Raw genomic sequence first — 72,089 nt, 5'->3', positions numbered from 1 at the left:
ATTTCTTAAGATGATGAATAGCAAATGTTTATTTAAACCCTGGGCTATTTACCAACACATACATCAAAAGTTAGGCATTACACAATTATAGAAGATGACTTTCAGAACTTGCACAACTTAAAGAACCATCTCTTCACTGGTGACATGCAAACTGCAGGGAGAACTATAAAAGAGTTCATGAGTATCAAAAGTAGTAATCATTATTCTGAATATTTTAAAAGAACAAGTTTTAAAAACTTTTTCTAAATTTATATGTACATTTAAGCTAAAATATACTTAGTTTTATTATACATTTGCATATTAACAACATTCTGAAAGGCTCCAAAACTTTTTATTGTGTCATGGCTTGTTTCTTTTATTGATTTAGTTAGACACTGTCTCTCCAGTCTTGTTTACTCAATTAACTTGCTCAGCACACGTATTTTAATTGATAATGCAAACAAAACTTCAGTGTGTTGCTTTTTGAAATATCTGAAATTCTACATATGTCAGTTTTATTGTCTGTATTACAGAAAATTAATTTTATGGGTGATGCAAACAGTTAATGAGCTTGGCTACTAATTGCAAGTTTGGAGGTTTGAATCTACTTGGAAGAAAAGCCTTACAACCTAAAACCAAACCCACTGACATCGAGTCGATTCCAACTCATAACAACCCTATAATCTACTTGCAAAAAATCAGCCTTTGAAAACCCTATAGAGCATAGTTCTATTCTGACACACATGGGGTTGCTGTGAGTTGTGATAGACTCAACAACTACTCGTTTTGGGTAGTCAGATATAGGATTGAATTGTCACGATAACTTTGGAAATTAAACAATCTCAATACTAATATATTAGATACATTAGAAAATCAATTTAACAAATATTAAATAAGTGTCTTATGTACTACTGTTAACTAAGACAAAGACAATAAAAGGTAAAAGCATATATCTGTAAATGAAACAGAACACATTACCTTCTTCCTTGGAGCTTACAGTCTAGTAAAATTGAAACATTGTGCATTAAGTAGGTACAGTGGATTAAATATTCTTGCAAATTCTCTGCCACTTATCCTACAGAGAGGTAGAGCTTATTTCCTGCCCTTTGAATCTTGGGAAGCCCAAATTGTTTTGACTAAGACAACGCAGGGGAAGTGACATTGTGCAGCTTCTGATGCTGGACCTTAAGGGATCTTCAGCTTCCATCCTTGCTGTTAGGAATAAACCCTCCTGGAACTCAGCCGCCTTACTGGGGGAAAACCTTACCACAGATGAGAAGTCATCTGGGAGATTACCTACCAATATACTCTAGTAGAAAGCCCCATTTGAGCATCTGCCTGAGAACCAATGACAACCGCCAGTCAGGTAAGGGGTTCCTCTTACATGTTCCAGGCTAGATGACTGCAACTCCAACAAACACAATTTAGAGCATTATGGCCCCTTTGTCAACACACGGGATCATAAGAGATTATGAGCAGTCGTTGCTGTATTAAATCACTACGTTTTGGGGTGCTTTGTTACGATAAAGAAAAACTGAAATAGAAAATACATTTAAAGTTTTTAAAGTCTGTTACAAGAAGTATGTGCTCTTATTAAAAATATGGCAGGGAGAGGGATATTTGGGGGACAGGGCTTCCAATTTTAACTAGAATGGTCAGTCTAAGCTTCACTGCGAAGGTGATATTTAAATGAAGATGCAAAGGGTCTCATGACTTTGCTAATTTATCCCAGTACTCATTTACTCTGATGTTCTAACCCCTTATGGCTCCAGATGCTTAAACACAGCAATTTTCAATGGTTCAGGGAGATGCAGCGAAAAAAACTCATACCAACTTGTTTTCTTTTCTCCTAAGAAATGTTTGAAAAGTAGTTAAAATAGACTAGGCCCTTGCTTTCAATATTGCTCACAAGAAAACCCCAAGGGACAACAGAACATTATTTTGCACATGATACATTCAATTAGGTTACAGCTGTTTAACTTACATAAATGGAGTTATCAAGAAATTGGCAATTACCTGAGATTGGGAACAAGTAGGCAAGTTACAATTGCGACAGTGAGAGAAGAATGAAATGGATTGACCAAGATGGTTGTAAATGAAGTAAAGCTGATCTAATTTTTGCATATAGATTTGCTATCAAAATGTAATAAATTGACATTTTGGTCAATACATATGGTTCTTGTAAGTGTGGCTGGTAAAATCGTTCCCAATAAATTCAAGATACATTAATAAAAATGAGTCTGTACTCCTATATATCTGAGAGTGCACACCATAGACCAGTGACACCAATCCTGCTTGGTTTTAAGAATAAACAACGGTAGCAGAAACAACAGCAAAAGCAACAACTCTACCCAAACCTCTCTCAGACCCATCAATTTAGAATTTCTGCCTATGGGTCCTGTTTTTGATGTTGTCTGCTGTGGGGTTGATTCTGATTCATAGCACCCTTATATCACTGGAAAGTATTGATTTTTTTAAAGCACCTTATTTTTTCACATTTTTTATAAAATTTTTTTTATAGTACCTCTTTTTTTTTTATTATTGTTGTAAAAATATAGATAGCATGATATTTGCCAGATCCACACTTTCTGCTTGCACAATTCAGTGGAACCAATTACATCAATCATGTTGTGTCATCAACACCAATATTCATTGCCATATTTTCCATTCCCATTTAAGTAAACACATGTCAATTAGAGAATATTAGTGGTTGGAAAGAGTTCAATTTTTATAAAATTAAATTTGGAATAGTCACAAAATCCATGCTTAAATTATTAATTTTGAGCTATAACTTATTTGGAAAGTAAAGCAGGCTTATGGACAAAAAGATATGAGGGCATAATAAGTTCGTGAATATAGATGAGATGATGGATTTATTATGATAATGTCTTGCATTTGTATAGCACATTATAATAAATAGAGTATATTCAAAAACATTATTTTAAGGGTCATTTGATATGATTCACAATAATAAGGTGACAGATTTGGTAGCGTTATTCAAATTTGATAAATGACAAATCTGGATCAAGCAGAATTAAATAATTTATTCAATATTATACTATAGTGAATTGGAACAGCCATGAATCTAAGCCTGACAATATGATGTAGGTCTAGCTTTCTTTTCATGATGTTGGTGTTGGTGTTGGAGATTTGTTGAATATCTACAATGTGCCAGTGTTGGCTCAATGTTTTTGTTTTAAGTTTTTTTAACCATATAATAATCCTATGGGAAATTTGTTATTTTTATTGAAAAAAATTAGACAATGGAATTTCAGAACTTAAATAACTTGTCAATATTAAATAAAAACATATTTTTAATCTGAGGATACCTCGTTCTTTCTACCACATCTTGTTCTGTGTCCAAGAAACTCTAGAGTTTAAACATTGTGATCCAAAACAAACCAAACCCAGGGGTGTTGACTTGATTCCGACTCATAGCGACCCTATAGGACACAGTAGAACTGCCCCATAGAGTTTCCAAGGAGTGCCTGGCGGATTGAACTGCCAGCTCTATGGTTAGCAGCCATAGCACTTAACCACTACACCACAAGGGTTTCCAAACATTGTGATAGAACCATAAAATATGGCAGCAGGAAGGTAATGAAAAGCTTTCCTTTATTTCTCTTCTTTTACTTTTTTCCCTCTCCCCTTCCTTTCTTCTCCTTTTTATCTTTTTGTGATGAAGCCTTTTTTTTTTTTAATAAATCTCCACTACTGCTATGTTGATCAGATGTGTTTAGTCAGAAGGGTTGATAGACCTCCCCTTTCTTCCCTGAAGGAATCCCTGTAGATTCCTTGTAGAAATACTCACAATAAAATAATAGAAATGTCTGAACAAGACCTGTTAATTATAATTGCTTGTTGTGGCTGTTGTTACGTGCCATCAAGCTGGTTCCAACTCATAGCTACCCTGTGTACAGTAGAATAAAACACTGCCTGGTCCTGAGCCATCATCAAAATCATTGCTATTTTTAAGCCCATTCTTGCAGTCACTGTATGAATCCTTTTTGTAGAGTACCTATCTCATTTTCTGTTATCCTCTACTTTACCAACCATGATGTCCTTCTCCAGGGACTGGTCCCTCCTGATAACACATCCAAGGTACATAAGACCAAGTCTCGCCATCCTTGCTTGTAAGGAGCATTCTAGCTGTACTTTTAAGACAGATTTGTTCATTCTTCTGGTAGTTCATTCAACATTCTTTGCCAACACCATAACTCAAATGTATCAATTCTAACATTATTCAGCCTGAATTGCTAAAATATTGTGAATCTTTACTACTGTAAAGAGTATTTTTCACAGATCAAAAAAGCTTTTGATGATCAAAAGTTAGGATAGCAAAATCTACCAAAATCTACCTGACATTGTCCTGGGAGACTATGTATATTGGAAAAGACATAAATTAAAAGACTCATTAGAACCTCATTGGAAACAGCAACATTTCCTCCTCCTTCCTAATCCGTGTGTTATTAAATTAAAAAAAAAAATTATTAAATTACAGGAAGTTAAATCTTGGATCCATTTGTTTCAATTAAAGAAAGTTAAATCATCTTTTTGGACTTGCCAGCCATTTATAGACCTGAAGGTTACACTCAAATGCCCTGGTGGCCAGAAGCAGACAATTTCAGAGGTAGACAGCTAATCCAAAGATCACGGAACAACACTTCATGTAAGTTGTTGAAATTTTTGGGTCTGCTTAATAATTGTAGTAATTTTTTTATGTTAATTGCTTTAGATTTCTTATTAGCACAACAAAGAGGAACTCTGCTATTACTAACACTTCATACTGCTCTTAGATTAATACCTCTAGAGGAGTAGAATAGCATATCTCTGAAATCTCCTACTGGGACACACAATTCTCCCCATGAATGTTCACTCTTTTTCTGACCTTATCAGCTAACTTCCAGAAAGTGTTGGTTCCTAGTTGTGTTCCATGCTATAAACTGGAATAGTCATCTTAATTATCATAATAGCCATTATATGCGTAATTAAATGTGTTATGAAGTGTTTATCCAACCTTTGCAACTGCACTACAAAATATTTAGCTTTGCAAAGTTATGTATCTTGAAGAAATCCAATTTTCTAGAATCTCTGAATATGTGCCCTAGTTCCAGCTGCCTTGTGTAATGCCAAGTTGTTCCTGAAGACTCAACTTTTATCTCAAAAAACCCCTCATGAAAACATCACGAGGGGCATAGTGACTTAGCTATAGCATGGTGGAAAAAAAGAGTTAAAATGACAGAAGTTGCCTGGCTATTACTTATGGTAACGATTGGAGTCTTTTTTTTTCCTTTCTTTTTTATTTATTGTTGTACTTTATATGAAGGTTTACAGAACAAACTACCTTCTCATTAAACAGTTAGTACACATATTGTTTTATGACATTGGTTACCAGCTCCACAACAGGTCAACACTCTCCCTTTAGACATTGGGTTCCCTATTACCAGCTTTCTTGTCCAGTCCTGCCTTCTATTCCTTGCCCTTGGGCTGGTGTGTCCCTTTAGTCTCCTTTTGTTTTATGGTACTGTCCAATCTTTGGCTGAAGGGTGAACCTCAGGAGTGACTTCAATAGTGAGTTAAAGGGTATCCAGGGGCCATACTCTCAGAGTTTCTCCAGTCTTTGTCAGATCAGTAGTGACTAGAGTCTTAAAAGCTCAATGTATGACCACCTTAATCCTCCAACTAATGCCATGCAGAATACAGCACTCCTACAGTGATGAAAGATTGTGATTAAGGAATTTCTACAGAAATTCTTGATCAAGAGGAAGGAATGAACAAGAGCATTTTAAATCCAACCAAAGGCACTTGACATGACCAAAATGGCTGACATTTAACTCAATTAAGAAACCATTTTGTTGTTCTTTTTCTCCTCTAGATATATAACTCCTGTTTAGGCATTTTCTATGTACATTATAAGGAGGTTCATCTCTTTGTTATACTCAGCAGAATGTTTTCAAGGAAATAAATGATAAACGTAGATAAGAAACTACATAACTAGCATCTTGTGACCACTTTGTTATTTATGTACATGACTGATAATAAAAATTAATATTCTGTGATTTTTTTTGTAATTGCTGAAGAAGTGTTTTAAACATTAACTCTCAGGAAAATTCACTGTAATTTTCTGAATATTTTATTAAAAAATTTCCCCAAAACCTTTCTCAATGAAAGTGCCTTAGTAACCTTGTAGCCACACTGCCCTAGTTCAAATTGTTCTCTCCCTTCAATAATGCTTAATAAACTTAAAAAATTACCTTATAGGGAGGACTCTCGTATTCTACGGCACTTGTTTACCATGTCTATAATTTTGCCTTTTTCAGAATGCCATATTAATGTAATCGTATAATATCTAATCTTTTCAGACTGACTTTTCTCACATAGCCACATGCGTTAAAGATTCACCTATAACTTTGCATGGTTTGATATTGCATTCTTTTTAATTGCAGAATAGTATTCCATTTATGAATATCAAAAACCAAACCACACCTAGTGCTGTCGAGTTGATTCCGACTCATAGTGACCCTATAGGACAGAGTAGAACTGCCCATAGAGTTTCCAAGGAGCTCCTGGAGGATTTGAACGGCCAGCCATTTGGTTGGCAGCCATAGCACTTAAACTCTTTGCCACCAGGGTTTCCTTTAAGAATATATCAGTTTATTTATCCATAAACTATTGGAGAACAACTTGGTTGCTTCTAGGTTTGGTAATAACAAATAAACATTTATAAACATCTGCCTGTAGGCTTTATACAGACACATTCTTAAAATCAACTTTAAAATCAGTTGGGTAAATACTTAAGAATATAAACCTGGATCTTATGGTAATGTTGTTGTGAACTGTCCGGTTGATTCAGACTCACAGTAACCCTATACAACAGAGTAGAACTGATTAATAAAGTTTCCTAGCCTGTAATCTTTATGAGAGAAAATCACCAGATCTTTTCTCCCATGGAACTGCTGGGTGATTTCCAAGAGTGACCTTTTCATTAGCAGTAAAGTGCTTAACAGTTGCACCACCAGGCTTCCTGGGAATCAACTTGATGATACACAACAACAGCAACGACATAGTCATAATGCATTTACCTTTGTGAGACAAATTGATATTTTATCTATTAAGAATAAAGGTATATACTTCCAACATAAGCTCTGACATGTATTGAGATAGGAAGATTTCACTCTCATCCTTAAAACAAGAAAAGGCCAAACTAAAAAACAATGAATTTTCTTGAATTCATCAGGGAAGTGAGGTCACAGAGTAAACTGTCACCCTGAAATCTGAAGAGATAGGTTTATACAGAGAAATGTAGAAACTAAGACCTGTTTACATGGAACACAACCTCCTGGAACCGTAAACTGATAGGAAAACTTAAATGGTAATTTGATGAATACTGAAAACAGTGCACTAAAGTGAGAATGAGCAGTTCCTAAGTGCCAAAATCTTGGGAAGTGCTCTCAAATTCATCAGTTTTCCCTGTAGGAACCCAACCAAGTTTTTATGACTACATAAAGAGAAGAATAATCATTGAGAAAAAAGTTCAGAACCTTCCCTGTAACAAAGGCCTTTTCTATGAGAGAAAGGACTTCACTAAAGTGCAATTAAGAAATCTTATAGCTGCAGGAAGGGGATTGCTCTTTATTCCAACATCCTACAACCTTTCTCTCTCACTTAAGTGGAAAAACAAAATGAAACGTAGTCAACAGGAGGCAAGGATTTCAGGAAGCAGAATAGAAATGTTGCAGGGAAGGAAAAAAGTAGGGGACAAGGGTGGGGGAAGAAAGCTGCACCACTGTAGGAAGGACAGAAAACACTTATGAATGCCACACCACTAAGACAAAGACATAATAAAATATAGAGATTAATTGAAATATTATAGAACACTACCACTTCCTCTTATTCTACCAGTACAGTAATAAGGCTTTAGTTCAATAACATTGGATTACAACTGAAATTGTTCTGGAACTCCCATTCTTCGAAATGTTATCCATAATTTGTAATGATCCACACAGTCGAATGTCTTTGCATAGTCAATAAAACATAGGTAAACCTCTTTCTGGTATTCTCTGCTCTCAGCTAGGATTCACCTGACATTTGTGATGATATCTCTTGTTCCACATCCTTTTCTGAATCTGGCTTGAATTTCTGGCAGTTCCTTGTTATTGTATTGCTGCAACCATTTTTGAATTATCACCAGCAAAATTTTACTTGTATGTGATTTTGACATTGTTTGATAATTTCTGCTTCTGTTGGATCAACTTTCTTTGGATTCGAACTGCTGACCTTGTGGTTAGCAGCTATAGCTCTTAACCACTACACCACCAGGGTTTCCTTCTTTGAAATAGACATGTATACAGATTTCTTCCAGTCGGTGGACCGGGTAGCTGTCTTACATATTTCTTGACATTCACAAATGGGCAGTTCCAGCATTGGGTCCATTTTTGAAACATCTCAATTGATATTCCATCAATTCCAGGAGCCTTGTTTTTCACCAATGTCTTCAGTGCAGCTTGGACTTATTCCTTCATTACGATCACTTCTTGATCATATGCTACCTCCTGAAATGGTTGAACATCAACCAATTCTTTTTGGTACTGTGACTCTGTGTGTTCCTTCCTTTGTCTTCTTTTGATGCTTCCTGTGTCATTTGCTATTTTGCCCATAAATCCTTCAATATTGCAATTCAAGGCTTGAATTTTTTCCCCAGTTCTTTCAGCTTGAGAAATGCTGATCATGCTCTTTCCTTTTGGTTTTCTAACTCTAGGTCTTTACACATTTCAATATAATATTTTACTTTGCCTTCTTGAGCCACACTTTGAAATCCTCTGCTCAGCTTTTTTACTTCTTCTTTTCTTCTGTTCACTTTAGTTACTCTACATTCAAGAACAAGTCTTAAGTTTCAGAATCTTTTCTAGAGTCCTTTTTATTTTTTCTTTCCTGACTTTAATGGTCTTTTGCTTTCTTGATGAATTATGTCCTTGATGTCATCCCACAATGCATCTGGTCAAAACTATTCTTGATATGGTCTTTAAATTCAGGTCTCTTGAGGACTTGTTTTAATATTCTTCAGCTTCAACTCCAACTTGCATATGAGCAATCGATCGTCTGTTCTGAAGTCAGCCCCTGGCCTTGCCTTAACTGATGATATTGAGCTTTTCCATTGTATCTTTCCACAGATGTAGTTAGATTGATTCCTGTATGTTCCATGTGGTGAGGTCCACATGTATATAGTTGCCATTTATATTGTTGAAAGAAGGTATTTCCAATGAACAGATCATTGGTTTTGCAAAATTCCACTATGTGATTTCTCATGTAGTTCTATCACCAAGGCCATGTTTTCCAAATGATCCTTCTTCCTTTCATCCAACTTTCACATTCCAATCACCAGTAACTATCAATGCATCTTGTTTGTGTATTTGAACAATTTCATACTACAGAAGTTTATAAAAATCTTTAATTTCTTCATCTTTGGCATTGGTGGGTGGTGCGTAAATTTGAATAATAGTCATTAACATGTTGCCAAGAATGGAAATTCCAGAACACTTAATTGTGCCCATGCAGAACCTGTACATAGACCAAGAGCAGTTGTTCAAACAGAACAAGGGGACACTGGGTGGTTTAAAATCAGGAAATATGTGCATCAGGGGTGTATCCTTCACTGCACTTATTCAATCTGTATGCTGAGTAAATGATGCAAAAAAAGGTCAACTATATGAAGAAGAACATGGCATTAGGGTTGGCAGATGGCTCATTAACAACCTGTGATATGCAGCTGACACAACCTTGCTTGGTGAAAGCAAAGAGAACTTCAAGCACTTACTGATGGAAGTCAGAGACTACAGTCTTCAGTATGGATTACACCTCAACATAGAGAAAACAGAAGTACTCACAACTGGACCAATAAGCAACATCAGTATAAACAGAGAAACTATTGACGTCAAGGACTTCATTTTACTAGGATCCACAATCAACGTCCATGGAGACAGTGGCCAAAAATCAAATGATGTACTGCATTGTGCAAATATGTTGCAAAAGGCCTCTAAAGTGTTGAAAAACAAAGACGTCACCTTGAAGACTAAGGTGCACCTGACCCAAGCTGTGGTATTTCCAATAGCCTCATAGGCATGTGAAAGCTGGACAATAAATAAGAAAGACAGAGAAAGAATTGATGTCTTTGAATTATGGTGTTGGCAAAGAATAATGAATACACCAGAAGAATGAACAGACTTGTCTAGAAAAAGTACAGCTAGAAATCTCCTTAGAAGCAAGGATGGCCAGATTCTGTCTCAACTGCTTTGAACATTGTCATGGATTGAATTGTGTCTCCCCAAAATACATTTATCAATTTGGTTAAGTCATGATTCCAAGTATTGTATGACTGTCTACATTTTGTCGTCTGATGTGATTTCCTTGTGTGTTGTAAATCCTATCACTATGAGGTTAACAAGATGGATTAGTGGCAGTTATATTGATGAGATCTACAAGATTGGATAGTGTCTTAAGGCAATCTCTTTTGAGATATGAAAGAGAGAAGTGAGCAGAGAGACAGGGGGACATCACACCACCAAGAAAGCGGTGCTGGGAGAAGAGTGCATCCTGTGGACCTCAGACTCCTGCACTGAGAAGCTCTCAAACCAAAGGAAGACTGATGCATCACAAGGACTTTCCTCCAGGGTTGACAGAAAAAGAAAGCCTTCCCCTGGAGCTGGTGCCCTGAATTTAGAATTCTAGCCTACGGGACTGTGAGAAAATAAATTTCTCTCTGTTAAAGCCATCCACGTGTGGTATTTCTGTTATAGCAGCACTAGATGACTAAGACAAAGATGTTTTCAGATGGGACCAGTTCCTGGAGAAAGACATTATGCTTGGTAAAGTAGAGGGTCAAAAAAGAGGAACACCCTCAATGAGATGGATTAATACATTGTCTTCAACACTGGGCTCAAACATAGCTATGATTGGGAGGACAGTACAGGACCGGGCAGTGTTTCGTTCTGTTTTGCATATGGTTGCTATGAATGGGAACCCACTGGATGGTACCTAACAACAACATCTGAAAGAGCTGCTCTTATAAGTTATACATATGAAAGCCCCTCAAAAAACAGGTGAGACCAAAACAAAAATACAAGGTAAATTAAACCCTTTGGTGGTTATAACTACAACAAATATTAAATATAGCCCAACTCTTGGCAGGTTAGCATAAATTCTCAATCCTAAATCCTGTTTATCTTTATTACTGAGTATATTTTAATACCAGATGAAGAAGAAAGAGAATGAGTGAAAGAAATATTTGAAATAATTATGTCTAAGAACTTTCCAAAAGTAATGATAGACAGCAAAACATTCTTGTTGAGATCCTGGAAAAGAAAAAAAAAAAAAATTACGCCCAAACAACGAAATCTCAATACACTATGGGTTTTAGTTAGTAATATATCAATAATGATTCATTAGTCTGAGAAATGTATCTTACTCATATAAGTTGTTAACAATGACATAAACTGCATCTGGGATATATGAGAAATCTCTGGATTACCTTTGCAATTTTTTTGTAAATCTAAAACTATTGTAATGCAAAACAAACAATAAATACTATATATATACATATATATATATTTTGCAAATAACACACCACAAAAATAACACATCCACACATATGATGTGTGGAAATGAGGAAATTAAGTAAAACAGTTCTGGCATAGTGCATGTCTCATGATATTTCCAGAAGTGAATTTTGGCCTCATTCACCCGTCCTGTGCATTACAAATAAATCATATCATTCTGTTCATTTCTTTCCTTCTGTTCATTTTTTTTAATCTCCTGCTTATGTGTATAAAAATAATATGAAAATGTTACTTTTGTAGTTCTTTGTGCATTTATACTCTTTGGTTTCAACATGGTGTTCCACTGTTCCAACCCCAAGAATGACAACTCTACTGGCAAATACTTTTAGCTTAAATATCAAGTAATATAAAATCAATACCAACATAAGTGAATTTCCCTGTGACCCAAAATAGAAACTGAAGTCAGCAACATGTGAAAAATAAAATAGACATAGTGTGCTTAAAAAAATAACAGGTGGATGGGTTGTACACTTGGCAATAAAAATGTATAGCATACATTGTGTAAAAATATGATATATTCTGCCAGGTGACCCTCCTAGAAGTTGTGATATCATATATTCTCATGGGTTCTTAGAATATCCAGCTTTTTGCAATTTTTCCTATGCTGGATATTATGTATTTAAAAATTTTGTAATTTTATTCTTTAACTTCAAAAATATATTTGAGATTTTATTTTGTGGAATGCATTTAAGTCATTAATGTTCCTTATTCTGTAGCTTTCCATGTTGTACTCATTGAAGGTACTCTCTTTGAGTTATATTTTTCTTTAGGTTAACTTGTCCAAACCATTTATATTTCCTTACCTAGACAGCATATAAAAGATTTTTGACAGGGAAATTTTACCGTTATTTTCTGCTTACTATCTCTTTGTACTCTCATTGAACAGACTTGCAAAACTAAAGAAAGATACAAAAAACTAATGTGATTGTCATGAAACTTTGCCAAAAAGAGCTTTGTTTAATAAAAAAAGAAAAAGATGGCACAAATGTCAACATCATGTGGAAAACTGTGCTTTATTTGTAGTCTTTGAAAGAACCCTCCAGTTGCAACAAAGTATATGTGATTTTTCCAGGATAAGGATAACCATTTGCATAGAGCCACCTCCAACTCATGGCGACCCCATGTGTGTCAGAGGAGACCTGTGTTCCATAGAGTTTTCAATGGCTGAGTTTTTTAAAGTAGATCACCATACCTTTATTTGGAGGGGCTTCTGGGTGGACTTGAACCTCCAAGGATAGAAAACATAAACTATCCTTAATATATATAAAAGCCTTGAAAACAGAAAATATGCTCTCTAGCCAAAATGGATCTAAATTAGAAATCAGTAACAAAAGAAAATCTGGAAATTCACAAAGACTTGGTAGCTAATCATACATTTCTGTATAACCAATGGGCAAAGAATATTTAAAAAATAATTTTTAAAAAATAATTGGAAAACACTTCAGATGATTAAGAACAAAAATACAACGTATCTGAACTTATGGGTTGCAGCTAACACAGCAGTGAAGTCTAATGTGTAACTATAAGCACCATAATTAAAAGAAGAAAGATCTCAAAATCAATGACCTAACTTTTCAGCTTAAGACGTCAGAAGAAAATTAGCAAACTGAACCAAAGCAAGCAGAATGATGGAAATAATAAAAATTAGTGTGGGGATAAATGAAATACGGAATTAAAAAATTTAACAAATCTAGACGCTGGTCCTTTAAAAAGAGCATTAAAATTCATGAATGTATATCAAGATTGACCAAGGGAAAAAAAAGAGAGAGGCAATGCTCAAATTACTAATATCAATTTTGATTTTACAAAAAAGATTATAAGGGAACAATATAAATGATTCTACATAAAAAGTTAGGTAACCTAATGAAATGAAATAATTCCTAAAAAAAAAAAAAAAAAAAAATTTAAACAGAATCAAGAAGGAATAGAAAACCTGACAAGATGGATTTTAAAAAAAGAAATTAATAATTTAAAAATTTTTCACGAAGAAAAACTGAATGCCAAATTGTTTCACTGTTGAATTCTACAAACTATGTAAAGAAGTATTAACATCAATCCCTCAAAAACGCTCTAAAAAATAGAAGTGTAGTAGGCACTTCTAAACTCGTTTTTTGAGCCCAATGTTATGCTGATACCAAAACCACCCAAAAGCATCGAAAAAAAACTATAGACCAATACCCCATTTGAACACTTAACTTTATCCTGTATTTTCGATTCAAATGGGCAAGGAAAAAAATAAATAAAAAACTTAGAAATAAAACTATTTCTATTCAGAGATGACTTTTTTTGCATACTGAAATACTTAGCATTCTTTTTTAAAAAAATAACAACTAATTGGTTCATCAAGGTTGCAGGAGACAAGATCAATATACAAAATTCAATTGTATTTTAATATGCTAATGAGAACAATTTGAAAAGTGAAATTAAAAAAATCCATTGACAATAGCATCAAAAATAATAAAATACTTGAGAATAAATTTAACAAATGTGCAAGTCTTGCACACTGAATGCTGCAAGTATAATTGAAAGATTAAAAAAGATTTAAATTAATGGGAAGACACTAAGTGGATCAAAAGACAATATTTAATTGTTAACATTATGTTATCTAATTGATCTACAAATACAACACGATCTCTATCAAATCCACCTGCATTTTTTTTTTTTTAGCATTTTACAAGCTGATCTGGACATTTGTGTTGAACTGGAAAGGATTCAGAATAATGAAAAAGAGAAACAAAGTTGGAAGACTCACCCTTCCCGATTTCAAAACTTGTTTCAAACTCTAGAAAGCAAGGCAGTGATGGTACTGACATAAGGATAGACAAAGAGATCAATGGAATAAAGTAATGGTCCAGAAATAAACCCTTACATCTACAGCCACTTGATTTTTGACAAGTTGTCCAAATAATTCAACAAATGGTGCTGGGAAAATTGGATATACACATTTAAAAGAATGAATTTGGATCTCACACTGTGCATAAAATTAAATCAAAACAAACAGTACTGCATTTTTATGCAAATAACTTGTGACTTCTCCATTTGTTTGCCAACAGCACCCTCGCTCTGCAAGTTATTTTTACAAGCAGCACTATGCCAATTTTTTTTTACATGTTATAAAAAAATTAGCATAACACACATAAAAAATACCTCATGAGGAGAGGGCATGGTTGATGAACAAAAGTAGAAGGTATGCACTATTTACATAAAAGTACAGTAGATTTTAATACGAGTTAAAACCACAAACACAAGAAAATGTAGGAATAAACTTTTGCAATCTCGTGTTAGGAGATAGTTTTTGATACAACACCAAAAGCATAAGTAATATATATATATATATATATGTGTGACTTTTTCAAAATTACAAATATTGTGTTTTATATTGTACTCTCAAGTGGATAAGGGTTACGACGGTTCAAGAAAAAGCTGGCAGTTCGGATTCAGCAGGCAATACTTGGAAGCCCTAAGGAGCAGTTCTACTCTGTCATATAGGGTTGCTATGAGTCAGAATTGACTTGACAGCCACGGGTTTGGTCTTGCTTGTTTATATAGGAAGTGAAAAAATATTCCACAAAATGGAAAAAAAATCTTTTAAAATAATATATATAAGGGACTAATATCCAGGATATATAAATGTCCAGAACTTTACAACTCAACAAAAAAGAAGCAAATTACTCAATTAAAAAATATGCAAATAATATGAGGAGGCATCTTTCAAAAAAAAAAAAAAGATATACAAATGCCTAAGAATGGAATGACAAGATGCTTAACATCATTAGTCGTTACCCACCAACATTAGTCATTAAAAATGTAAATCAAAACCATAATGAGATGCCACTTCACAAGCACCAAGATGGCTAAAATGAAACAGGCAGATAATAAGAAGTGTAGGTGAAGATACAGACAAATCTTAACCCTCACACTTTGTTGGTGGAATCATACAATGGTATAGCCACTTTAGAAAACAGTTTGGGAGTTTTTCAAAATGTTAAACACAGGGTTACTATATGACCCAGTAATTCCACTCCTAGGTATCTACACAAGATAAATCAATACACATGTGCACACAATAATGTGCACACAAATGTTCATAGCAGCATTATTCATAACAGTCAAAAAGTGGATATAATCCACATGTTCATTAACTCGTGAGTGAATAAAGAAAACATGGTATGCCCATACAGTGAAATCTTATTTGGGCAGAAAAAAAAAGGAGTGAAATACTAATATGTACTACAACATGAATTGTCTTCAAAAACATTGTACTAAGTAAAATAAGTAAATTATGAAAAAACACATATTGTATAAGTTCATTGTTATGAAATGTCCAGTATAGGCAAATCCAGAGACAGAAAGTAAATTCCAAAAAACAACCAAACCCATTGCTATCGAGTCGATTTTGACTCATAGTACCCAGTGCCGTCATAGAACTGCTCCATAGTGTTTCCAAGGAGCACCTGGTGGATATGAACTGTCAACCCTTTGGTTAGCAGCTGTAGCTTTTAACCTCTATGCCACAGTATTTCCGAAAGTAAATTAGTTCTTGCTAAAGTTTTGGGGAAGGAAAAACAAGGAGTAAATGTTAATGGTATGAGGTTTCTTTGTGAGCCGATGAAAATTAGATACTGGTGATAGTTTCACAGCTCCCTGAGTTTACTAAAACCACTGCATTGTATACTTTAATTTGGTGAATTGTATTGAATATGAATTATATTTCAATAAATCCATTATTTAAATACATTAATGTGAACTCGTGGTGTATGTTTTTCATTTTCTTAAAATGACATCATAATTGAAAAGCTCTGGAAACAATTACTCTAACCCAACAAAATGATTACAGTCTCTAAATAAAATTTTCCAACAAAGATCCAGGGCTTCTTGAAACAATGATTGACCCTAGGCCTGGTAGAGGTAAAGAACAAGACAACCTGGGGCACCTTGTATCAGAAAGAAGAGAAGCCATCAACTACTGCTGGAGTCATGTCAGGATGACACAAGAGCCTATGTGAACCTTTGAAGACGTACTCAGTGGCCAAAGCTGGGTCAAATTGATCATGGAAATCATTGCATGCGTTAAATGTGGTAAAGACTGAGTTTATAATGACACGAAAAGAAAAAAATGCAAGCATTGTCTTTGGATGATGCTAACTCCTTATTCTGAAAATTGACAAAAGAAAAAAAAAAAGCATTAGTTACCTACATGAACTCTAAGAAGACTAACCAAATCATTGATGAGGAAAAGCTGTTTTTTATGGAATAATTGCAGTTTACATATGCAGAACAGTTGATAGGCCATCACTCTTCTCTAATCCCAAATGAGATATTGGATATTGACAATGCTCCTCAATGGCTGCTAAAATCATTAGGTGAAATGCCAATGAGGGACTTAATAGTAAATGAATCAGGCTGACAACCGTGAAATCCACTGATCATACTTCATATGGCACAAAAGGTAAATAACTGAAAATACGCACCATGTTATGTGATGCGAGGGAGGTACGTAGCACCACTTAAGAAGTAATATTGCTAAAAATATAAACGGAATCTTATCAAGTCTTCTGTATCTAAAAGGAGTCCTTGGGTGGTATAAACTGTTAACTCGCTCAGCTGCATCCAAAGTTTAGAGGTTTGAATCCACTCAGAAGTCACTTTGGAGAATGGCCTGGTGATCCACTTCTCTATCTAAAAGCTAAATTACAGGAAATACAGGGGTAGAACAATATTTCGCAGTCCTTGAAGTATGGTAAAACCTACAAAAGCTGGGACCTGTGTAAGGTGGAAATCTGTCAGAGAAGAAAAACTCAAATATTTTTCACTAATAGAGAGTGATAAAAAAATGGGTAAAATTTAGAAAACTTGTGAGACTCAGAAAAACAAGGCAGTCTCACTAAGTTCTGGCTCTTCAGTTTTCACTGTACGTTTGCACTCTCTAATGACCTTTCTCTCATCCTGGACCCACTGGATTTAGACTTTGTGGAAAGGAACTCAGACACCTATAAATCATAAAAAGACTTAAAATGACACTAACATTTAGCCAAGGATCAGACAACAGAGGAAAAACCTGCAGGAATGAAATAAACAAAACCCAGAACGTGGAAAATTGTATTAAAAAAAAAAAAAAAGACTCAGTTTCTTCAACAAATAAATGGTGAAAAAAGAAACAGTGAGTGAGATGAAATCTTTAAAAGCCATTTAAGATACATATTAGTCAAAGACAATGTGTCGACCTAGTTTGGTTACTGATGCAAATCACAGACTGAATATTTGATTATATTAAGAAATTTTTTTTTTACTTTTGATGTGATGATGTAATTGTGGTTATAGTAAAAAAGATCTTTGATCTTTTAGAGATAAAGCTGTAAGTATTTATGTTTTCTAATTACTTCAAAATAATCTAGCATTATGGGTGATTAGACAGTTTAGAGACTATAAGTAAATGGGAAATTTTGGTGCCATAGTGGTTAAGAGCTATGGCTGTTAACCAACCAAAAGGTCAGCGGTTCGAACCCACCATGTGCTCCTTGGAAAACACTATAAGACAGTTCTACTTTGTCCTGTAGTGTCGCTATGAGTTGGAATCGACTCATCGGCAATGGGTTTGTTTTTGTAAGTAAAAGATTATCTGTGTGAAGTTTTATAGATAAAAGAATATTGACTATGTGTGCTATTTGCTGTAGCTGACCATTCCATTGCATACAAAATGGTTTATTGTATTGTTCTGTACATTTGCATATGTTTGAAATATTTCTTATAAAAAATGTTTTAAAATAATCAAACCAGAATTTGTCATCCTGTGTAATACCGAAGCACAAAAATGAAGCTGTTACAGCATTTAGCCATTCAATACAATTAATAGAAAATTACAGAAACAGAGATGTGATAATCCGACACAAATTTGGCAACTTCTAAAAAAAAAAAAAAATTTTTTTTTTTTTTAATGATCTTCGGGAACTTCAAATACAGTTGTTAGTTTTGGCCTTGTTTTCTGACATGTTAGAATAAGTTTTTTTTTTTTTTCCCTGAAACTTAGATTGGAGTTTACTTAGTCTGTCCAGGTAAACCTGCTGAAAATTTTGAGTCTGGGTTCAATTTCTTTCTATTATTTGGGACAAAGACAGAGCAAGCTGTAACTGCCATAGAGGACTTAGGAGAACTTTGTTCATCCCCATCCAAGTTGCTCCTAGGACCACCAAGCACAAGGCAGTAGAGTTGTTGGTACCATGAATGCTACCGGTATAAACTCATTTTATCTATTTTACTGAATTTTTATGGTCAAAATTATTGCAGATTTTGAAGTTTTATCAAAAATATTTATTTTTTTGTCAAACATTTTTGTAGAGTCTGTGAGTTCTGCCAGAGACTCTGGGAACACACTGCATAAGGGAATTATTTTCTACCCACTCCTGTAATAATAGGATACTTGCCACATGTTTCTGAATTTTCACATCTAATTTTCGTGCTGTTTCAGTCATGTGTAAAACTTGGGGGAAGTAGTCTATCAAAACTAACTGAAACTTGGTTGCTTGATCTTTGTATTTTAGTGTTGCTAGGTTATTGATTTTATTATTTTTCTCTTGGTGGCTAAGTTTCTTTCAATTCAAAGGTAGAATAAATGTAGAAATAGCTGGTCTATCCATCATATTTGCTGTCTTCTAATTCACAAATAAAGCAGAGCCCTATAAAATTTTGCTTTCACTAAGAGTAGTTATAATACTGTCTCAGAAAGGGAAAACAACAACAACAACAAAACAATAATTACCTGTGCTGTGTGGTTATCTCTGTCCCGATGATGAAAGTATAGGAAATGTGCTAACGGTATCTGGCAATAGAATCACAATTGATGGGGGACATAGCAAACACCTGAGAGTAAATTACAAAGAGCTGAAACATTATAACTTGATTTGGACAGTCAATAAGTAAAAAGTAACTGTGGTAATGGTCTTTCTAGGTTACATCACACAAGGCCTAAATATTATTTCAATTCATCATTCTTGACTGGTATCAAGTTCCTTTTTGTTTCTTGTGAAATTTAATGAAAACGTACTATAAGGTTTTAAAGAATATTAGAGTTTGACATTGGGAGTTTTTTGAGAACATCTTCAACTTTAATGAAAATTCTGCTTATTGTATTACATTCAGAAAGCTCTTTCTCAGTTTTGAGGTTATCTTGTTTTCTGTATAGTTCTCCATTTGTATTTCCACTCTATTTTTCAAGGGCAAAAGAGAAATTGGGATATGACAAACGTACAACTTAAAACAGCCAAAATCATGTGCACTGAATTCTGACCCTTTCCTGTAAATCCTCTCAATTTTCAATAGCCTGAGATAGTACCGCTTTGTTTCCACTCAAATGATAGAATCCAAATATGTACCAGTCTTTGTTTTCTTCTCTGAAATGCACTTTTTGAAAATGAAAAACCTGCCACGAGTATAAACTTTACAAGATGTCTTAGTCATCCAGTGCTGCTGTAACAGAAATACCACAAGTGGATGGCTTTAACAAACAGAAGTTTAGTTGTTCACAGTCTAGGAAGCTAGAAGTCCAAATTCAGGGTGTCAGCTCAGGGGAAGGCTTTCTGTCTCTGTCAGCTCTAGAGGAAGGTCATTCTCATCAATCTTCCTCTGGACTATGAGTTCTTCATGCAGGAACTCAGGGTTCAAAGAATGCTCTCTGCTTCTAGTGCTGCTTTCTTGATGGTATGAGGTCCCCCTATCTCTCTGTTCGTTTTTCTCTTTTATATCTCAAAAGAGATTGACTCAAGACACAATCCAATCTTGTAGATTGAGTTCTGCCTCGTTAACATAACTGCCGCCTATCCCATCTTGTTAACATCATAGAGGTAGGGTTTACAACATATAGGAAAGTCACATTAGATGACAAAACTGTGAACAATCACACAATACTGGGAATCATGGCCTAACCAAGTTGATACACATATTTTTAGGGGACACAATTCAATCCATGACACAAAATAAGCCAATTCGGTTCCAGTTAAATATGGTTTCTTATGAAGCATGTTGTACTCACATTGGTATATCAGAGATCTCCAAACAAGTATGTGTGTGTGTGTGTGAGAGAGAGAAAGACCTCTTCGTTTTCTGTTCCTTGAAATATGAATAATCTGTCAGATTATTGGTTGGAGTTCATAAATTCCCTACCTAATGCACTTAATGGGTTTGAGCTTATTAAACAAAAAAGATATTCTAAGTGGTTTGGAGGAGTGGAACGTTCAGATATCATGTTATTTAAGTCAGGCTATAATATTGTTTTCATCTAGGTCATTCCAAAAACCCAAAACCAAACCCAATGCCATTGGGTCAATTCTGACACATAGCGACCTATAGGACAGGATAGAACAGTCCCATTGTGTTTCCAAGGAGCACCTGGTGGATTTGAACTGCTCACCTTTTGGTTACCAGCTGTAGCTCTTAACCACTATGATATAAGCGTTTCCATCTAGGTAAACCCTTTGTCGTAGAGTCAATTCGAACTCATAGTGACCCTACAGGACAGGGTAGAACTGGCCCATAGAGTTTTCAAGGAATGCCTGGTAGATTTGAACTGCTGACCTTTTGGTTAGCAGCCGTAGCACTTAACCACTACACCACCAGGATGTCTAGGTCATCAGAAGAGGTATAATCCCAGGTGAAAGCATTTTTGGAAGTTGTTAATTACAGTTTTCCCTTCTTGCCAATACAAACTTAACAGACCTCAACTGACTGCTTCCTCTCTTATTATGTGTCACTAGATATACCACCAACTGGAAAATATCTTTTAGTTATGTACCAAAAGAGAAGAAACAGAGTTTGGTTAACACATAGCCATTTTTCGCTCATTGTTTATTTATTGCTTATTTACCATCTCTGAGTGAACTTAAAGCCTTAACAAATTCCTCATGCTATAAAGTTCTGTAACAGAGAGATGGAGAGTTAAATGGGAGACATGCATCCTGCACATGCTGTACCTGGGAGAGAGTAATTGTAACAACTTTCTAAGATAGGTTACACTGAAAAATATTGTCCCATGGTGGTTTTATTTTTGGCACTTTCTCAAATTAACATCTTTCTTCAACGTTTGCTGTGTAAAGTTCGTAGTGTTCATTTGCTTCTTCCACATTCTGAAAAGCATCCTTTTCCAGCTTTTGCTTCATCTCTGTGAGTATTGTTCTACTGTCTTTGTTTAGTTCTTCGCTATGCCCAGGTGCCTATTTTCAGTAGGCAATTGAGGGCACTTTTGCATTTTTCTATTCACCTTGACATTGTATGCATAATAATACTGCCTTATTGAGAGCAGTGTCTATCTCTTGCATTTTCTTTTGTTTCCCCTGCCAATAGTTATAATTCATTACATTTGTGCATCCATTTCATTTGTTGGTTTTGAGAGCTACAAAAAACCTGACTACTTTCATACTATTGATACACAAATTCTGGGGTCTAATATTTAATTTGTTTCTGTGGTTTTTGCAATAGTTTGAGAATAGTCCAATGCCACATTAAGTTTGTCTTCAGCCTTAAAACTTTTGACTATATATCAGTATAGAAATTGTCAGTGAAGACATTCTTTAGCAATATATTCACTACCTTTTTCAGAAAAAAAAAAAGATGAGCTCAAGTTTCATCATTATATGGAAAAAGATGATTTCTGAGAAATATTTGGAAATGACTATCTTTTCTAAGATACGTGAAGAATCTCTGCTAAATTGTCCATAAAGAATTTTGGGCCAGTGTTACTGAAGGTAAATAGAAAACCACAACCTGTTGCCACGGAATTGATTCCTACTCATAGCAACCCTCTAGGACAGAGCAGAACTGTTGCACAAGGTTTCCAAGGCTTTATGGGGAGCCCTGGTGGCACAGTGGCTAAGAGTTTTGCTGCTAACCAAAAGCGGCAGTTTGAATCCACCAACTGCTCCTTGGAAGCTCTATGGGGCAGTTCTACTCTGCCCTATGGAGTAACAATGAGTCGGAATCAACTTGATGGAATCTAAATGATGGCAATGGGTATAAACTTTTAGGAAGCAGACTGCCCAATCTTTTTCCCACAGAGCAGCTGGTGGGTTCAAATTGCTGACCTTTTGGTTCACAGCTGTTCACTTGACCACTGTGCCACCGGCGCTCCATCAAAGGCAAATTATAGATGCTTCAAAGGAAAAACAAAAGAAAAAAAACTTCTCCCAAATGATCTTTGATGTGCACAACATTTAGTTTTGTGGGAAGCAATCCTAGAAGATTGAAAATTCAACTGATCTTTTTTTTAGTAATCACAGACTTTAAGAGAAATATATTTTCCCCGGGGTATATATGAACCACATCATGTAAAGAGTATGAAGCTTCTGAAAGAATACCATGTTGAATTGAGAAAAAAAACAATTTTTTTATTAAGTGATTAATTTGCTAGCAGAGGAGCTTTGGGACCTAATTGGCACAAAGCTCATTTTTGGACAATGAAGGGAAGATTTGTGAAGACAGAAAGGGAAACAAGTAAGTTCTTAGTGATTGGTTAAATGGGAAGTCTTCAGTTTTTAGGAAGGGGTTAGAAAAGCCGGGAAATATGATTCATTGGCTACTGGTTTCTTTATGACTGGTTGTCCTTTGACTGGGATAGTGAAGGGGAGACAAACTACTCTCAGGCCAGGGCTACAGCTATTTGAGTAGTTATATCAGTGACTTTATGTATGAATATAGAGAAACTATGCCCAGGGATATTGTCGATAACTGAGAGCATGAAAAATAAGTAACACTAATAGTAAATGAGGTTACTGGGGTTCGAATGTTTTGCCCAATGACTTCTCTTTTTCGCGTATAGGTAGATAAGGAATTAGAACATATCTCTCCTGATTTCTAGTCCAGTGTTCTTCCCATCGTTTTATCCTATAGGTGTTAATGAAGTTTGATTGTGCATCAGAAGAAATATTTCAATAAATAATATTTAAACTCCATTCAAACACTAAGACTCTGCCATTGTCAAGCGACTTCTAGTGATAAAAAATATAGAATAAAAGTCTATCAATTTTATTCTTTATAACACTACACGGTCCATAAGGTGTGAATATAATACTAATGAAAATATCTAATAAAATTTAGGATTCTTTTTTGCTATTAAAAAAAAAAAAAAAACCTCAGCAGAAAAAAAAAAAAAAGCCATGAACCCAGCTTCCAGAAACCATGTACATATTGACTTGAATGATAAGCATCATACTGTCAACAAGACAGAATTATAGGAGAGAGACACTGTGACATCTTGTAAACAACCCTAGTCACATAGCTCTTTTTGAATTTTGAATCAGCTTTAACTGATAACATTTGTCATGCTGGAAAATTACTGTGAGGAGATAATCCACGAATTGAAAGTTTAGTGCTTCATTTAAAGCGAAAGCATGGTGTCAAGAGTCGTATTGATTATTGTAATCTTAAGTCACACTAATAATATTGTCAAAGCTCTGTGACTCCATTTTAGCTGCCATTTGCCTCCTAGCAGAGGAAAAACTGCAGTTGATCTATTAGTGACTGAATATACTTGGAAATACATGTACTATTCAATTTAATAAGAAACGGAGTAATGATATAAAAACATTGATGATCATATTTCATGATATCATAACCATAGCAATGGTTTTGTTATATACCAAGTTGGATGCTGTTTACTTTTGCACATGGAAAATTTATTAGTCATAAAATCAGCAAATAGCAAATTAACTCTATAGTTTGCCATTTGGATAATAAAATGCAAACTTCTTAAAATCATGCAAGCTGAACCATGAAAAAGCACATTGTGCATAATATTGTTACAGGTCAATGTTATACCTATGAGATTGAACTTTTCTACTCAAACAATAACAATGAAAACAAAACAACAAAATATTTCAAATCCTTACAAGGGATGGGAGGATAAACGGAATGCATATGTATAAGAAAAAGTCATGTCCTAAATGTTCGTATTACACTTGCAACAAAGAAATTGTTTTGGTAAGAATTAAAAGTTTTGGTACCTATGTATCTTATCATAATGCACCATTTTATTATATAAGGCAGGTATACTATAATCTCAGATGAAAAAAAATTGAAAAACACTGTATAATTGATGAGGAAATTACTGTACCTGCAGGGAGAAAAGTAGATGATTTATATCTATCATATCGAGAACTTGAGTTAAAATACATCCATTCAAAAATTAAGTAATATAAATTATATCATATATGGTTTTAAAATACATATTTTTAAGTTATATAAATGTGTAAAATATTTGATCTAATAAGGGGATAATATAACTTTTTAAATTACTGAGTAATGGTGAAGTTCAAGGCCATTGAGGAGAAATATGCTTACATGGGAATTTTATTATTCTTGTTAGTTTTGGCATCCAAAGAGATGGCAGATCTTGTCCAAATGCCATGTTTTAAGCATCATCAAGTATATGATATGTAACATAATTTACACATGAAATGTGTAAAATAAACGACTTAACACAACGTCATTCTTTGTTCTGTATGACCACAATGTATTTTGAAGCTGGATAAGAGAAGAACAACGTTTGTGAATCAAAATCAATTTGAGGCAAAAAACAAATTATAGATTGCTAGTAGTTTCTATGACAGAGGGGTCATAAAGCCAGAGGAATCTGATTTTAAACCCTTCTTTGGAATTAGGAAAATTAAAAAATTTAGGGCCAGTAAATATAAGAAATTGACATCAATATTTGTGTCTGTATGTCACTTTCTATCTCTCTCTATTTTTTTCAAATTGTAAGCTCTCAGACTCTCCTTACTCATAGTTGAGCATACAATTGTGTATAATATTGTTACTAACCTCCTATGGTCATTTGATGTGTTTTATATTAGTTTCTATTTCTCCAGTTCGTGTTCATATACAAATAGTTTAATGGGAGTTAGGTAGTTTTTCAGGTAATAGCATTCATTTATTTTTAATTTATTCAAAAAATATTATAATCTATGTAGGTGCGAGGCTATTTTTGTGGTTAATAGAAAAGAAAACAGAGACTCTTTCATCTTTCATGGAGTTCTCTCCTTGCTGAGACAGACTGACACTGATCAAGTAATAACACAGGTATCTGTATTAATTAAAATTGAAATAAGTGCTATGGGGGAAACTTACAGCTATACAAAGTGAAATCCACCACCAGTTTAGTACTGTGCAAGATTATAAAAATGTTATATATTTATTGTAAATGCAATTAGTCTCAATGATTAATAAAGTTTTACTCTTTCTTACCTGTACTATTTGAAACAATACTTGAGATTTTTTTTTTCTTTTTAGCAAATTACTCATCCTTAAGAGTATCATCAGCATAAATGTGTTAATGTAATTTCCAAATTATGCCTAATTTACCACGGGTAGTTATAGGTAATTCTAATAAATATCTTAAATGATAATCAGAGCTATAAGCATATATATATGTATGAAGCCATAGAGTACTGCTCCTTACTAACTTGACACTGTAGCAATAAACTCAGACTCTACTGAGATATTTTTTATTACATTTTAATCCTTGTCAAATGTTCATCCGGCTTTATTTTATTGTTGTGAAAGAACATATATATGACAAGTGCACCAGAAAATATAATTTGATCCTGACATCACAGTTAATGATATACCAATTACACACCAAAGAAAGCATAAATCGTACCATGTAATCATTTTGTAAGCAATAATTGAAAATGATATTTATATTAAAAACAAGTTTGAACTAAAAAAGATAGCTATTTTTTAGGGAAGGGGCTCTAAGTAACATTTTTGTTGAGTAATCAATATAATTTAACTAAAAGTAAATTTTACCACTATTCTGTTTTTAGTATCAAGAGAAATCTGGAGATCTCGTTAAAATAGAGCAATAATACTACTTGCTATCTTAATGAAAATTTCATGTCAGTTTCAAAAGATTTGAGATGTATATAGATAGATATATAGAAATAGATATTCACTATTAGCTTAATTTTTCTGGTTAGTGGGAACGTGAGTTAACTACAACTGCTCATTTCAACCCAGATTTCGCATAGAAATAGGAAAAGACATTTGCCTCCTAGGTACTTACCAATTCCATTAAAAGTGATGGATTTTTGTATTACAGAGATTCTTAGGTGATGAAAAATACTGATTGCTTCTCTTTTCTAACATAGCAATAGTTCATGTCTGGGAACTAGTTCTATTGTCAAAGTGAATAATATTTTAATATGTTTAGGTATGGCTTTATTCTTCCTGATAGAAAAATGGAATGACTTTTAACATTAAGAGGGTTTGTTGTCAGTCACTTGAGTAGTATTGATGCCAAATATTTCTGATGATGCGTTTGAGCTCCAGGTAAGACTCTGGAAAAGAAAATTAGAGGCTAAAATGTGTACACTCTATCTTTCTCTTTGGGTGGTTTGTGTAAACCAAGAATCATATATTCTAGCAAAGCAGGAGGGCTTGTTGGAAAATGGGCCTTATCAGAAACTAGTTTTGAAATCATTGTTTTTGCAGGGCTGTTTCTTAAGCATTTGTGTTAGAGCTCAAGAAATTCTTTTGATGTTATAACCAGGCTTCTGACTACTAAGCATTCATAAACTCTAATTTCTAGACAGTATCAGAATTTCCGAATAGATTCTTGCCAATCAAAGGCAAGGTTCTAAGTATGACTGGACTCATTGAAAAGACAAATTGATTATGAATGTATTGAGTTAATACTTCCATAATTATGAAGCCCATAACATCTAATATCCATCCATGCAATTGTTTATTAACAATTTGGAGTACCTGCTATGTGTCGTAGACTGTGATAGACAGAGAGAAAGACAAGTTCTTTTTTATCAGGCCCATCACATTATAATGCAGGAGGTGGAAAAAAAATATATATACACAGAGTTAACATACAGAAGATGACTTCTGACCCATAAATGAGTCAATCAAATTTTCTGTTCTAGCAGAAAAGAAAATCAAGGTAAGGACAATAGAAGTAAGAGCTATGTGACTACTAACATTTATGAATACTCAAATGAGAGCAAGAATGGAAAGGCTATGGGCGTGAGGCAACTGCAGAGCACCAAGATGTGTGTCAGTCTCTGTACAAAACATCTGGTACAAACGTTAACCCAGTGAGACAGGACATGTTCATGCCACTGGATCAGGAGATAAAAACTGCATCAACAAATCAGTAAAATTTCCTATATTTTCATTGCTACTAAGCAAGAATAGAAAAATAAACAGAGAAACAAACACTCTTTGGTAATTACATGATGAGCCAAAAGGTATGTCTGAGTGTACCAAAAAAAAAAAAAAATTAAAATAACTTGATAAAAACGTACAAACATTTGAATTAGTAAATATGTGATACATGGCAGTTTTAAAATATGCTATGGAAAGTAAAATTCCCTAGGATATTACTCAAATGAAGATTGGATAACTCATTCTCATAGTTTGCAGTTTTCAAAATGTAAAAAACATAAAGGTGGAAAGCGTTCAGTGCAGCACTGCTTTTAAAAATGTCTTATATCAAAAAAACTATTGAGTGAAAACTGTTGACAATGCAAAATTAAGAAGAGAAGTATAATCTGGCAAACAAAATGTTTGAGTAATTATCTTGACATTCTTAATGAATTTGAAACCGTATTCTTCCCATTAAGAAAACAAATTGCCTAATCCAGGTTTTCTTTTTCACATTTGAGCAAATGACAGCAATGCACACTCTCTCACATAGAAGTGAGAAAATTCTTCATCTACCTTGTGCATCACTGTATTTATTCATTTTCCAAATAAAGGAGAAATATGCAGTCAATTGGCTAGCTAATGGCACACTGAGCAAATGTTCTGTTAAAGCATTTTGCAACAGGCAACACATTTAATTATACAAGTAGCAGAGTCATTGACACTTTGTAGGGTTTTCACATGCTGTCTTTTTATCTCCTCCCTAGTTTCAGACAATGAACATAATTATTTTTATCATAAAAATTATTAAAATTGATCTATGAGAATAACAGCTCTGTTGGTGTGGCTTGGAGTAGAACTATCATTGTACTTGAATGTGCTGATAAATTTTATGTAGGACAGGGGTAAATAAATGGCAAGACCAGTCTCTGGCCAATGTGAGAGCCATGCTGAATGCTCTCAGAGAACAATAGCCTTCAGACCAGGTACCAAAATATCTTTTTGATTATTGTGATCTTATCTCAGTTAAGATTTAAGGGTCAAAAGCAAAACGAAACAAAAACCTCTGGACTTCTATAAGAACAGACTTTATTTGAACAGATTATTGTAAGAGGGGAGAAAGGGATTGTTGCTATAAAGAGAGGGGAATCACTGCAATAAAAAGTTTGGACCCTGAGCACTGCAAGTGTCTTTAGTGTTAGCATATCGGCTTCCATCGAGTTGATTCCGACTCACGGCAACTCCACACGTTGCGGTGTGGGACTGTGGTCCATAAGTTTGTCAAGGCGGTGACTTTCCAGAAGCAGATTCTCAGGCCTTTCTTCAGATGTGCCTCTGGGGTCACTGGAACCTCCAGGCTTCTGATGAGTAGTCAAGGCTTTCTTGTTTATCTTAGGCTGAGTTTTCCAGAGAAGCAAAACCAGTAAATCATATAAATATATATATATAGAGAGAGAGATTTATATCAAGCAAACGGCTCACATGGTTTTTAGAGGCTTTGATGTTCCAAGTCCTGGGGTAGAATGAGGATTTTCCTGGTTCATGTAGCTGCAGGGGCTGTTGAACCCAAGATCAGTAGGCCAGAAAGCAGCGCTGTTGCAGGCTCCTCCTGATTCACTCCGCCACAGGGGCTGGTGAACCTAACACTGGCAGGCCAGAGAGCAGGGCTGTTGCTTACAGGCTGTGAAGATCCACAAGTCTCAAGGTAGGCAGGCAAGACTGTAGGTAAGCTGTTAGTTCAAGTCCCAAGAACTGAAGGTCCTGCGAACAGGAGCCAGCTGCAGGATCCGGAACAAGCAAAAGCATTAGAAAGGAGAGCAGGAAGGTGGAGGGTGTAGAGATGAAGGCTGAGGGGGCTGTAAGCCACCACAGGCCGCACCCCTGCTGGTACCACCCACAGTAGATCCCATTGTGGGGGTGATCACTTATCAAATCTTAACAGGGAAGTGATCACATTATACGACTGCAGAAACACTGAGAATCATGGCCCAGCCAAGTTGACACACAATCTTAACCATCACACCCAGAAAACCTTTTTCAAGGTCAGGCAAAAATAATTTTTCTTTTAATAGAGAGGATAAATCAAGGCTGGAAAGAACTGGGTGTGGAGAAATAGGATAAAAGGGTAACCTGAGAGAATAGTAGATCTGAGACTGTTTTACCCTGAAACTAGTCTATTCTTGGAAGGGGCTCTTAAGGAGCATCTGTATGCTGGCTCAGGATGAGGGTGGGTCACCTTTCAGGGTCCTGCAGGAAGGAGAGAAGCTATTCGAAATTTGATTAACAAGCATTTTGTTCCTGTTGACCAGTGAGGACAAGCAGTTCAGTTAACCATTTATGAGGCAAAGAAAGGGGATTTGAAGAGTTTGTGTCTGGAGTTGTCATAGGTAAAGAAGTGGGCATCCATGAATCACATCTAACTCGTATGAAGAAGGATTGTTTCTTGAAGTAAGCCATTTCCAGAACAAATTTCTTTAGCCATTGTTGTTTTCTATGACCACAGGACTCAGGTAAAGTTCAAAACTGGGAAAAAAAAAGAAGTAACTGATATGGTCTAAAGAATGGTTGCCCATGTAGAATTTCTTAAATTGTGATCTCTGGTTCCAGACTCTGAGAAATTTGCCTGCAAGAGTTTTGCTAGGCAGTGCTCTTGGAAATTATACACGTAAGAGAGGGAGGGAAATAGAATTGTACAGAGAGAAAATTGAACTCTGTTGCTATGTGGCAGAGGCCACAGCTGACCCTCACATGGAGCTATGGATCTAGAATAGTCCTGCATACTTGTCCCAAGTTGAGAAGAGGGTGCTGAGGGTATCATTATACGCAGGAGATAAACTATGGTCAGTTGAAGGTACTTCCCAGAGAGGGGAGCTGCTGTGAACAATCAGTCATCAGTCGACACTCTCGGTGGCTGAGGAATGTGTGCCTATGGAAAGGGAGACTCTACGCGGTGCACTACAAAATCTTAGAGTCAACCATCTGTGCAACGCAGATTCACTTGCTTTTTAGTATTAGTTCAACCCATATGAGAAGTATTTATCCAGGGCTCTAATTAGTAGCTTGTTATGGAGAAACCTACAAGTGAACGGTTAGTGTTCCCGAAACTCAGTCCTGCTCACAATGGCACTAGCTGGCCACATACCATCAAAGCTGTGCAGAAGAGAACTAAGAAATACACGCTCACGTGGACCACCGAATATTTTCCTCCTTGCCCTCGGTGTATAACTCCAGCCCTATCTCTTCCTGATGATTAATATCAAGCACCTCTGCCAGGATGAAGACTCCTTGCCTTGCTTTGACTGGGGCAACTGTATCTTGAAGTTGAGATTGCATCTTCTGTTGGAAGAACTTCCTTTCTGGGAGCCTGGCCTGGTATATGCACAGAGCCTAAATTTCTCGGGCAAGAAAGCATACATTTCTCATGCTGATAACTGGAAGTAATGGTAAAAAGAGCCATTCCTACTTTCAGTCCTTGGCTTCTGGACCAGACCAAACCAAACCAAACCAAACCAAATCAGTTGCTGTCTAGTCGATTCCAACTACCGCATCCCCATGTGTGTCAGAGTAGAACTCTGCTCCATAGGATTTTCAATGGATGATTTTTTGGAAGTAGATTGCCAGACCTTTCTTCCAAGGTTCCTCTGAGTGGATTTGAATCTTCAACCTTTTGGTTTGCAGTCAGACTATTAAATATTTACACCACCCAAGATCTCCATTTCTGGACAAATGTAGCTTATTTACGGGAGATTTTACACCAGATAATGGTTGTTTATATAGGTATATATCCCCTATATGGTATATATCCCATCTTGAAGGATGGTATCACCTTCTCTCATAGTTGGGGTTAATAATATGGCACTTTGCTAAACTTTTAAAAGCCCATTCTATCACTCTATCAGACTGGTAATGCGTTGGGCGCTAGATGATAGGTCCAGCTGTTCCCGTGGCTGTATGTCACTGCCGCACCTCCTCTGTTGTAAAGTGGGTACTTCAGTTCAAGGCAATTTTAGGTAGAACTCCATATTGGTGTGTCATATATTCTGTAGGCCTTAAGATAGTGGTTCTAACTGAGATCCTGAGGAAAGGAAAGGAACATCTACATCTGGCATATGTGTGGATATTTAACAATGTTAATCTCTGCTCCTTCCAGCATGGGAAGGTTTTATTGTACTCAGTTTGTCAACAAGTTGGTAGTTTGTGTCTTTGAGGGATGAAGCTGTATTGGTATTCAGCATTGGACTCTGTTGCTGACGAGTTGGATAGTTAGCAATGGCAAAAGTTAGATTAGTCTTCTTGAGTGAGATCCATATTTTTGTGCCCATCTCTTGCCTCCGTCTTTGCCATCATTGCTACTCTGTTCTTGTCCCCATTATGCTAGCAATGGAATGGCAATCATAGAAGCTGAACAACATTACATGGCCAAATCTTTCTGTTTATTTATTTTGTGGTTGTTCCATAGTGGATGTTATCCTGTGGATATTGACATGCTATGCAAAGTGGCCATGCCTCTGCCCTCTCCTCTAAGTCATTCCATATGCCACTATATACCAATATATATCAATATATATATAGATTTTTTCAGGCTCTAAGCCAACCAGCCAAACCATTTTCCATTGGATATAGTCTTTATATATTCTTATCATGAATCATTTCTCTTCTCACACAAAGTGGATGACAAGGTACTCTAAGGCTCTGCCACTGGAAGATTTCCACTTCTTGTCTTTCAGGGACACGCCTGATTGGGGGTACAGTGTAGCAGTGGTCACTGTTTGGCTTGGCCCACATACTGTGTCAACCCATCCATGAATTCAGCTTGGCATTCTTTTCTCTCCATCAGCTAGTCATAAGGAAACCCTCAGGTTATAATAGGTGTGACTTAATGGGCAGACATCAGTGCGCAAAACTGTTGAAAAACACGGGGGTCCACATGGTAACGTGACTTACTCGTGCCCTTTAAGCCTGCTCATGCTGAACCCCAAGTATATATTTACATCTTAATATGGAGCTTCTGATGGGGTTACCTCACATTGTGCTTGGCAGATCTGAAGGAACTCAGCTTCTGTTGTTCAGTTCTGGCTACACAGTCAGCTGATGTCACATGGCCAGATGTTCAGTTTTCCAGGATCTCCATTTTCAAATGGCTCATAGTTCTCTACTGCAGATGACTTGGGCTTGCTTCATAATCCATGTGGTCTCTGTTGGATTTACCATATTTAGGCTTGGTATCCACTCAACTCCGTATCTATTTTCATCACAGATACGTTTACTAATATAATAATGTCTCTCTTATCATATAGTCCAGATTACAGGGCTATTTATTCTTTTATACTACTTGTACCACAGGGCTACTTGCATTTGCTGCTCAGCACTTTCATTCTCTGTGCCTTATTTCAACACTGGTAAATTCCATTTCACACCACCCATCTGTCAGTTTGTTCTACTGTATTGGCTTTCAGGTGTTTTGATTCTGGAAGCTATGGCACTGGTATTTCACATACCAACAGAGTTACCCATGATGGACAGGTTTAGTCAGTGCTTCCCAATTAAGACAGACTAGGAAGAAAGGCCTGACCGTTTACTTCTGAAAATTAGCCAGTGAAAACCCTAGGGATTAAAACAGAATATTGTTCATTACAGTGCTAGAAGATGAGCCCCCTGCATGGAAGGTACTACACAAGAGTCACAGCAATGGACTCAAACACCAAAGAGCATAAAGATGTCACAGGACCAGCAATGTTTTGTTCTGTTATACAGAAGGTGTCCACGAGTTGGAGCTGAAGCAACAGCAAGTAACAACAAATTTTCATGTCACCCAGTAAGTATAAAAGAGCAATATTCCTAAGTGTGACATATGCTCCCTTGATCTTCAGAAGCCTAGCAGGTGTACTATCTGGAAGCAGGTGAGATGTGCTATATGCAATAATCTAACTTATTCTTTATTTATAGGGGATATCCCAGAATGCTTATTATCACTAAACCCTTAAAAAAATTTCCCTGCTGTGATTTGTCCTTGAATCTTAATAGAATTAATCTTCCATCTTCTGGAATTTATGTGTCTCACCAAAGCTTCCAATACACTGCAACTTCTTTTTCATCTGGTGTAATTAATATGATACCATTTAAGTAAAAATATATGTGATACCATCTACATGGTGGACAAATAGATTTTGTGGATGTCTAGATAGCCCAGGACAATTAACATAGCTCTGAAGCAAAATTGTAAATACATATTGTTTTTCCAAGTGAGTGTAAATTGATCCAGATGAAGCTGTTTATTGTAGTCAATGCTTTCAATTATGTCCTCTTAGTAAAAATGATGATTAATTTTTGTTTATTTCAGTCCTGTAATAATTAAAAAGAATGCAAATCAAAAACTCTAAAACAAAATTAGTGAAGATTATTAACATGATAAGCGATTAGAGAAGAAAAATCTTTAAAAACACAGGATATTGTTTATACTGTTTTTATTTTTGGTTTATCTTTTGCATTTATCTTCTTACCTTTGTTTGTTTTTTGTCTTTGTCCAGCCAAATACAAATAGCAAAGGGCCTGCCTTATCCCTCAAAAGCTGAAGTTACACCTGGTTTATCTTCAATGAAAATAATAGATGATCCTTCAACTTAAGTGGATGTGAAATTCCTCGGCTACTGAGATCATGATATCTCAAACTGAGAACTAGCCCATGAATACAAATGGAAAAAGCACACACTTGAAGATTTAACATGAATCCATTTTGCAGATCTAATATAATCTTGAGGATTCGATGCAAATAAATTTTGTCGATAGATCTAGTTTTATTAAATTGGTTGAATTATATCGTGTCAGCTCGCTAGTTTTATGAGAGTTTTTTTGAGGTCTTATTTTATTATTTAAAATATATAGCTTAGTAAAACACTCTGTCTTGGATTTATCAGAATGGATAAGTTTATTTTCAAAATTTGGATTTGATAGATTATAATCTGTCTCCCACAGTTTTTCCTCCAGACATAATATCCAAATGTTCTTTCACTATTTAATGTTAAAACTATTTTAATATCATTACATTGACTGTGATATTTCCTTTGTACATATTATATTTATCTGACTGGCTTTGTAATCCATTTACATACCCAACAACGACATGCAATGCTTTATTTTACATGAGTGGCAAATAATTCTCTGACAGCTTATTTGACTATGCTTCTATTAGGAAGATAGATGGATACAGTAATTTGATATAATTTCAGTCCTTATTCAAAAAGCTGTATTTAAAGACATTCCTCTCGGGTATTTTTGTTTTAAATAATAAGAAGCCTTGATAATTAATTATGAGGTTGCCTACACATCATCATTTTCAGCATACAAAATCAAGGATATTATTTCTTAATCCATTCAGGAGGGGACAACCTTATTATTAAGTAAATTTCACATAATTCTGATTCTAAATATTGAAAGAAACTACAAAAGGGTTCAAAATTTATCTTATTTCTAGATATTGAGATAGTTAGAGATACACTCATTTAAAAAATATGGAATGAAATATGATGAATATGCAAACAACTTGAAAGGGAAAACTAAACACAATGTGTAAAGTTTTAAAAAAAGCAAAACTAAAAACAGAATGTTCTACGTTGTTCACATTTTACAATTTATTTAAATCATCCATTCCTAGCATAAAATAATTTTCTTTTTTTTAAGTCCTTAATTTTTAGTTTTAATTGCAGAGAAAATTTTAGAGAGATAAAAAGTCTAATAGACCCATAGAGAATAATCATTTTACATTTGAATATACTTCCCCACCCAAAAAGTGTGTGTTCTTATCATCTATGTATTGAGTATAGTAAGTGCTTAACTTGTCTCATTTATTTGTTTTTATATATCTGAATGTTGATCTTGCTACTACTTTCTATCATCACTATTATCCCTAACAAGTCACAGGAATCTTTAAATGTACAAAGAAGTGAGGGGAGATTTGCTGTATTTCTTAGGAGAATTAATTATATTGGGGTATATGATGTTCTATGAAGAAAGTTTGGTCTTTCCAGAAATTGTAAATCTCTTCAATGAAAATAACAGAACTTGTAGCCTTAAAAGAAGGAGGCTGAAGGATCCAAGAAAAAGAGGTTGAGCTATAGATGTAGAGTTCCTCTACTCGATGTTGTATTTGATTTTTTTTTTTTTGTAAAGATGAATGAACAAGTCTGTAGTTTAATTTGAAAATGTGGTTTTCTTATACTAGTGCCTTTATAGGTACAGGACTTCTCAAGTTTTTTTTTTTTTTTTTTTTTGCTTGTATAGTTTTACTTCAAATAATTTCCACCATTTAATCAACCAAATGGAACTCATATGTACTGGAATTAATGTATTTGGTAATTTTATTTTCTCTTTTGCATTGGTTTTGCATATAAGAATTACCTGTACTTTTTTTTTAATCATTTGCTGAGTCTTCAGGCTTACATAGCTAAAATAAAGTGAGGAATAAAATATACAACAGTAGATTTAGCTGGTGTAGAGAGAACAAGCATATAAATAAAAATGTAAGATATTCATGATAGCTACTGCTTCTTGCCCATTTTCACTTCTAAATATTTATTTATTCCTCAATGTCTTTCTAAATCACCATCAGTTTTTATAATTTTATAGTTTTATTTTATGCCTTATTGCTTTTTTCCCCCCAATTAGTTTCAATTTGTACAACCACGTGTTATATAATGACAAGAAGGGTCTATACTTTTGATGTTTAATTTAGAGAACAATAATGTTTGTATTAAATGTATGCTCTCTTCCAAAGGTGACAGTGCATCGTCCTTTTCAAGGCCAACACTTCCACTTTTGCTCAAGGTTTTATCATTTTGTCTGGTCAAGGAAGTCTCCCATGTTGTTATTTCTCCCATTAAAAATATATTTTAATCAAACTGCCCCTTCCTCCCCCACACATCTGTCAGTTTGTCATACTTTGAGGGCTTGCATGTTACTTTGATGCTGGAAGCTATGCCATGGGTATTCAAATGCCAGCAGGGTCACCCATGGTGGACAGGTTTCAGCTGAGCTGCCAGGTTAAGACAAACTAGGGAGAAGGACCCAGTGATCTACTTCTGAAAAGAATTAGCCAATAAAAACATTACGAATAGTGGCAGAACATTGTCTGATATAGTACTGGAAGATGACCCCCTCAGGTTGGAAGACACTCAAAATATAACTGGGGAAGTGCTGCCTCCTCAAAGTAGAGTTGACCTTAATGACGTGGATGGAGTCAAGCTTTTGGGACCTTCATTTGTTGATTTGGCATGACTCAAAATGAGAAGAAATAGCTGCAAATATCCATTAATAATTGGAAGGTAGAATGTGTGAAGTATGAATCTAGGAAAATTGGAAATCATCAAAAACGAAATGGAATGCATAAACATCAATATCCTAGGCATTGGTGAGCTGACATGGACTGGTATTGGCCATTTTGAATTGGACAATTATATGGTCTACTATGCCAGGAATGAGAAATTGAAGAGGAATGGCATTGCATTCCTTGTCAAAAAGAACATTTCAAGATCTATCTGAAAGTACAATGCTGACAATGGTAGGATAATATCTATATACCTATAAAAAAATTAATATGACTATTATTCAAGTTTACACACCAACTACTAAGGTCAAAGAATAAGAAATTAAAGATTTTTGCCAACTTCTGCAGTTTGAAATTAATCAAACAAGCAATCGGGATGCATTGGTAATTACTGTTGATTGCAATGCGAAAGTTGGAAACAAAGAAGAAGGATCAGTAGCTGGAAAATATGGCCTTGGTGACAGAAACATTGCTGGAGGTCCAATTACTGAATTTTGCAAGACCATTGCAAGACCAAGGACTTCTTCTTTGCAATTACCTTTTATTCACCAACATAAACAGCCACTATACCAGTCGACCTCACCAGAAGGAATACACAGGAATCAAATTGACTACATCTGTGAAAAGAGACAGTGGAAAAGTTCAATATCATCTGTCAGAACAAGGCCAGTGGCCAACTGTGGAACAAACCATCAGTTGCCCGTATGCAAGCTAAAATTGGAACTGAAGAAAGTTAGAACAAGTCCACAAGAGCCAAAGTATGTCCTTGAGCATACCCTACCTAAATTTAGAGGCCATCTCAAGAATAGATTTAACACTTTGAACACTAATCACCAAAGACCAGATGAGCTGTGGAATGACATCGAGGACATCATACACGAAAAAAGCAAGAGGTCATTAAAAAGAAAGAAAAGACCAAAAAGGATGTCAGAAAAGACTCTGAAACTTGCTCTTGAATGTGGAGTAGCTAAAACAAAAGGAAGAAATGATGAAGTAAAAGAGTTGAACAGAAGATTTCAAAAAGTAGCTCAAGAGGACAAAGGAAAGTGTTATAATGATATATGCAAAGACCTGGAGGTAGAAAACCAAAAGGAGAGAACACACTCAACATTTCTTAAGATGAATTAATTGAAGAAAAAATTCAAGGTAATATTGAAGGATTCTATGGGGGAAATATTGAACTACATGGAGAACATCAAGAGAAGATGGAAGGAATACACAGAATCACTATACCAAAAAGAATTGGTTGACATTCAACCATTTCAGGAAGTAGTATATGATCACAAATTATAGTACTGAAGGAAGTCCAAGTGCACTGAAGGCAATGGCAAAAAGCAAGGCTCCAGAAATTGACAGAATACCATTGGAGATGTTTCAGCAAACAGATGCACTGAAAGTGCTCACTTGTCTATGCCAAGAAATCTGAAAGACAGCCACCTGGCCAATAGGCCGGAAGAGATCCATATTTATGCTTATTCCCAAGAAAAGTGATCCAACCAAAGGCAGAAATTATTGAACAATATCATTACTATCACATGCAAGCAAAATTTTGTTGAAGATCATTCAAAAGCAGCTGCAGTATATTGACAAAGAACTGAAAGATATTCAAACCAGATTCAGAAGAGGACATGGAACCAGGGATGTCATTGCTGATGTCAGATGAATCCCGGCTGAAAGCAGAGAACACCAGAAAGGTGTTTACCTTTGTTTTATTGACTATGAAAAGACATTCAACTGTGTGGATCATAACAAGTTATGGATAACATTGCCAAGAGTGGGAGTTCCAGAACATGTAACTGTGCTCATGAGGAACCTGTACATAGATCAAGACACAGTCGTTGGAACACAAAAAGGGAATACTGCGTGGTTTAAAGTCAGGAAAGGTGTGCATCAGGGTTATATCTTTTCCCCATACTTATTCAATCTGTATGCTGAGCAAATAATCTGAGAAACTGGACCGTATGAAGAATGGGGTATCAGGATTGGAGGAAGACTCGTTAACAACTTGTGTTATGCACATGACACAGTCTTGCTTGCTGAAAGTGAAGAGGACTTGAAGAGGACTTGAAGAAGACTTGAAGCACTTACTGATGAAGATCAAAAACCACAGCCTTCAGTGTGGATTACACCTCAAGGTAAAGAAAACAAAAATCTTCACAACTCGACCAATAAGCAACACCATGTTAAATGGAGAATATATTGAAGTTGTCAAAGATTTTACTTTACTTGGATCCACGATCAACACTCACGGAAGCAGCCATCAAGAAATCCAAAGATGCATTGCATTGGGTAAATCTGCTGCAAAAGGCCTCTCTGAAGTTCTCAAAAGCAAAGATGTCACCTTGAAGACTAAGGTGCGCCTGACCCACGCCATGGTGTTATCAATTACCTCATACGCATTTGAAAGCTGAAGGATGAACAAGAAAGACCAAAGAAGAAATGACACCTTTGAATTGTGGTGTTGGCAAAGAATATTGAATATCCCATGGACTGCCAAAAGAATGAACAAATCTGTCTTGGAAGAAGTACAACCAGGATGCTCCTTAGAAGCAAGGATGGTGAGACTATGTCTCACATACTTCTGACATGTTATCAGGAGGGACCAGTTCCTGGAGAAGGACTTGCTGCTTGGTAAAGTGGTGGGCCAGCAAAAAATAGGAAGACCCTCAACAAGATGGATTGACACAAGGCTGCAACAATGGGCTCAAGCATAACAAGGATTGTGAGGATGATGTAGGACTGGACAGTGTTTCGTTCTATTGTATATAGGGTCTCTGTGAATTGGAACCAACTCAAGGGCACCTAACAACAACAACAACCCCTTCCTGATTACACTCTTGCTTATTTTTCACTTTCCATTTACAGCTATATCTATTAAAAAATGTAGAGTACATCTGACTTCAGTTCTTTTCCTGCTGTTCTCTCTTGACCCCAGTCCAGTGATACTTCCATCCATCACTCCACAACTGCTCTAGGGTTTTCCCCTGGACTATTCTGTTCTGAAGTGATTGCACTCTTCTAGAAAAATTACAATTCAAACTGTCTACACATTTACTTAAATTGTCTATACCTTTACTTGGGAGTTAATACTTACAGTCTCATATATGCAGATGTCTTTCATGCTTTTTATGTATCAATTAAATTGCAAACATCTTAGAATCTGAATTCCTTTGTAGTCAAACAAATGGGCTAAAAGATTGCTTTCTTTTGTTTGATTCTGAAAAATATTTTTGATAGTATTTAAGAGGCTCATAAAGAACTCTCAAAAATTAAATTACTGTACAAACCACCACTTGATAGAGAGAGATAAGATCTTTTAATAATTGGTTATCATTGATGAGACAATTGACCCAAAGGACCTTCTCAAAAAGCCCTCAGTAGCACACAGTAAGGAGGGATAGAAATGCAACTCAGTGACATCCCACGTTATACACATGGCTCACTTTGGATACGTAAATCTTATTCGCCAACATTGCAGCTCATACTGTCATCTGTTAGAATAATAACATTTTATAAGATAAAATAAATTTATAATTGGCCCTTGACAATGGATGGTACTAAAGACTTTATCTGAAGTGTCACAGTTTACTGAAGTAATAACTCTGTAACTGGATGATTTTAACCCCCTGCTGTTGTTAGCTGTTGACATACTAGTGTCTTTTTTTATGTTCAGAGTGTAAACATTAATTAATCATTTTTATTTTCCATCTATGGGAAATATACAGAATTTTCATTTCATATAAATCCTCTAAAGAGTTCATTTAAAAATAAGCATTTCCTCTGTAAACTCCTAGAAACTCACCAAATCATTTTTACTCTATTAGTTTCTGCATATCCAAGGAATTATTCAATAAAAAAAACAATGCAATTATCCGTGGTTAAAAGTTAGAGAAGAACAAAGAAAAAAACATATATTTTGAGTATGAGGACAAGGGGACAGAGATGAGTTGGAAAAAAAGTCACTACTGTGTCCTGAATTAAAATAAAATAGAGCAAACTGTTTTGGTGCTTTGCCATTTTCTCATGTTTCTTAAATGCTGGCAGAATTAATGTGTATTCCTTACTTTTGGTTGCTGATAAGAAACAATACATGTGATAAGCACGTCTTCACTGTTCTTATCCAGCAGACTTCTTTCTTAAGCTTTTCTGATGAAGAATTATTATACTATTCTGACTTTTCTGTTCCTGGTCAGTTGTGATGGTCTACTCAATCCCACTGAATTTTAGATATGCTTACCTCCCCCCGCCCCCCCCCCCGAGCACATCCCCAGGATGAGATGGGACTTATCGTCACTCAGTCCTTTTCAGAAATATAGTTCATGACCAAACAAGTGGTTAGATCAGGTCATGGTGATAGCCTTCCTGTCGGCCTCAGGAAAACTACTGCTCTCATTTCCAGCACTTACTTACTCATTCATTTATTCATTACTTCATTCAAAATTTATTCAGTGCCTACTGGAGACAGTGCAGAATAATATTAAGTGCTTGTAATTTACAGTGCAGACGGAATTTGACTAAAATCCTGGCTCTCCTACTCACTAGCTACTTGATTTTGTAAAAGCCACATAATACCTCCAGCTTTAGTTTCCCATTTTGTAGAAATGTGGACAGTATGAACTCGATGCAACTCCTTTATTTCTTCTATACAAGATTGCACCTGCTATATTGCCCTGGTTGAACAAATATTAGCAAATAATTGTGCCGTATGTATTAATCAAAGACAATAAATAAAAACCTGTAAAAAAAACCTGTGAGAAAAAAGGAATCTGTGAAAGAGGAAATGCTTATTAGCCAGCCAATAAAATATGAAAAAGGTCTTCATTACTTCGAACAATGTAAGAAATTCAAGTTTAGAACAATTAGATACAATTTTTACATTTTAGATTAACAAAACTTTAGAAGATTTATGATAGCAATGTTTCTTTCATTCTTAAAAGTAGATACTTTTATGCACTGTTTGTGCACAGTCAAGTGTAGGACAATTTGGCAGTATCTTTTAAAACTGAAAAGGTTTCTTATGCTCTGATACAGCCCATCTGCTCCTTAGTAGTTCTCCTAGAGTAAAATGCTCATGTATGAAGAAGTACAAATGTGTTTATTGTAATATAAGCTCTCAAATTATAAATAACTATTCAAAAGTCTATCAGTGGAGAATGGGTAAAAAGGCTTTGATACCACTATATCAAGAAAAAGGATAATGCAGTTAAATGTAAATACATAAAGGAAACAGATATGCAATGAAATAAAAAAAAAGATAATTATAACATATGTTTGAGTGAAGAAACCAAATTACAGAAGACACATACACAGAAAACATTTTATATATAATTGCACACAGAATGTTTGGACTGATGCATGCCAAACCGCTAAATTGATCCTTCTAAAATGTTGGAGCAGAAAATTGTTTTATGTTGTTTGTTGTTCTTATTGGTGGTGGTGGTGGTGGCTTTGTTTTTCTCTTCTGCTTTTGCTTATTGATCTTATTTGTTGATTCAGCATGATGTTCTCTTAGGGAATCATGTCTTCTTCACTCTCAAACCATGAACTTTTAGATTTGGTAAGGGCCCAAATCTAATTTAGAACTTATGTTCCTAAGACTGGCAAACAGCACCCTAAATTTCCCTAGCTGCAGTGACTCACTCATCTTGGCTAAGTAGTGAATTCCATATATCATGACAAAATTTTCAGTAGCTGAACAGTCTTAATGACTCATGAGAAGGAACTTTTCCAAAAGCAATGCCCTATCTGAATGGAGCAAAGGTAGAAAACAGGGATTCAAAGAGAGAAAACAAGTCGCCACGTCATTCTCACCCTTGTATGAAACTACCTCAGTAAAAGATACTTAAAAAAAAAAAAAAGAAGTTTCAGTCGAGGGTTCTGACCATTTTAATCGAGAATCCTAAATTAAATAGTGATAAAGGGTTAACCTAACCACAGCAAGCCATAAGCGCAAAGGCCAACTTGTTTGTCAGGATCTATGGAACTTCAAACAATTAAAAAAAAAAATAAATAAATTACATCAAGGGGCAGACAGAGTGCTCTAACCAGTTCAATGGACAAAAGTATCAAAAACCAAATAACAGTTTACCCCACGAAGCAAGTTAAAGATCTACCCAATACCACAGGTAGCCAACGTAACAAAATATTACAGACCCGGAACCCCTGAGCCAAATGACCAAGGCTAGGGGAAAAAAAAAAATCACACAATCATGATATTAGTTCTTTGTCTCTACTTTAGCCAATCATAGCACGTAAGTAACTTACTCAGAGTTACTGTTCCAAAGATTGTAAAGGGCCCGTTGAAAGACACAGTGAATCAGCGCCCATCAAAACTGTATTTAAAAACCCTGAAAATTGTACTTTCTTTGGATTTTGGTCTGTTTATACCCTGAGAGGAGCCCTGGTGGCGCAGTGGCTAAGAGCCACCACTGCTAACCAAAAAAGGTCAGCAGTTGGAATCCACAAGCCTCTCTTTGGAAGCCTTGTGGGGCAGTTCTGCTCTGACCTATAGAGTGGCTATGAGTTGGAATTGACTGGACAGTGACAGGTTTCTTTCTTTTTTTTTTTTTTTTTTGGTCTTATAGCCTGAGTGCTTGCAGTGAATTTTCGATTTTTTGTTTTCCGATGTGTCACAATGAAGATCTCTTTGTTGCAGAGGCAACAACAGGAATTAATTGCACTTTGAGGAGAGGAACTAGCAATAATTTAGATTCATAGTTCTTTGTCTCTACTTTAGCCAATCATAGCACATAAGTAACTTAGAGATTTTTTCTAAACACAAAAAATTTACTGAGATTACATATTACATTCTAAATATATGCATTAAAATTATAAATAAATAAAACATTTTTACATTGTTAGATATTTGCAATACATGCTAGTCTTATATACTAAATGCCAGACCCTATATCAGTTGTTGGGGAAAAGTTATCAGTAACAAAATCTGCTCCCAATCTAGAAAACTTCTCCACAAAAAAGTAGAAGAGAAAGAAAAGTTTTATTATTGAATAAGCATGAATAGAATGTGATGAATCACAGGCAATCTGCTAAACAGATTGCAAAAACAGAAAAAAAATCTTAACCATTATGTAGGTAAAACAACAACAACAACAAAAACAAATTCCTTGCCTTGGAGTCGATTTGGACTCAGAGCGACCCTATAGGACAGAGTAGAACTACCTCATAGAGTTTCCAAGGAGCACCTGGTGGATTCGAACTGCCTACCTTTTGGTCGGCAGCTGTACCACTTACCCACTACGCCACCAGGGTTACCATCATGTAGGTAAAGGGGATAATATTTCATATTTAAAATATTTCATATTTTATTTAACGAAATTGTTCATTTTTCTAATCCTTCTGTCCAAAAGATAGGGCTGGGCCACCTGAGTTTTCTCCTTCCAGGAAAAAAAAGGAAGGCAAAGCCATCGGCTGCTAACCAAAAGATCAGCAGTACTCCCCAGTGGCTCCACAGGAGAAAGACGTGGCAGTCAGCTTCCAGAAAGATTTACAGCCTTGACAACTATGAGTTGGAATCAAATAGATGGCAATAGGTTTTGGGTATAGGAGAATTACTTGAAGTTAACATTTATACACTTTTTAGAAAGACAAAGAATTTACAATTACTAGTTTTCTAAAGTGAATCTAGAGAAAGCAATGAAGGAGGAGCGCTCCTTCCCCTATTTTCACCTGGGGAATTTACTCCTCTATTTTCTGTTTGGACTTGCCCTTACAGAGGTCAGAGAAGAGCATAACATTTCTTTCTATCTGTAGACTCATATTTGTATTTGTTGCTCTGTATTTTTTTATTCATAAGAACTTATCACACTTTTCTACTTAGTAATTCTTCCAAAAAATACATTTTTAGTTTGATGAATTTCCCACTTAACCTCCCCCCACATTCCCATCAATGATTTTCAATAAATGGAGAAGAAATTCTTGGTTATCATCCTCAAGTTTTATATTTAGCAAGCATCCTGCCCTATTAAAAACAAAAACAACTCAACTTTTTGCTCTATTAATAAATAACCTCTAATCAGGAGCAATGAAAATGAGTGAACACCTATTTCTCTATACAGCTAACTCACTTAAAAAAAAAAGAAAAGAAAAAAAAATCACTGTATTTCTAAACTGTTTCATTGTATAGATTCTATTACGTCCCTTACTGTAGACGACAGCCTGACAATGATGGGTCATTTTTATGGAAACTTTATCTTTGCTTCTGAATCCTGAAAACAAATTACCTTGCTGTTGGTCTTCTAGAGCCATAAGCATTTCTGAATGAAGTGTATAAGAAACACTAGCACAATTCTTTTGCCAGATTCCTAGTTCGTAATTTCTTATAAAGCTATATGTTGTACTGTACTGTTGCTTTATAAGATAGTTCTCAACAAACTCTCTTAACATTTCATTTACTGAACTTTTCTCTCAGTGCTGAAATGTTCATATATTTTTGCATTTTATTTCCAAAAATTATTTTCAAAAGGCTATATTTTTCCTATTTAAGGTTAGAGACAGTTAAGCAGGGTTTTTTTCAACTATATGATATATGACTTGTTGCATTTTGTTATATTTGATAAAAATATTTTTGTGAGTTACGCTTTAAATTATAATAAACTACTAGTTGGTATTGGCTTGCATTTTCTGTTTTTAATCCCCTCAGATTATACTCAGTTTTTAAACAGAAGTAGTATGCATTTTGTATAGGATTTTAAAGGTGCTTAACTTATTTAAAAAAAAAAAATTAACTTATTTTTGTTTCTATAATCTCAGGCTTCTTTCTTCCTGTCACCACATCCTGGGGCTTGTCATCACATCTGCCATCATTTACTGATATTAAACAGGATCAAAATAATCACATTAATTACCTGGCCAAGGTCACACAATTTGTGTAATTGGAATTCTTCACAAGGAGTGACCTGTGAGCTATAATCTTAATGCAATTGCGTGCTTTGTAAACTATTCTGCCCTTAAAGCTTCTCAGGGGATTAGCCTGTTCTTTCCAGTGAAAACTCAGGTCTTTCCCCATTTCAGGTCACTCTTAGGCACTTCAGTATCAATTTAGCAATTAGAAAGTATAGCTATATATACCATTCGAAATTTCAAACTTGATTTAAACTTGAGACTTCAGCCTTACACCTGGCATGGGCCTGCTGTTAGTGGATTCTTCTTTCTTCTTCCTTTTAGTGTCTCTACTTCGTCTCCCAAGGCTTGTAGTTCTTACCTTTTCACAGTTGGAGCGAGAAGGGAAGAGAAGAATGACGGGTACTAACGTTCTTTCTTGCCTGGTAATATCCAGAGCTAACATCTCACGATCTGAACCTAGCAGGAGGCTAAACTTACTCCTTTCACGAAGCACTCTTGTGAAGTTTACAGAAATACCTCTATAGCCTGGAGTTCTCATCTGCTGATCTCTTGAGCTGAGCTTTTGTTTTCTCTCTTACTCCTCCTTACTCAGCCCTGATACACATTCCTCTTGCCTGAGGAATATATATGATATATATCTAGTTGACAAAACGTACGTGTGTGTATATACGTATATATGTATACACACACACACACACACACACACACACACATATATATATATTCCCAAAAGAACCTGGGGATGTAGCTATAGCGGAAGTATCAGCCTTCCATTCTCGCCTTTAGATATCACAGTGTGACTCAGAGTCTGAACCCTGGGTCCCTCCAAATTCAAAGGGGCATATATTACATTCTAGAGTTATCTTTGGTAGGTCTTCTCTCTGACTTGGAATAAGAAACAGCAATCCCACCCTTTTCCTTGGGATAGGGGATGCTAGGCATTGCTCTTGAAAATCTCCCTCCTAGAGTCATCCTCTAAAAAATATTTCCCTCATTTCAAACGCCTGACTCTTATTCTCTTCATGTATGTGGTGTGTTTAAGAATTCCAATGCTGATCTCATTGATGTCTTTTATCAAGTCCTACTGTGTGCACTATATTACAACTTAGTTTTTGCATATATTACACTGTTAGATTTTAACCCTCAGTTACACACAGCAAGGAAGTGGCAAATGGCACTTAAACTGACTCTCAGTACTGAATCACTCTGCTGTATACTGGTAACACTCACTTATTCCAAAGGATGCTATAGATACATCAAAATTACACTAAAGAAATATTAAAAAAAAATGTAATCTTGTATTATTTAAATTTTGTCTCTTTGTACATAAAACAACCTAAATGAAGATGAGGCTTTAGACAGGTGTCAGTTTAGATATTTTAACACAACTTTTTTTGTAAGTTCCAAGATTTCCCCCATAGTTATATATTCTCAAACACAGAGACCAATGAAGCTTGATAATTTATATTTACAGAGAGTAAATTTTAAGGACTTGTATTTCTTGTTATTAATTTGTTCAGTTGGTAAATACTGATCACTGGAAACATTCATGGCTGTGTTAGGTACTATTGTGATGGAATTATCATTTATTTATATGTCTTGACCTAGGGTGAGTTACCATTTGTTTGTTGGGCTATGCACAGAATAAAACAGATGTTGTTGTACTGTTAATTAGTATAATATCAAACTGATAAAATAACATTCAATATGTATCAAATACAACTGATGTTTAATGCATATTAAATTTAGCCTATGAAACTGTGGTGGTATATTTCAAAACCATTGAACTTTTTGTCTATCTTTAAGAAAAGCTAGGCGTTGATGACTTAATGAAACCCACTTCCATGATGCTATATATACTAGTATCTTAGCAATTAGGACTGTCACCAGCTAATTAGGCTCTCTTTTTCTTTGTGCTCATTCTATAACTATATTTAGTCAGAGGGAAGGGATAATATACTATGATAAATACGTACTATTAAAGGGATAGACACCACATGACAGAAAGACGTATGGCAATACGAATGAGGAAAAAGACTGTGACAAAAGAAATAAATGACACATGTAGCTTAGACACCTGAGTAGGGACAGTTTTGATGAAGATGAAAGACAGGGAAATTAAAAGTAGAAGGGAAAGAAAAAAAAAAGATTACTGGAAAATGATATAGACCTCCTAGGCATGGTTTCAAAAGCTCACTGAGATAAGAAAAGCTTTTAAAAGGATAGATCATTAATCACTGGTATTTCAATTAGCTAATATTGACTAGGATGGCAATTATGGCATTGATAAGAAAGGGCTTCTTTTTCTGGAGGTAACACAGGCTGTTTCCTGACATATTCTGTGAACAATCCACAAGGAGCCTAGACTATTACACATTTAGTCTTAATGTGGCTGGAAAATGAGACAAGGATGAAAAATAAGACAGCGGTACAGAGTCATCTAAAGTCCAGTGATCACAATGTCATCAGAATGTCACTGCCCTTGAGGTTATATGTGAAGGTAACAGAAGAAAAGCATTAGGCTTGAGCAAATAAATACAATAGACCATTAGGAAATGTGAAAAAAGCTTTAAAGAGCTGATAAAAATCAATGTCAACTTCCATAAAATTTTAAGAAAAAAACAAGATTTTAATGGCAAAATAGTAGACTGACTTTCTTACTGTAGAAAGGCTTTCTTCTCTTTAAAAGTAAATGTAGTGGTTCTATTTTCCTTGGTTTGGGGAGAAATATAGCGGCCTCAAAATCTCCTCTGAAGGTAGAGTCCAACAGGGTAGTTTTATACGCTGACTGCTGGTTATTTGTGAATAGTTTTAAAATTCTGTCTTTACATATTGCTTAAGTACTAGGTTAAAATTGAAATAATATACGTGATTAATACAAATGTAGAAGGTACATTGAGAAAAGAGACAAATTATATCATAATAATTCTTTGTAGTTTCAAAAAAAAGGTAGTTCCAAACTTAAATGTTAATTTCAACAGAAAAACATTTAAAAAGACCAAAAGGAAGGATAGATGCTAAACTGTGAATATAAACTTTTCCAAATGTATCTTCTAAGAAATGAAATGGTGCTTCTTTGAAATTAAGCTACGAATATAAGGACCACAAATATAAGGATTACAATGAACATTTTCCTTCCTAAAAATTGGTGAAAGGAAAAGGATGTGTGCTGAATAATTAGATTCCAAATCAACAAATGATGTATGCTGCAAATATATTTCATTTAAAATAATAATATTTAACCCAAATACAATTGTATACTTTATACTCTGTGTTGGAACAATGCTTAACTAAATTCATCACATATAACTGATTATTCATAACCTTTAAATAATCAATTCATTAAATTTATATATTGATCAATCAGGGACTCAATTGGATAGAAAGAGTTGTCTCAAATTATTTCTCTATAGAGAGAATTATTCTGGAATAATTCTACGGAGACCACAAAGACCTCAGAGAGTGGCGTTATCACCAGTACTGGACCCTAAAGAGACAAGTGAAGGAGTGATTACTGGGACATGGAAGGATAGTCGTATGGAGACCACTGCCTGGAAGACAGAAGAACCTTTAGGCAAAGAAACGAGTCATTCTTAGATGACTTTTCAGAGAGCTGTGATGACCTTTCAGAGAGATAACTAGGAAAATAAATATCCTGACCCTTCTCTCTTCCTTTATTCTGATGGCCTGCTGGGTTTCCATCAGGAAGCTGTAGGGAACTGGGACCCACTGCTGTCATTTGTACAGGTTATGCTACTATAGAGCCCTGGTTGTGCAGAAGTTAAGAGCTTAGCTGCTAACCACAAGGTCAGCAGTTCAAATCCACCAGTCACTTCTTGAAAACCCTATGGGGCAGATCTGCTCTGTCCTGTTAGGTTGCTATGAATCGGAATTGACTCGATGGCAATGGGTTTGGTTTTTGGTTTTATGTTCCTGTGGCACTGAGCAACATGGGATAGGGTAGAAAGGAATCTGGAAGGACAAATGAAAGATACCCAGAGCAATGTATAAAATAGCATATATATATATATATTACATATAAAGGCATATGCATCCTAAGCCTTACCTTTATTGAAGGAGCTCTGGTGGCGCAATGGCTAAGCACTGGACTACTAACCAAAAGGTTGGTTGTTTGAACCCAACAGCCACTCCATGGGAGAAAAGACCTGGGAATCTGCTCCCAAAAAGATTACAGCCTGAGAGAGCCTCTGGGCCAGTTCTATTCTCTGTCATATCGGGTCACTATAACACAAAATTGACTCCAGGACACCTAATAACAATATGTTTATCAAGAAAAATATGAGATATGATTACTGATTGCTTTATAATTTTTTGGTATCAAAACTCCTTCTGGATTTTGCTGCAGAATAGGCATAGGTGGGTGACCATAGGTACCTCTCTACCGCCTTCTGTCTTGACTTTTGTGATGTTTTACCATTGCCCCCTCATTTTTAATAAACTAACCGTTATTAATTCATTTGGTTTTTCAAATGTCTTTGTCTCTCTTCTCAATTTATTCCCTTAATGGAGTTGGGAATCATATTTCTGTTCAAATCCCAGTTGTGTTATTTACTCTGTATGAACTGTCAAGTCTTTCTGAGCCCCAGTTTTCTTATGTGGGGGAAAAAGAAGGATTACCAACCTGTATCAATCTGGATCTAAAAACTACACAACAAACATAGCTTTTAATAATAAGAATTATTAAAGGATGACAAAACAGTAACCACCTTTTCCCATATCCTGGATCATGTTTGGAATGTTCTTCCCCTTTTCTTCAAATCTCATTTATGCATAAAAACAAAATTTTAATCCTGAATCCTCATTCAAGTCCTTCACATCCTTTATTTATTGAAATTTAATTAGGGATTTTTTTATATCACCAATATTTGTTTAACTTGTCTCCTCTTAGAGTAGACCCAACATATTTTTTCATCCATTCCTCTATCCCTAATACCTAGTAAGCTGCCTGGAAAAAATAGATACTGAGTAAAAATTGGCTGAATGAACAATTGAATGAGGTTTTAATTGTGACAGTATTGTACACTTCTCAGAAAATGGTTGTTATTTTATTCTTTCTGAATAAGCTCACTTTATCTCCCCCTCCCACATGTACCCCCTCCCAAAGGATTTACTAAAGTTATTATTTTCAAAGACTGTCAATGCTGAGTTTTCATATCATGTCTTAATTGAGGGAAAAAAAAATCACGCTTTCTTATTCTTTATCTTAAAATACTTGCAATGAATGTACTTTCATCTATTTTGTTAGAATAGCACAAAGAGTTAATATATTAGCAGACAGTTGTATGAATAATACCAAAAAGAACACCTGTGACTGGTTAATCCAAGTTTTCTGATGCTGTATTTCTCATCATTTTGTGATGTATATACAGGAAAAGTAATCTTGGGTGACAGGAAAAAGAGAAAAGGTTCTAGTACCTTGTATAATTTTTCCTATTGGCATATTTTTATTTTCATGACTTAAAAGGGTTTTTGTAATTCTCTTTGGCTATCGAGTTCCTTAAGCACACATATGACTGGACAGTTGAATGGGAAAATGAGTGGTAAATGGTTGAACACAAAGTCTTTGGACAGAATCTTTTTTATTACTTGGCTGGGATAACTAGTCAGGAGGTTTAGTTTTCTTTTCTTTTTTTTTTTTTAAGTTACAGTCTTGAATTTGGTTTGCATGTTTAGAGATACCTGCTTGATCAGAAACAAAAACAAAAGCAAAATGTCTTTCACCTTTGTTCACAAAATCTCAACCTACGGCTTTCTCAGTTACTGAAGCATCCTGTCACACAAATGGTATTTATTGTATATCTCATACATGTGTTTTTCCTGGAGTTATTAATCAGTTGCTTTTTGAGTAAATGTTTCTTTAAATAAGCTCACTCAACCCTATTTCAGAACCTGAGGGAATAAATTTATCAATCTAATTCTATAATTTTAGGTTTCTATACAAAGTAGAAATTCTGTGATTGAAATGTGCTTCAGCAACTGACCATAAAAAGAATTAAGTATAAGTGGAAAAAAAAAAAATTCTGATGCCTTGTGCCTGCTCTGAAAGTAGGAAAGTAAACAAATCATTAGGTTGCTTTGCTAGAAGAATAGAATGTAAATTCAGGGAGATGGGATTTTTATTACTGTAAACAGACATTGTTTGGATTTCACATAATGTTCTTTCTGCAAAACTGCTCACCATAGGCCAGTAATTACCCTTGAGAGCCTTTGGGGAGAATTGAGTTTTCATTCAATAAGGCTGACACTGGACCTGGAGGGTAAGGGAGTCAAGCTAGCTGTTTACAAATTAAATTATGAGAATAAGATAAAGACGCTGGGTTTGTCACTCTGTCAGTTGGATAAGATACTATTGAAGCACTTGAATGGATGGTGATAATAACAACTGTTTGTATCTTCTCCTTTTGACCTATTGAATTTCCTGAATGGACATGATGATTATGGAATTTTTATATTTGTGCTTAGACGTATTTTGATAAAAACACAAAATAATCTGGGAATATTCAACAACAAGTATAATCTTCATTAATATAAACATATGTAGTGGAAGTATCACTTAATATATGATTCAAATAATTCTTGCAAATAATATTCAATATACATGTAAACATATGTTGTATAATCTAAGATGGAGAAATAGCTTATTTCAATGATAATATTAATTAGGTACATTTCATTTATTCAAATGAGCAATTCATTTATCTTTGAAAGCATATATTGTGTGTGCTTTCTGATAAAAAAGACTTCAGCAGTAGAACTGAAATGTAGAATATTATCTCCTTACATTCTCAGTTGGAATTTAATTAACATCTCTAACTCACTTACTTTAGACACATCATCTGGAGGGATCAATCACTGGAGAAGGACATTACACTTGGTAAAGCAGAGGGTCAGCAGAAAAGAGAGAGACCCTCAATAAGATGGATTGACACAGTGGCTGCAACAATGGACTCAAACAGAGCAACGAGTGTGAGGATCGTGCAGGACCAGGCAGCGTCTCATTCTGTTATACATAGGATGCTAGGAGTTGGAGCCAACTCAAAAACACCTAACAACAACAATTTGTCCAAAAGGTATGTTAGCAAGTATAGATATTTATCTAAGCATCTGCCTAACATTGAGCTGACTAAAGCCTACTTTAATTGAAGTGTGTTGATAGGCAAAGAGAATTCATTGCTGGAGACGTTATTTATGTTTTTTGAGGTGAATAAAACGAGCAACTGAAAGGTTGGTGGTTCACTAAAGACCTGACGATTTGCTCCCATAAATATTACAGCCTAGAAATCCCTATGGAGCAGTTCTACTCCATCACATAGGGTCACTATTAGTTGAAATTGACTCAACAATACCTAACAACAATAACAAAATATCATTTTGGTCTTTTTGGGTAAATAATTTTATACTGACTACTTGGACAGGTGCCCAATTTGTAGGTCTACTTACATATTTATACGTAAGCCTCACGAAGTGGGTTAATATTTGAACATGATGTATTTTTTCTTTTTTTTCATAATTTATTTATTTGCTGTTGTGAGACTATATGCAGCAGAACATACACCAATTCAAGAGTTTCTTCGTGTACAATTCAGTGACATTGATTACATTCTCACACTCCTTTTCTGAGTTCCTCCTTGCCCACTACATAAACTCACTTCCCTTAAGTTTCCTATCTAATCTTTCAAGTTGCTGTTGTCAATTTGATCCCATAAATTGATCTTAAAAGAACACAATGATCAAGGCACATTCTTTACTAGTTAAGCTAAACTATTGTTTAGTTTTAAGAAGACTCCAGGGGATATTTCTGGCTTAAGGTTTAAAGATTATCTAAAGGCAATAATTTCAGCGATTCATCCAGCCTCCATGGGTCCAAAATGTCTAGATACCACGAGAACCTGATATTCTGTTCTGCATTTTCCCCCTTTAGATCAAGATTCGTCTATAGAATCTTTGATCAAAATGTTCAGTAATGGTAGCTGGGCACCATCCAGTTTTTCTGTTCTCATTGCAAAGGGGCAGTTGTTCTTGTTTATTTTAATGCCTATGTTCTGGTAATTAGAGTGTGGCTTGAATTTTTTTTTCTCTCTCTACAGGTCTCGTGTGAAAGACTGAAATGAACATGAAGCATATATTCTTAAAATTTAGTGCCTCTTGAAGAAGTAATAAAGGAAATCAGAAGAGATCTTCTGCCACCTTTACCACTTGCCCTTATGTGTACCCAGGTTCTCTGTTTGCTCTCCTGGTATGATTGATAGTTCTCCAGGCTTCTGTCTAAAACCACACCCATCATTAGGACATTGGATCCCATTCTCTTCTTACGGATCTATGGGTAGTCTTCCTTCCTTCCTTTCTCTGTATCATCAAGTCTTTAACTTTTTGACTAGAGCACTCGATCCACTTACCTATTGCTTTAATTTCTTCTGCATGATAAATGTAAACAAAACAAACACATCAAGGAATAAAAACAAAAGCAAAAAACTATGTTGACCACACTTTTTCCTCCAGCTTCTGTCCCATTGCCTTTTCTCCAAACCTTTTAAACTGACTCTTAGCTGATTTTTACTTAGTGACATGCTGCTATTAAATGTTTAACAACCAACTTCCTGAAATAAAAATGTTTGTAATATTTGTGGTGTAAATATATACTCCTACTAGGGTCAATTTCAAGCTGTCAGGGGTGATTACAAGCTACCCAATATTGAATTTGGAAGAAATGCATTCAATCACTTTTCTCAAACGTATTTCTAGGAGCCAACTCCAGTTTTCTACAAATGTTTAGAACTGTCCTTCTCACTGCAACCGCTCTCTTAAATTGCTCTAATAGGGCTTTCGCCTTCTGCCCTTGCCTTCTCACACCCCATTCCACCAAAACAGCTCTGTTAAGGTCACTAATGACTCAAGTTGCTAAATCCAATATTTAATTTTCAGCTTCTTGCTACATCTAACAGCAGTATTTTACACAATTTAGTATGTCTTTGTCCTGTAAATACTTTCTCCAATTGGCTTTCAGTACTCTACACTTTCCTCATCTTCTCACATCTTTCTCAATCGATTGGCTTGATTCTCTTTTCATCAACTTTAACATTGGAGTGGCCCACTGCTAGGCTTTGATCTCTTCTCAACTGTCTACATTCACTCCTTTAGTGAGCTCAACAAATACCGTAGCTTTAAATAACATTTACAGAAATGGCTATGTCCCAATGCATATATCCAGACTAGATCTCTACCGTGACTCCAAATTCTCATATAAAACTATTTGATCACTTAAATTTAATGTGAACACAACAGAAATCCAGTTCTACCCCAAAAATATACACCACTCATTATTTTCCCTATTTCAGTTAATAAAACACCATCCCTTTCATTTCTCAGACTTAAAAACTTTACGTTATTTTCAACAATGGATTCTTAAATATGACACCAAAAGCACAAGCAGCAAAAAAAAAAAAAAAAAAAAAAAAACAGATGGATAGGATCTCATCAAAAAAGTTTTTTTTATTTTCTTTTCATCAAATGACTTTATCAATAAAGACACAGCCTACAGACTGGAAGAAAATTTTTGGACACCATATACCAGATAAGGGGTTTAATATCGAGAATATGTAAAGAGCTTTTACAATTTAGCAACAAAAAGACAAAAGATCGAATCAAAAAAAAAAAATGAGCTTAGGACTTGAATAGACATTTCAGAAAAGAAGAAATAGAAATGGCCAACTAGCACATGAAAAGATGCTCAACACGATTAGTCATTAGGGAAATGCAAATCAAAATCACAATGAAATACCACTTCACACCCATTAGGATCGCTAAAATAAAAAAAAGAAAGAAAGAAAACAACAGGTGCTAGCAAGGATGTGGAGGAATAGGAACTCTCATCCGTTGTTGGTAGGATTAAAAAATGGTATAATCACTGTGGAAAACAATTTGGCAGTTCCTCAATGAGTTAAACAAAGAAGTGATCCACTTGTAGTTTATACTCAATATAATTGGAAGCAGGAGTGAAAACAGGTATTGTATGCCGATGTTCATTGTGGGCACTATTCGCAATAGCAAAAAGGTGAAAATGGCCTAGATGTCCATCAACACATAAATCGATAAATAAAATATGATACATATATACAGTGGAATATTATAAGCCATAAAGAGAAACATGTTTGTTTTTGTTTAGTTGTAGCTCCTGGCATTCAAAGAAATCTCTGTCAAAATACAAGCTTAACACAAGCTGAAGGAATAGAGATTCAGGGACCACACATGACAAGGGATTCTAATGTTTCAACCACCATGCCAATCCATCTTGTTGAGGTCCTTCCTCTTTTTGGCTGACCCTCTACCAAGCATGATGTCCTTCTCCAGGCACTGGTCCCTTCTGTTAACATGTGCATAATATGTGAGACAAAGTCTCTCACCATTCTCACTTCTAAGGAGCATTCTGGCTGTACTTCCTCCAAGACAGATTTGTTCATTCTTTTGGCATTCCACGGTATATTCAATATTCTTTGCCAACACCAGTTTCATTTAGATTAATACTTCACATCATTTACATATAAAAGCCCATATTAGCAGAGCAGAGAATTTAATTAATAGAATATAAGGTATAAGAATCGTCAAACCTAGAATCGAAATAGCAAATATTGTACACTTGAAGTATGTGATATGAAAGAAAATAGAACAAATCCAACCACATAAGACAGCATATTAAACTAAGAACTGGGACTTTTTATTATCTTTTAAAAATCATTTCATTTTACAATCTTCACATCAAAAAAGAAAAAAAAATAGAAAGAAAAGTAAATGTCAAGTAGAATCACTAAACTGAGCATTACCTTAGCAAACTAAACTTTGTCTCATAGCAGAGTAACTTTCTATTCATTCATCACTTCACAGTAATTTTACAAATTAATCTGGTTACTACAGAATATGTATTATCTCAATTATAGAAATGTGATTTCCATTATCATTCCATTATTATTCCATTCCCCTTATATCTATGTTAATAAGTCTCAAAAATAGCTTTGACTCATAATTCCCTGATAAAAGTTTCTTCAAGAGCCCACTAGTTTAGCTTGGTTACCCAAAATTAACATTTTTCATTATATTTAAAAATGATTTCAAATAATGAAATTCTTATTATCCCAAAATGAAGGGCTAGATGTTAAAAAAAATAATAGTAAAATGAGTAAATGCAAGAGATGTAATCATATATTTTTAATGTCCTCAAATGTTCCAGGAAGTCAACTGAAGATGTGTTTAAGAGCAGGAAATTTAGACTGAGAACATTCCGTTACTAATCTTCATTCTGCTACTTTATAGCCATATAAACTTTCCAAATATCACTTACCTATGTATAATTTGAAGACTGTAGTAGTGTTTACAAGGTTATTGTGAAAATAAAATAATTAAATATGTGTAAAATACTTAGGTCATTTCTATTTTCATAGTGTATGCTCTACTATACAGGTTTCTACAGGAAACCCTGGTGGCTTAGTGGTTAAGTGCTATGGCTGCTAACCAAGAGGTCAGCAGTTCAAGTCCACAAGGTGCTCCTTGAAAACTCTATGGGGCAGTTCTACTCTGTTCTATAGGGTCGCTATGAGTTGGAGTCGACTCGATGGCAGTGGTTTTAGTGGGTATGCTCTACAAAACAATTTGGGGAAAAAATCCAATAATTTATATACTTCTGGAGCCTGATTATGATTTTATTTTTTAAATGGCAGTGCACATTTCAGAGTCACACAAGCTTAAAATTCCAGTGTTGCAGAGAAAAGTCCCCAGACTTTGATTAGGCAAAATTTAGAGGACTTATTAAAGCATTTAAGAGATGCTTTCTAATTGGGAGCTACTAGTTCACCAAATGAAATCAAATGAAATCTATGAGTTCTGGGAGAGAGCTCTGAGAGCAAGCGGTTATAGAGGAAAATTAGGAAGTGACATCACAATATTGTGATTGGTTCTTCGTGAAGTAAGGGGATGGGAGGTGGGACATTGAGGGGGAGGCTTGTACTTCATTGGCTACATTTATCCACACCCATTGCCTTCCAGTGATTCCGACTCACTGCAACCCTGTAAGACAGAGTAGAACTGCCCCACAGGGCTTCCAAAGAGCCGTTGGTGCATTTGAACTGCCAACCTTTTGGTTAGCAGCCAAACTCTTAACCACTGCATCACCAGGGCTCCCACGTTAGTCCAAATGGGCTAATCAGATTAATTACAAACTTAATTGCGGAAGTACATGCTGGCTCAAAAAATTACAGAGTCACAAGATGCTTACAATACATATTTTCCAGAACAGGTTGCAAAAGCAACTTGCTCGAAGCAACTGGTTTTCTAGAGAAATCTTGTACAAAAAGCTGTGGTGTCCATTTGCTTCAAGACCCCCTCTCAATGTACTGTCATAGAGCTTAATCACAGAGTCTGCTTAAAGTGAATGCAGTGTTTTATTGAGAGAGATAACAATTCATGAACTGGGAAGCACAAAGTCAAGAGACTTTCAACAAAATGTTCCTCAGAGTGAAGAGTGCTAAGGGTTTTTTACCCGTGGAGAAAACAAATGTACGTGATTACAATCATGGTGGCTTGGAAATACATATAGCTATAAGACAATGATCACTAAGGTGGTTTTTCCAGGGCAAGGCTTATGCATTGCACTCTGGATGCGCTGACCCCTGCAATCTCCCCAAATGTAGGAAGCTCAAATGCATAATATATGGTAATGAAGGACTTGTTAGCACCTTAAGGAGACTTCGTGGATCAGTGGTTAAGAACTATGGATGCAAACCAAAAGGTTAGCAGTTCAAATTCACCAGCAGTTTTTTGGAAAACCTACTGGGCAGCTCTACTGTGTCCTATAGGGTCAGTACCAGTCAGAATCAACTTCATGGCAATAGGTTTGGTGTTTTTTTTTTTTTCTTTAATAAGACAATAACCCCTTGCTAGAGTCGATTCCAACTCATAGCAACCCTATGAGACAGAGTAGAACTGCCACATAGGATTTTCAAGGAGCATCTGGCAGATTCAAGCTATGGACCTTTTGGTTAGCAGCAGAGTTCTTAGCCACTTCACCATCAGGGCTCCATATAGCACTGTAGGGTAATGCTATTCAGCTATATATACCCCCTCACAATGGAGGCAGCTTTGCTCTCCCCCAAAGTGTGCTGGGGATGAACTTGGGATAAACTCGGGCTAAAGTACAAGGCCAGGAGTGGCATGACTGGGCCGGTGGCCAAGGCTGAAGAATGCCTTATCAACAAAAAGAAAGACATCTGTGCCTGGATGGGTAGTCCCTGGAACCACTGGCCACCCAGGAACTTGGAAGAAAAACAAATAAGCCTTAGCCCCAGCTGGAACTATATATAAGCTTGTGTCCCTTTCTAGGCAGTACCAGAGCGCTCTGGTCTAGCTGCTGCCCTGGACTGTCCTGTAAATAGATTCCCTGAATAAACAAAATGTCCGGATCGCTGGTTCCGGAGTCTTACTTTGGTCTCTTGGCTATGCAACCGACCCTGGGTCCAGATGCCACTGGGTTATGACTCAACAAGGCATATAAACATATAAAAAAAGTGAAAATTCTACAAAGTTAGCTGATAGATTTCCTGGAGCCAATTTAGCAAGAAATTCTGTTACACATACAGTCTTTACGCTGCCACAAACATTATCTCAAGACCTTCTGGATAAACGTTCCCTGGAAAGCATTTCTTCATAAACAGTACTTTGCTTCCTTCATTGTTTGTTAAGAGTGGCTAAAGTTCTATTGTTTGTTAAAGTTTTCCCATTCTTTTCTAATATTTGTTATGTTTGAGTCTATTATTGTATCACTGTGTCACTCCGTCCAGAAAGTAGCAAAGATAAAATAAATTCTTCCTGGGGACAACCACATTCGGTGATCTAACAACTGCCTAACAGAGGTATCTGGACCAGAAAGAGTTGAGGGATATAGTCAGAAATTTTTTGAGATTTGTTTTTTAAAGTCCATTTCTTCATTTGGTAATGTCAACATCTTGAGGTTGATAAAAGTCATGAAATGCCTATAAGATACTATGACTATGCCACCATTGTCAGGTGGACTTTATGACAAAAGACACACCACTCTCAGATTATTAATATTCTGGAAAGTAGGGAAAAAAAAAAAAAAGAAAACACACACACAGAGTTTAGTTTCAAGGTCCCACAATGCTGTGACCAGAATCAGCTGATCATACTAGAAAAGCAATACTGTAAACCATAAAGGCTTGACAGCATTGAGACATCACCAATAGTCCTGAGAAAGGAACAAAGGTCAGTCAATTTGATGAAAGCAGGTGGGGTGGCCAGTGCCTGCGCAATATGGCCTAGCATGTAGTTATAGCTTCTCCATTAGAAATATGTCGTCCTTTACTTTATACTCAGTCTAAAATGGCAGATGCATTGTCACTTACTGTATGATAATGATTCCCTGTGTGAAGGAAAGAGATCTGAGTAAAACAGGCTTTATCAGCAGCTGGATTCTAGTTGGTCTCCTCAGAGGTTGAGCCTTTACTATGGTCTTCTAAATGAGTAACTCAGACTGTTCAGTCAGCAGTTGTGATTTGTTTCCATAGTTCGTAGCCAAACCGAAAGAGAAGTGTCTCCTTTTGTTGGTCTTACTCTGAGTGGACACCATCAGAATTTCACTTAGCTGAGCCATCAGTGAATGAAATGAAACATTTATGGGAATCTTTGTAAATCAAGGAGCCCCTGAGTGGTACAAATTGTTAATGCACTGAGCTGCTAACCAAAAGCTTGGTGGTTCCAGTCCACCCATAGGCACCTTGGAAGAAAGAAAGGCCTGGCAATCTACTTCTGAAAAACCGGTCACTGAAAACACTACGAAGCACAGTTCTACTGATACACGGGACTCCGTTGCCATGAGTTGTAGTTGACTCCACGGCACCTGGTTGGGTAATTGGTCGTAAAACAAGAAACGCATGGAATAAGCAGCTTTGATTCAGGTGGTAGATTGGAAAGTAAAGTTTTCTTCACTGATGTTTTTGCCACTTTTTATATAATGTCAGGTCATCTGCACTCTCACATATACCATTTCCATGTGAAGAGCTAGGGTTTCTAGGCCTGTCCATTGTTAGTTATCAAGTCTTACTTGATGAACCTTAAAATGATGAAGTCAGGCTGGAGATCACAAAGTTGACATGCCAGGCATTCAGTTTCAATAAGAGCTTAGTAACAAGCTGAAAGTTTTATTTTTTTTTTTTTAAAGATTTATACTGAGTGGCTGTATAAGACAGGTGACCCTGTTATTTGGGAAATGGCCTTGGAGTACACCAGCAACCATCGAGTATTATTTAACAAAAACTCTGATTCCCTCTTCACCTGGTATTCCCTACTGTTTCTTTTGGACCACATAGGAGGAGACAGGGATCATCTCTCTATATGCATAGCACCTGAGTGGGAGAATTCCCTCTGACACTGATGGAGGTTCACAGTACAGGCATGTAAAATACCAATTATAAATTCAGCAGCAGAAGGCGTGACAGCAGTACACTGGATTGGCTCGGAGAGCTTCACCTACAAAGTCATGTTAGCTTCCTTTCTTCCTCAAACTCAGCCCAAGTCCAATTAGCTGAATTCAGGAGTCTTTTTACCCCACAGGACCAGGATGAAGGTAATTGAGGTCTGGAATACATGGAGTGCAGAGAGAAGACTAGATGATGTGATGATGGGGTACAGGAAAGAGGGATTATTCCCCCTTCAATGCCCAGCTCCAAAGTCAGTGCCCATGTGTAAGTGCACCTTTTTCCTCCATGTACCAACATCTTGTGAACACCTGGATAAAGAGACCCCTTTCTTTTTGCCTCGTGCATGCTTCTATAGAGCTACTGCACAACAGGTTGCCCACTCAAGGTGAAGAGCTTCATTTTAGTTATCAAGGCTTTGCATTCATTTTGCATCTGAGCACCCACTTTGTGTTGCTGCACAATCAAACAAACCTCTAAGGTTTTCCGTTCATCTAAAGCTCCATATTTTATGGTCTTTATGTATTTAAACTTTGGGGACTCCACAGACACAGCCACAATTGCCTTTTGGCTAGGACTCTGAGGCTTGCTGTTCCCTTGGCACCACAGTATCCCTTCCCCCTCCCTGTCAGAGGATAGTGAGCAGCAATGAAAGCAACATTCATGGGGTTTGTTTCAATTCTATCTCTCACTGTTCAGCCTCATTAACAGCTAAGAGAATGAGAGACCCTTACTCTCCCTAGCCCACCACTTAGACAACAACTTTTGCTACCTGATTGTAGGGCCTTTGACCATCCTCTTCCTGAAAGCCGTTTTTCTGTCAATATCCCATCCTCATCATGAAAACCAATGGGTCTAGGGTTTGTTTTTAGCCTCCTTCCAACCTAATAGGTTAGTCTGTTATTATATCATGAAAGCTGGGAGAAGGCACATGATTATTAGGTTAGAGACAAAGGGTCGTACAATAAGCAGCATGACCATCAATCAGCATGTACATCAATCCCCCTGGCTAAAAAGCCCTTTGTGAGCAATACGAGTAGACTAGATAGGTACACACATGCAGTGGGTTTGCATTTCAGCTGGGAAACCTAAACAATATTAGAGTTGAGAGAATTTTCTGTGTGTGTATGTGTGTCTGTGTGTGTGTGTGTCCCTGAGTGGTGTAAATGGTTAATCAATCGACTACTAACTGAAAGGTTGGCAGCTGGGCTCACCCAGAGGTACTTTGGGAGATAGGCCTAGTGATCTGCTTCCAAAAGGCTACAGCCCTGAAAACCCTATGGAGCAGTCCTATTCTGCACACATGAGGCGGGGGTCACCATGAGTCAAAATTGACTCAATGGCAACTGACAACATACGTGTATACACATATTTGTGTGTTTATTATGTGTGTGTGTAGAGAAAGAATACATACAGGTATGAAAGAAATCTATGTATTGTTTATACATATTAAAATATATTTTATTAAAATATATTTTATAGATATTGATTTTATAAGTATAATACATGTATATGCAAATAACATGCATCTAATACAAGAAATATGCCAGAGATAAATATTCCCTTTATATAACAAAAATATAAAGTTATTACAAATTTTCATAAGAAATTTGAGGGTAGACCTACATGAAGAATATAACTTCACTTAAATGAGGAACATAAAAGCAGACCAAAATAAGTGCAAAGAAGTATCATCTTATAAATATTTTATTTCTTCCAAACTTAATCTATTAATTTAATGCAATTTTAATCAACATCTCAACAGGATTCTCTACTAGAACTTGACCTATGTATTCTAAAGTTCACGTGGAGTTATGAATTTGTGAAAATTGACACTCCAGGGCCCAGTGGAATTTGACCTGCTTACCTGAATATCAATGAGCACACAAAAGGCTGCGAACTTCAGGAAATGAAAACAGGTTATTTAAAATCCATGCTTTGCTAAGAACAAGGACCTTTACTGAAGCAGACTGCCATAAATTTCTCCTGCAGAGTGGCTGGCGGGTTTGAATTGCCAAACATTTCATTAGTAGCTAAGTTCTTTAACCACTGCACCACCAGGGGTCCTTCTGATTTCAATCGTAAAAATGGATAGTTTCTCTTTTGCAGGCAAGTAGCAGCCTTCAATCTCAGATCTGATGTTTCCTTTCAAAGAATCCATTATTCCCACCTTCAAAGACAGACATCATTCTTGTATGGCCATTTGTCACTTCGAAAATGCTACCCTCATAATAGTGATTTTGGTTACAGAAGAACACAATACATTGCAAGGCCACCTGATTAGTTTATCTGTTCAGCAGACAGAGGCATGTTCATTCTGTTCTTACGTTATTAATTCCATTTATTTACCTTATACAGAAATCACATATATCATAGCTTCCAAATGCCAGATTCATGGTTCTCTGTTCATAAGAGAATAAATAGAGCATTCAATTAAAAAAGCTACACATTTTTAAAACTAAAACAATGCATGTGTGTGTATGCATGTGAGATGGTCATTTGTTCCACAGTATAAAAATTAATTATAAAATTGTTATTGCTGTTAGGTGCTGCCGAGTCAGTTTCCTCTCATCGCAACCCTATGTACAACTGAAAAAAAACACTATCAGGCTTTGTGTCATCTTCACAATTATTGTTATGCTTGAGCCCATTATTGCAGCCACTGTGTCAATCCATCTAGGTGAGTGTCTTCCTCTACTTTACCAAGCATGATGTCTTTCTTCAGGGACTGGTCCCTCCTGATAACATGCCCAAAATATGTGAGATGAAGCCTTGCCATCCTTGCTTCTAATGAGCATTCTGGCTATGCTTCTTTCAAAACAGACTTATTCATTCTTCTGGTAGTCCATGGTATCTTCAGTATTCTTTGTCAACACCATAATTCAAGGGCACCAATTCTTTGATTTTCCTTATTCATTGTACAATTTTCACATTCCTATGAGGCTTTTTTTTTTTTTTATGAGGCCACTGAAAATACCATGGCTAGGGCCAGGTGCATCTTAGTCCTCAAAGTGACATCTTTGCTTTATAACACTTTAAGGAGGTCTTTTGCAGCATATTTGCCCAACGCAATACGTCATTTGATTTCTTGGCTGCTGTATCCTTGGGCATTGATTGTGGATCCAAGTAAAATGAAATCTTTGACAACTTCAGTCTTTTTTCCATGACGTTGCTTATTGGTCTGCTTGTGAGGATTTTTGTTTTCCTTATGTTGAGGTGTAATCCATACTGAAGGTTGTGGTCTGTGATCTTCTTCAGTAAGTACTTCAAGCCCTCTTCACTTTCAGCGAGAAAGGTTGTGTCACCTACATATCACTCACTGCTGATGAGTCTTCCTCCTATCCTGAAGCCATTTTTTTTTTTTTTAATAGTCAGCTTCTTGAATTATTTGCTCTGCCTACAGATTGAATAAATATGGTGAAAGGAGACAACCCTGACACACGCCTTTTCTGATTTTAAACCACATAGTATTATCTTGGAAACCCTGGTGGCGTAGTGGTTAAGTGCTACGGCTGCTACCCAAAAGGTCAGCAGTTCAAATCCACCAGGCGCTCCTTGGAAACTCTATGGGGCAGTTCTACTCTGTCCTGTAGGGTTGCTATGAGTCGAAATCTACTCGACAGCAGTGGGTTTTAGTATTATCTTGTTCTGTTCGAATGGCTGCTTCTTGGTGTGTGTACAGCTTCCTCATGAGCATAATTAAGTGTTCTGGAATTTCCATTCTTCACAAAGTTATCCAAAATTTGTTATAATCCACACAGTTGAATGCCTTATCATAGTCAGTAAAACACAGGTAAACATCTTTCTGATGGTCTCTGCTTTCAGCTAGGATCCATCTGACATTAGCAATGATAGCCCTCATTCATATCCTCTTCTGAATCTGCCTTGAATTTCTGGCAATCCCCTATCGATATTCTGCTGCAACAACTTTTGAATAATCTTCAACAAAATTTTACTTGTGTGTGACATTAATACTGACACAATGGTGTGTTTCTACACATTTATATGTAGTGTATATCTGAATGTAACATAATTTTGTGAGCAACTAGGTAAATATTTGAGTAAAAATGAAATTAGAACCCATATTCAACCCTCATAAATACCTTCTATATTAATTAAATATAAAATAGTTTATAAAACTATTAAAACATCAGCATACACTTACATACTAAGAAGGTGACTGTTTTTTTAAACATCATTTCCAACATAAATCTTAACTAAAATGTTGAAAGATGTGGCTATGTAACATTATAAAATATGTGCCATAAAATACTCCAAATAAAAGAGGCAAATATTTTTTTAAAAAGGAGATAAATTGAATATATATGACATTCAAATATCAATATAAATAATTTTAACAAATCATTAGGAAAACATTTAGCACCTCCTAGATTTTTTTTTTAGATCTCCAATAATTTCCTCATTCCCCTGAATCACAGTTTTTTGGAATGTGTACATATATGGATCTCTTTCAGTCAGTTGGCCGGGTAGCTGTCTTCCATATTTCTTGGCATAGATGAACGAGCACTTAAAGTGTCACATCAGTTTGTTGAAGCATCTCATGTGGTATTCTGTCAACTCCTGGATCCATGTTTTTCACCAATGCCTTCAGTGCAGCTTGGATGTCTTCATTCAGCACAACCTGTTATTGATTATATGGTGTCTCCTGAAATGGTTGAATATTGACCATTTCTTTTTGGTATGCTGACTCTATATTCCTTCCATCTTATTTTGATGCTTCATGCACCATTCAATATTTTTGCCCATAGAAACCTTCAATATTGCAACTTCAGGCTTAAATTTCTTCTTCAGTTATATCAGTTTGAGAAATGCCTAGCGTGTTCTTTCCGTTTGGTTTTCTAACTCCAGTTCTTCGCACATTTCATTATAATACAGGTAGTCCCTGACTTATGAAATATTCAAGTTACAACAAATCACACTTAACAGTGTAATTTTTTAAATTTGTATTTTATCATTAGTAATATGTACTATGTACAATGTTGCAACATGTAATTTGCTGATGTTATTCTGAGATTTTCACTCTCAGATGTTGAAAGATAGATTTATGTAAATACAGATAATAAAAAATAATAAAACTAAAAAAAAGTATTGAGCTTACATCAGAACCAACTTACGATGGTGTTGTCTGAACAGAACCACATCGTTACTCAGTGACTGCCTGTACTTTAGTCTGTCTTCTCAAGCTGCCCTTTGAAATCTTCTGTTCAGTTCTTTCACTTCATCATTTCCTTTGTTTGCTTTAGTTACTCTACATTCAAGAGCAAGTTTCAGAGTTTCTCGCGAATCTATTTTGTTCTTTTCTTTCAGTCCTCTCTTTTTAATGAACTTTTGCTTTCTTCAGGTATGATAGCCTTGTTGTCATCGCACTACTCTTCTTGTCTTCTGTCGTTAGTATCCAATCTGTCAAATCCGTTCCTGAGATGGTCTCTAAATTCAGGTGAGATATACTCAAGGCCATACTTTTGCTCTCATGGGCTTGTTTTAATTTTCTTCCACTTTAACTTGAACTTTCAAATGAGCAGTAGATGGTTTGTTCTGCAGTTGGCCCCTAGCCTTGTTCTGACCGATGATATTGAGCTTTTTCATTGTCTCCTTCGGCAGATGCAGTTGATTTGATTCCTGTGTATTCCACCTAGCAAAGTCCACGTGTGTAGTCGTCATTTATATTGCTGAAAAAAGGTAGTTTCTATGAACGTGTCACTGGTCTTGCAATACCAGTCCATTTCAGCTCACCAATGTCTAGGATATTGACCTTCAAGAGTCACATTTCATTTTTCATGAATTCCAATTTTCCTTGATTCATACTTTGTACATTCCACATTCTGATTACTAATGGATGTTAGCACCTGTTTCTTCTCATTTTGGGTAATGCCACATCACCAAAAGGAGGTCCCAAAACCTTTAGTCCATCCATATCATTAAAGTTGACACAACATTCAGAAGGCAGTTCTTTCTGTTTTATATTGTATGTGCCTTCCAACATGAGGGGCTCATCTTCCAGTGCTGTCCCAAGGCTCTGCTGCTATTCACAAGGTTTTCACTGGCTGATTTTTTTTTCTTTTTTTTTCTCACCAGAAGTGGATCACCAAGTCTTTCTTCATAGCCTGTCTTAGCCAGAAGCTCTGCTGAAAACTGGACACCATAGGTGATCCTGTTGGTATCTGAAATGCCAGTGGCATAGCTTCTAGCATTGAAACAACATGCAAGTCACCAAAGTATGACAAACTGACAAACCAAGGAAAGGTGATCAAACAATATGAATATTAATGAACAATATCATTAATATAAAATGAAAAAATTTTGCTGAAGATAATTCAAGAACAGTTGTAGCTGTACATCAACAGGTAACTCCCAGAAATTCAAGCTGGATTCAGAAAAAGACATGGAATAAATAATATTGTTGCTGATGTCAGATGGATCCAGGCTGAAAGCAGAGAACAGCAGAAAGATGTTTACCTGTGTTTTATTGAGTATGCAAAGTCATTTGCATAAATCATAATAAGTTATGGATAACATTGAAAAGAATCGGAATTTCAGGACACTTAATTGTGCTCATGTGAAACCTGCACATAAACCAAGAGGGAGTTGTTCAAACAGAAGAAGGGGATACTGTATGGTTTAAAAGCAGAACAGGTGTGCATCAGGGTTGTATTCTTTCACCATAATTAAGTAATCTATAAATCGAGCAAATATTCTGAGAAGCTGGACTATATGAAGAAGAATGTAGCATAAGGAATGGAGGAAGACTTATTAACAACCTGCAATATGCAGATGACAACACCTTGCTTGCTGAAAGTGAAGAGGACTCAAAAAGCTTGCTAATGAAGATCAAAGACCACAGCCTTCGGTACGGATTACACCTCAACGTAAAGAACATACAAATCCTCAAAAGTGAACCAATAAGCAACATCATGATAAACAGAAAAAAGATTGACGTTGTCAAGGATTTCATTTACTTGGATCCACAATCAACAGTCATGGAAGCAGCAGTCGAGAAATCAAATGATTTATATTGGGCAAATCTACTACAAAAGACCTCTTTTAAAGTGTTAAAAAGTAAATGTCCCACCAAGCCCCTGCTGAGGTCACCTGCCAATGCCACATTCCCCTCCCCCATGTCATCTTAGGGGAGTTCAGCCAGTACCTCCACTTACAGGGGAAGGCCGGCCAGCCTTCCAGAGCCAGGGTGGCCCAAGCATCCCCCTTATCATCCCCAGGGTCTCCTCCCTCTTCTGCCCTCAATGTTGTTGCGCGATGAGTGGCCCCAGATCAACCTCTCAACAAAGCCCTTGGTGGCTTTGTTGTGGGCAGGAGCCTCACTGTCCATGGGTTGGAGGGACAAGCTGCCACACAGGGGTGCACACTGCCTTCTGGGCTCCCCACCAGCTCCTCAACCGAATATCATCCAACTCTTGTTAGGTGGCCCTGCCCCCCTCTGCCACCACATACCCACAAGACCCGTATGAATGGATAATCCAGAGCTTTCTTCAAGGCTGTGATGGCCAGGCCTGACCACTGCTCTGGAACTTAAACTGCAGCTGCTGCTGGCCACTCACCTTCTCACCTCACTTCTGCCCGGGTAGTCTGCCCTGCCCTCACCTGTGTCCACTCAGAAGGGGCATCAGGGAAGTGTAAGAGGCTGCACACATGCCGGTCAGCTGATATAAGATCCTACAGGCCCTGGGCACCAAAGTGCACTGTCTCAGGGCTCCTTCTGACCACAGCCGAGCTAGTCCATGAAGCTGGGTCCAGACCCTGGGGTATGCTTCCTTCCAGGCCCCGAGGGCAGCCAGCCTTCACAACACTGACTGCTGCTGCCCCTGCCTCAGCCCCTATCGCTGTCAGCCCCTCTCCAGCCTCCCCTCTGCTCAGCTTGGCACCTTGGTCCCTAGGGGAGATGGTACCCCTTTCACTTCCTGGAGGTGAAATACTGTGCAGTAAGAGCTTACTTTCTACCCACACACAGGATCCACCAGTCAGGGACCCCATCAGGGACCTCAGTGTTTGTTACTGCCAGATGTGCACCCTTAATTCACAAAATTGTCTGAGAGTAGATTTTTTACTATTGCTTACATGGGAAATGTCAGAAGAAGATATAGTAAGTACGTGAAGAGTAGGTATCTTCACTGCTACAATACAGTAGTAAATGACCTTGTATTATATAGGAACTAAAACATTGTTCCTCCTAACTGGTTTGGCCATCCTCCTAGTAAAGACCACCAAAAATTTACATTATTATCTTCTTCTACTGAAACGTTCCTATTTTAAACACTTGTATAGCAATAATTTTATGACATGAACATCTGCAATGTCAAAGTATAATTTTCAAAAAAGTTTAATCAAAGATATTATTGAACTCATAATTAATGAGGGAACCAATGAGATGGTAAGGATGATTAAAAAAAATTCGGGATGTACGTATTTAGAGGAAATCAAAATGGGATGTTAGAGCTTGCAGAGTTTGTTACAAGACTGATTAATATTATACAGTGCAAAAAATCATGACTTTTGAACTTATCATTTCTATCAAACAGAAATGTTTACAAGATAACCTGTAACTTCATAGTTTCTGGGCCCTAATCAAGTCATAAATTCAAAAATCACAAAACAGGTGCTTTCTCCTAATGAGGAAATGGCAAACCTTTTCTGTAAAGGGCAAGGGAGGAAATATTTTTGTAGTTGTGAATCACATTCCACATCTGTCATATGATCTTCCTTGATTTTTTAAAAATGTTTAAAAATGTAAAAACTGCCCTTAGCTCAGAAGAACACACAAAAATAAGCCCAGGGTCGTATTTTGCCAGTCTTTGTCCACATAATTAAATAACACTTGTGCGAGTCTGTTCAAAAATGATGTTACAGAGACCTCTTTCTTTATTATTTTCAAGGTTTTGCTTTCTTTAAACATTATTAATGTGCTATATAATAAACAAAAATATATTTTACATAATACAATTTTATTAGATCATAAATATTTGTGTTAATATATGGTATGTAGTATATAATGTATTTATATATTCTATATATTTTATATATATATACATACATATATTTACAAAGTAGTTAAATAACTTTTCATAGTTTATACAAAACAAGGATACATATTCTTGTTCAAAGTTCTTCTACAAAAAGGGAACTTTATTTTGTGGTTATGCTATTTAAAAGGGGTTGAGATATGCTGAATCCGTATTTTATATTGACAGTATTTAACATACACAAAATATTTCATTACCTTTTGTTTACACGATTGTCCATATGGAATCTTATAAAATGTTCCACTCATTTGTATGCTTTTTTGATTTTCAAGTAGATTTTCACTTGTAGTAAAATAATAATGTGGAAAATTATTTAAAATCTAAATCTAATGTATATAATTTTGAATGATTAAAAATGTCATATATATAGTCCTTATGATATATATGCATATGTTTATAAAATATATATATCTATCTAACAGCATATACATGTATATATATGCTGTTAGATATGCCTCTATTTTAACAGTCTTGTATTTCAAGCCTACAAATTTAAACTTTATTTGATATTTTCTGATAAAGTCTTGGAAATGAATGAAGAGGTACTCTGCAATGGGCTTTTGGATTATCAATACCTTAGTTATCAACTGGATAGTTGTGAATGGAGCAAGATACAGTATACAAATATACAAATCCTCCTGAGGAGATCTCTCATTTTCTCTTTTTTAATCAAATTGTAAGGTGCATTTGATAACAAAATCTATTGCATTGTAATTTCAGACACCAGAGTATAGTGGTTAACTAAAAAAAACAAAAGAAAACAAATCCCACTGTCATCGAGTCAATTCTGACTCATTTGCAACCCTATAAAACAGAGTAGAACTGTCCCATATGGCTTCCAAGGAGTGGCTGGTGGATTTGAACTGCTGACCTTTTGATTAGCAGCCATAGCTCTTAACCACTGCTGAGGGGATGGATTTTGGATCCAGCCAGCCTGGGTCTTCTTCATGGCTCTGACATTTACTAGTTGTATGTACTATGGCAAAGTTAAGTAGCCACTCTTCTCTTCAGTATTATCGTCTGTTAAATGTGAAATTATTTATAGCATCTACACTGTATAGTTGTTATGAAGCTTAAATTAAATGTATAGTGCTTAGAATAGTGCTAGGACTTAGTTACCATTATACACATATTTGCTCAGTTGCAAAGGAAGGAATGTAGGGATGACAACTGCTTAAGACAGTGTATGCAGTATCTTTACCGTTCCGGGGAAGTGAATTTTGCTATGAAACTAGTAAAATTTACGTTTCAGGGCCCCTCATTTGCACAGACTCTTTCAAGTCTCTGTACTTAATATTAATTTTTTTAATTGTTTGCCCTAAAGAGCTCCCCCTACACAAGCCCTGCAATTACATTAGCTTCAGTCTCTTCAGAGCCTTGCTTCACCTCCTGGCTCAATACTATGCCTATTCATATTACGCCCATCAGTATCAAATAAGGAGAAACGAATCTAACAATATTTAGCAAAATTAAATAATGGGTGTACTGAAAAATGATAAGTCTATTTGCTTGGGAAAATGTGAAATGTCAGATAATTACAATCCTGATTTGATGCTAACAACTAAAACAAAATCCATACAAGCTTCAGCTTTGGTTATAACGACATAAGCAATATAAGAACAAATCAACC

Source organism: Elephas maximus, chromosome 5, assembly GCF_024166365.1.
Source record: "Elephas maximus indicus isolate mEleMax1 chromosome 5, mEleMax1 primary haplotype, whole genome shotgun sequence".
In the NCBI taxonomy this organism is placed as follows: Eukaryota; Metazoa; Chordata; class Mammalia; order Proboscidea; family Elephantidae; genus Elephas; species Elephas maximus.
This window is presented reverse-complemented; position numbering follows the sequence as displayed.